The sequence below is a fragment of the Chiloscyllium punctatum genome, chromosome 6 (genome assembly GCF_047496795.1).
Source record: "Chiloscyllium punctatum isolate Juve2018m chromosome 6, sChiPun1.3, whole genome shotgun sequence".
Taxonomy (NCBI): domain Eukaryota; kingdom Metazoa; phylum Chordata; class Chondrichthyes; order Orectolobiformes; family Hemiscylliidae; genus Chiloscyllium; species Chiloscyllium punctatum.
Window position 1 is genome coordinate 55,022,200 of NC_092744.1, and position 72,089 is coordinate 55,094,288.

General features: G+C 39.8%; 1 long non-coding RNA gene across 1 annotated transcript; it reads right to left on the reverse strand.

The window, feature by feature from the left end:
- Positions 1–19,357: 19,357 nt before the first annotated feature.
- LOC140478501 (uncharacterized) lies at positions 19,358–45,130 on the reverse strand. The gene is made up of 3 exons (XR_011960778.1): positions 45,015–45,130; positions 25,128–25,184; positions 19,358–20,333 (listed from the first exon to the last, which is right to left on the reverse strand). It is a non-coding gene; the product is annotated as an uncharacterized lncRNA (long non-coding RNA).
- Positions 45,131–72,089: the final 26,959 nt, after the last annotated feature.

Below are 72,089 nucleotides of genomic sequence, written 5' to 3' on the forward strand. Positions count from 1 at the left end.
TATGCAACAATGGAATGCAGACTTAAATGTTGCAACTACTTCCAACTCAAGGCAACCCTTAGAAGTTCATAACCACAGTCACTCTCATGATGTTGCAATGTGATCCATAAGACCCAGCTCTGAGTCCACAGTTCTGGCTGTAGCAAATTTAATGAGGATGTACTTACAGTAGTGCAGATTTTTAACACTTATTCCTGCTTCCTATTACTTCCTACATGAACTCGTTGGATATAGACTCCAAGTGACAGCTTTTATTCTTATTGTCCTTCTTCCTTTTCTATTAGTTTGCCCTTTGTTTGTCACCTGTTCAATCTACTGCCATGTTGAATCGCAAGAGGAATGTCAACCCATATTTGGAAATAGCTGGGTTATGAGGAAACCTTTGAGTCAGGACCAATGCCTTCAGTGTGTATATTACTACCTGTAGATTTCAATAACTTAAAATTATTACAGAATCATCAAATAGGCAAACAAGCAGAAGAAATCAATCAGCAACTAATCTGAAAGTAGTTGATAACCGAGTTGATAACTGGGGCATTGAGGGCTCCTTCACACTTCTACTTGATTATGGGATAGCATTCAATAAAGGGTTGAGACACAAAATGGCACAATTCACAGAAAATAACTGTTGCAAACTGATGTCATGATCTACCTAGTCCTACACTACTTCTCCCAAAGGGTTGTGAATCTGTGGAATTTGCTACCCTAAAATGTGGTGGATGCTGGGACAGTGAGTGAATTTAAGGAGGAATTAAACAGATTTTTAATTAGTAATGGGTTGAAGAGTTATAGGGAGAAGGCAGGAAAATGGGCCATGATTGAATGGCGGAGCAGACTCGATGGGCTGAATGATGTAATTCTGCCCCTATATCATAAGAACTTATAGTCTGCATGTTTCTAGTGGATGCTCATTCCTACTGCACTCACTAATATGATGTTCAGCATGACTCACACCAGGAGTGTACATCAGCACCACAAATTCCTTTTGGATGTCTAACTTATAATACCAAGAAAAAAAGGCACTACTTATCTGAATGACATGCTAACAATTTGGACATTCTGGGACTCATCTCGACTTTGCTACATCATGTCCCTGAACAACTCCCTGTAAATAATGTACTTTTTATTTCTGTTTTGGGATGTGGCAACTTAGATACATATCAGATATTGGTCACAGCGTAGCCAGAATACTGCTATGTTTGCTCAATATATTTTACTTACTTTTTTCTAACAAATTATCTCATTAATTTTCCACTGGAGGATCAGTAAGCACAATTTCTGCCATTCATCAGCAATATGCAAATGGTCATAAATTCTGGGCCATACAATTTGCGAATATGTACAGGTTTTGATATTATGAGCATGCAGTTCTCACTGAATCACTGCTATATTTTCAACATTCATACCTGATTATGTACTGCTGGAGATTATCCAAATGAAAGTGTGTTTGGAGTAATTAAGTCCATTGGTGTAATTAGTCAAAAATAAGGGCTATGTCTCCAAAACCTGACCGTATAATAATATCAAAGATTCACTGATGCAGAAAATTAAACCTTTATTCAAAACCTGTGGGAACTTTGCAATTGCATAAATTATAAGCGAGTCACACGATATGGTGCACCTCAAATTTAGGAAATTGGGCAAATCAGGAAATCTTCATGAGTTCTCTATCCTTAAGCTTTTCAACACTGTAATAATCTCCTGCTGTCTATAAAGTCATGTTGCATGAAAATTCACGGTTGCTTTTACCTTCACAGTTTGTGAGTGATAAAGTACCTATCAAAGAGGTTGATTGAAGGTCAGCATGTAACTGATGGCATTTTCAATAAGCACTTTTCGAGTTGAAAATGGCATCAGCACTGCTATTCTATCAATGCAAAATAGTTTGTCCTTGATCTGTAAATTCTGAGAGAGAGATAATTCCTCAATCTCATTCTGATGTTGCACAGTTCCAGCAGTTTAAACAAAAACTTGATTCCTATGAATGTTGTTTCATGACATGAGTGAAAGAATAAATGCTTACATATCTGCCTGGAGTTTCCACTTTAGGTACAATTGTTTGATCCCGGTTTAAATTACACTCAAAACTGTGCTAGATTCAGGAAATGTTTTATCTTTCAAGTTTCCCTCCAACTCATTTTCAATTTGCCAAATGAATTCATCATGATGAATGCAATACTGTAATGTTTTAGAATCCAATTTTATTTTATAACCAGTTTTCTGTAAGTAAGAGTCTTGTATTTAAAAATTTGTATCGGTGTTAATTAATTTGTTTCAGCAAATGATTTGGCATTATTCTAGATGCTTCTGAACTATCATTTACATTTTCTCTAAGAGTTCTTTTATGCAAAACTGAAATACTTGGACAGAAATATCCTATTATAATATGAAGCAAGAATGGAATTTAGCTTGAAATTTGGCACTTGCCAGATATTACATAAAATTGCAGAGAATGTGAGGGCATTTAATGATTAAAAATTCTAATTGCTTATTATATGTACCCAACATCTCTCCCCAGCACCGTTTTCTTTGTTATACTGAATTTTCTTTCCATGTGCATGATTTCACTCTATGTTTAACCACTGAGAATGTAAAATCATGATGTACAGCAAAAGAAAAATCATTCCAAATAACTGGCAATGAGGTATTTACTTTACTCAGCAGGATCATTTTGACATTCATTTATTAATCTTGAGTAAATGGAAGAGGGTGCCACTATTTCCAAAGAGACATTGCAACTTAATGAGCTGTTTCCCTCCACAAACTATAGCACTTAAAAAATAGTTATCCTGTGTTCATAATTCTTTAGAACAAATGAAGTAATGAACAACAGTGATTTTTATTTTGAAAGAACTATTTTTGTAGTGATTAACAGAGCACTTTCAAATCAATGAATTCAGTTCAAAACTAGTTCAGATAGTGAGATGAAAATCTCCACATTGTCAGTTCATAATTTTCTAAGTAAAACTGAATTTGTTCAAACTCTCAGTTTCTGGTTGGTGTATATCCAAGTGCTCATAATTTGAAACTCAGGAATTCCAAAAGGACATTCAATCTGGCAAGTACAAAACATTGGACTGGATTTTGTGGTGAGAGTTTAAAAAAAATGTTGTCCATTATTCCTTGCACTTACCTTTTTCAGCAGACTCTCTACTGGATTTTGCATTGCATCTTTTTTAATTAGACTATGTGTAATTTAAGGTCTGCTTGTCAGTTTTAAAACAAAAGCTGAAAGCATATTTATCCTTGAGCACAAAACATGTATTTTAATTGATTTGCTCAATTAACGACACCTATAGAACACTGTCAATTTGCAAGAATGGTTTGAGGAATGAGAAATTTCAGTTATGAGGATAGATTGAAGAAGTTGGAATTGTTTTCCTTGGAGAGAATAAGGCTAAGAGGAAATTTGATAGAAGTTTACAAATCATGAGTCAGATTGCCAAGAGTAGATTAGGAGAAAGCATTCTTGCTGGTAAAGGAAAAAAGAATAAGTGTTACAAGGGGACATAAATTTAAGGTGAAGGGTAGAAGGTATAAGGGGGATGTCAGGAGTAGGTTCTTTACCCAGAGAGTGGTGGGGGCATGGAATGCGCTGCCTGTGGGAGTGACAGAGTCAGAATTATTGGTGACCTTTAAGCGGCAATTGGATAGGTACGTGGATGGGTGCTCAAGCTAAGACAAATGTTCGGCACAATATCGTGGGCCGAAGGACCTGTTCTGTGCTGTATTGTTCTATGTTCTATTTAAAGTGATGCACAAAATCAAGTTTGATGTAAGAAAATTTTTTTTTGCACAACGGATAGTTAGGATATGGAATGTACTGCCTGAAAACGTGAGCGAGGCAGGTACAATTAAGGTATCGAAGAGGCCATGGGATGATTATTTGGATAGAAATGGTGTGAAGGAATATGGGGAAAAAGCAGAGATTGGCACTGAGTAATGGAACCAATGCAGGCATGATGGGCCAAATGGCCTCCTCTGCTCCATAACAAGTCTCACACATCTGGAGGAATGCGTGGCACTGTGAGATGATGGTCACTTTTTTTTTCTCCACTTGACATCGTATATGACACTATCTTCTCTGATACTTCATTCTTACTCTACCCGTGCTATTGTACTGACTTCCCAATATTGCCTGCAGTATCTTCCCTCACTGAAGTGTCATCTGTCCCAGTCCCTGACCCCAATAATCTTATGCCCTTGATGCTGTCTAATTGCTCTGCTGGGGCACCACCATACCTGTATCAACAGTAAAATTTGTGCCACCTACATTCATCTCCATAAATACACACCTCTCTCACATTTCAGAAGGAAGGAAGTACATGATTGGGAAGAGGGGGAAGAGAGGTGATAAACAGCCTGACATTCACTCCTTACCATTTATAATGTAAGTATCCTGAGATTAAATTAGCTGAGGGATTATGCTGAATCTGTGTAAAATGCTAGTTAGACCACAATAGAAGTACTACATATGCTTCTGGTCATTATAAGAATCTTTTGATTGCACGAGAGAGAATACAGAGAAGATGAACCAGAATGCTGTATGGGCCAAGAGGAAAGATTGAACTGGTGTTGTTTAGAGATTAGAAACTAAATTCTAAGATTTACTGACTTTCTCTGAATTAGCAAAGAAGGGTGGCCTGATTGACATCTTCAGAAAATCAACCAAGAAACAATCATATTTGACTATAGAAGAATGTAATCTGGCCAGTTTTATTACTTTCTTTTATTTATCCCTTAACTGTGTTTGTCTATCTGGCTTTTGTGTGAATGGGCTGAAAACAAAGGTTATTTGATTTACCCATGGAGACCAATAGACTTTGTTGTTTAATTCTGCTGTGCTGAAGTTAATATATTGTTAATAAATTGTGTGATGATACTATGGCTTTAAGAGGTATTTGGTCTAGGTTCTTTTTAGGAAGAAAAGTTGGGACAGTAATACTGAGCGATCAGCTCCAAAGCTAACAAAATAAACAGCTTGTGAGCCTCAAGGTCTTTTTTTAAGGTCAGTGCAAAAGAAGCAGCTTGAGTGGGTGGATCAACCTCACACAGAATCGGAATTTTCAGTTTTAGCTTTCAGCAATGGCTGGGGTCTTAAAACTGCATGTGGAAGATCTTATTTCTCTCTCTCTATTACAGCTAAAAGCTGGGGTTCTCTTCCTGCTGCTAGAATTACATGTGAGACAATCCATTTTACTGAATTTGCCTTTGCCAAGGGTGTGTTTATGGGATGTTACTACATTCAAACAGCTGCTGTTTGGTAGTTATATAATCTATCCTACTGTTAGTTCTTCCAATAGAGATTAGTCATTCTAACCCTTTCTTTTATTTGTATTCTACCCATAGTGTTTGAATAAAGTGTGTTTTGCCTCAAATCTGGTAGTGACCAATCAAATTGTATCTGGAACACCTGGCACTTGTCTTTAAAATAACATGACATGTAGGTCGAGGGTATCTTAATATATTTTGAGTGAGTTTGGTCTTGTCCATAACAACTGATAAGCCTTTGTTTAAACTACAAACCAGTAACAAAAATTGATTATCCAGAGTCTGAGATTAGTTATTCAAAAAAGTTTAGTGCTGGAAGCTGCTGTCTGATTTGAACTTTAACAATGGTCAACACTGTTAGCCCTATTGTTATTTCTACAACAAAAGCTGGCCAAGTTTTCTATTGTAGTCAAATGTTCTTTTCTGAGTTTTGATCAACATAGAAGATGACTTATGTATAATTCATTCACTGTTTATCAGGCTGGGACTCCTAATGTTTGAAATGTACTAACAAAAGTAAGAGATGTTCCTACATTAGCTGCAGTCCATTATCATCTGAAAGAGCACAAAATAAAAATCTAAAATATGAATGGAAAAATAACATTCAATGATGCCAAGGTGAGTTTATGCTTGACACGTTTGGGTGGTGCTGAAATCAAGGTAAATAAAAATTGGTGTGTCTTGTCATTGTGAACAATCTGTTCCCCCAGTTTGTTATCCAAGTGGTGAATGGAAAGTTGGTCCTGTTTTATTTTTCTGATGCCATTGCACAGAAATAGTCATGATTGTGCACATTGGGACTAATACTAAGCTGTGGGTAGAGTATAAAAATAGTACACCTCTGTGGACAAAAACTTTGATGAAAAAATGAAAAGTAATTCCATACGTGTTTGTAGTTAAGCAAAGAAAGCACATGAAGGATTGAAATGACTCACACGCAGGTTGTTAATGATTAATTTCCTATTGGTGATCTATATTCGAGGTAGATTTTAGGAAGACAAGCTGAATAAAGATCAGGTACTCTGCATGATTTGTGGAGTCACTTGCTTATTAAACTATCCCTTTGTTTGCCAAGATGTCAACTGTTATGTGTTAATCTTAATGTGTTAATGCATTGTTAAATAATTGAATGTTTTTACCTTCCAATATCTGAGATAAACATATTGTACTTATGATTCGGAGATACCGATGTTGGACTGGAGTGTACAAAGACAATCACCTGATGAAGGAGCGTCGCTCCAAGAGCTAGTGTGCTTCCAATTAAACCTGTTGGACTATAATCTGGTGTTGTGTGATTTTTAATATTGTACTTATGTTACTTACTGCGGAAAGTTTCTCTTTATTTCACCTTCTGTTGACTACTTTGATGGTGTAATGCTGTGGATGCCAGCAAATATTATCTCTAAGCTTCTCTAGGATGATGACTACAACAAAGCAACACTCAAATGCTTTCTTTGCATTTAAATGTGTGCATGTAGGAAACTGTTTTTAGGACAGCTCTAAGGAACAATCTGTTTGTTTATAAACTTCATCCAAGGTTGTGAGTTTCCTTTTGACATTGTGCAGACAGCAAGTTCTGACTCTCAGCTGGGTCGTCAATGGGAGGTGTAGAAATTGGAAGTTTAAAAATGTCCCTGCAGAATAACTGCAAATGCTGATACTCATACATTACCTGGCAACAAATTGCTCAGTTGCATTGCTAAGTGTATGGAAGTAGTCTCCTGTATGTTCTGTCAGCTGGCAAAAAGTCTAGAAGTGGAGAAAATAGCTACAAAAGAACAAGGGATGGATTGCAGTTTTCTGTTTGAAATGCTAATGATAAACAAATTGAGATGATCTTTTATGGCCTTGAATGGATCCCTTGATTATTTAAGACTCATATGATATGACATCCAACTACAATACAAGAGTCCTTATGTCTTGTACTGTATTCATTGGCACCATTTGGAGGAGAACACACTCCAAAAGTCATTGATTTCTGAAAGCAATGGAGTCACTTGATGTTTTACTATAACTCACATCAGCTTGAAAATACACTTGAGAAGGTGAGTGCATGAATGTTTGAAATGCATTTTAGCAATTTTCTTTGCTGTTTCTTTAATAAATATTTTAATTCATTTTATTTAACTGGATTTATACTTCTATTAGAAATTTCTTTGTGAGTAAATGTTAACAAACACTAATTAAGTTTTCTTAAGTCACTTTACTCCTAATACTTTCTAAAGATTTAGTGTGTAAGTTCAGCTTATTAGAATAAATATTCAACCTGGTACAACAGCCATTAGCATTTGGGGCAATGGAAATCTTTCTATTCAAGATGATATCTACTCAATGTCATGAGTTTCTGTCATGGATTGTCATCTGACGAAATGAGCCAACTCTTGTTAATAGTGCCCTTGAAAAAGAGGTAGCTGTCAAGGTCTGGGAAATGCTATCCCAAAGTCTCCCTATCAATATATTCCACCTTTCATATATCTGATTCCAGGTTGAAACCTGAACCTTGTTCTGGCAACATTCCAGGATGGGTTGAGACTTTTGTATGCAGAATTAAAGAAATCAAGCTTAGCTTTTAATCTGATGTAAAGTGGGCAATAATAGTGCAGCAAAGTCAAAATATTTCTGGACATTTGAAATAAAAACAGAAAATCCTGGAGAAACTCAGCAGGACTAGCAGTATCTGTGGAGAAATAAATACAGTTAACATTTCACAACCAAAGACTCTTCTTCAGAACCCAACCCCAGATAAGAGTCAATAGGGAAACCAAAGGAACTGTGGATACTGGAAATCAGAAACAAGAACAGAAATTGCTGAGAAAGTTCGATGGACTTGGAATGTTAGCTCTGCTCTTCTCTTCACAGGTGCTGCCAGGCCTACTGAGTGTCTCCAGCAGTTTCTGTTTTTATAATGACAGTGCAGTCATCCACATATTGCAGGTTATGTTTGCCCAAGGAGGTCAGGTTAATTTTGACATGGAGGTGAGTAGAGTTTTCTAATGTCGTGGTATTTTCTATTCACACTACACGGAATTTGAGAGTTGAATAACCACTATCAGGTAGATTGGATAGCATGGGAGAGATCTAGGAAGGCTGATACATGAATTACTAAAAATAGCAGACCATGCACATAACCATGCACTCAAAATAACAAGCCTAAAGGCAAAGAGGTAGTATTGAGTACAGTGGAACTCAATTTAATACATTTAGAGAAGTATTTGCAGTTCTAGTCTCCATGCTATAAAACTGAGATGACACACTGGTAAAAATGCAGAAACGACTTTCAAGGATTTTACCAGAGAGACTATTTTCTGAACTAGAAAATTAAAAGAAGATTCATGGCAGACACCATGGGCTGTGACGTCTTTTTGTGCTGTAAACATTCCATCATTCTATATGTGGAGGTGTTGGTGTAGGACTGGGTGGACGATTAGAAATCACATGATACAGGTTATAGTCCAACAGGTTTATTTGAAATCACAAGCTTTTGGAGCACTGCTTCTTCCTTGGATGAAAACTTCTAAATTATAAAGCAGTCATTACAGCAAACTGGCTGATATTTTGTGTCAGTAGCTCACTTACTCACAGTAGGCTAACTGCCAGGCAGAGTCATTACATTGTGTACAGACAGGAGATGGAGTCTTTGATGGTGAACTCTCTTAAAGGCAAAGTACACACTGAAATAACTCCACAGAGCTGGTATCCTGTCACTAATCATCCTTTGTTTACACATTGGCATGAGGGACAAGTAAGGGGTAGAATTGACTGGGAGCAGAGCCCAGCAGGAAAGACAATGGAACAGCAATGGCAGAAGTTTCTGGGAGTAATTCAGGAGACACAGCAAAGATTCAGCCCGAGGATAAAAGACACATGGTAGAGGGAAGATGAGGCAACCTTGGCTAACTAGGGAACACAGGGATAATATAAAAGCAAAAGAACAAGCATAAAATGTGGTGAAGGACAGTGGAAAACCAGAGGTTTGGGAAGCTTACAAAGCCCAACAGAGGACAACAAAAAGAGAAATGAGGGAAAAGATTAAATAAGAAGCGGAGCAGGTAACGGCTGTCTGATGGTGTTTATTTTAAGTCACGGTATAGTCCAGTTATTGTTTTTTTAACGGCTAAAATTTAAAGTTTTTTTTAAGCGCCTAGCGGACCTGGAAGCTGGTGTCGCGCTAGCTTACCTGGGAAGGTTTTTTTTCTTATAAAAGTGCGCAGGCGAGGAACCCGAGGCACTACAGGGGTAGAGCCTCCCACCCGCCCTCCTCCTCTAACCTAATAATAAGACCCATTGTGACAAGCAAGTAAGTGCTGCATTTTGCTTGTTTGTTTCTTTAGATCTAGTTTTTAAAGTTTCTTTTTTAGAGGGATGGCAGCGAAGGCAGTGCAATGTTCCTCTTGCAACACGTATGAGGTGAGGGAAGCCATTAGCATCCCTCCTGATTACACTTGCAAGAAGTGCACCCATCTCCAGCTCCCCCAAGACCGTGTTAGGGAACTGGAGCTGGAGTTGGATGAACTGCGGATCATTTGGGAGGCAGAGGTGGTCATAGATCAGAGCTTTAGGGAAGTAGTTACTCGGAAAGTAATAGAGAGATGGGTGACAGTGAGGGGGAGTGGGAGGAAGCAGCCAGTGCAGGGACCCCCTGCGGTCATTCCCCTCAAGAACAAGTATACCGTTTTGGATACTTGTGGGGGGGATGACTTACCAGAGGTAAGCAACGAGGTTCAGGCCTCTGGCACGGAGTCTGTCCCCGTTGCTCGGAAGGGAAGGGCGGAGAAAGGTAGAGCGATAGTTATTGGGGACTCAATAGTGAGGGGCACAGATAGGCGGTTTTGCGGGGGCAACAGAGACTCACGATTGGTATGTTGCCTCCCAGGTGCAAGGGTACGTGAGGTCTCTGATCGTGTTTTCTGGGTCCTCAAGGGGGAGGGGAGCAGCCCCAGATCGTGGTCCACGTTGGCACCAACGACATAGGTAGGAAGAGGGGTGAGGATGTTAGACAGGCTTTCAGGGAGCTAGGTTGGAAGCTCAGAGCTAGAACTAAAAGAGTCGTTGTCTCTGGTTTGTTACCCGTGCCACGTGATAGAGAGTCGAGGAATAGGGAGAAAGAAGAGTTAAATGCGTGGCTACAGGGATGATGCAGGAGGGAGGGATTCCGGTTTCTGGACAACTGGGGTTCTTTCTGGGGAAGGTGGGACCTCTATAAACACGATGGTCTACACCTGAACCTGAGGGGCACCAGTATCCTTGGGGGGAGGTTTGCTAGTACTCTTTGGGAGGGTTTAAACTAACTCTGCAGGGGCATGGGAACCTGGACTGTAGCTTTAGGGTGCAGGACCTTAAGTGTAGGGAGATTAGGAACATGGCATCGATCTCGAAGGAGGGTGCCTGTAAACAGGAAGGTGGCTTGAAGTGTGTATACTTCAATGCCAGAAGTATAAGAAATAAGGTAGGTGAGCTTGCAGCATGGGTTGGTACCTGGGACTTCGATGTTGTGGCCATTACAGAGACGTGGGTAGAACAGGGACAGGAATGGCGGTTGCAGGTTCCAGGGTTTAAATGTTTTAGTAGAGTCAGAGATGGGGGTAAAAGAGGGGGAGGTGTGGCATTACTTGTCAAGGATAGTATTACAGCAGTAGAAAGGGTGATGGAGGAAGACTTGCCATCTGAGGTAGTGTGGGCAGAGGTTAGAAATAGGAAAGGTGAGGTCACCCTGTTAGGAGTTTTCTACAGGCCTCCTAATAGTCCGAGAGAAGTAGAGGAAAGTATTGCGAGGATGATTCAGGAGAAGAGTGAAAGTAGCAGGGTGGTTGTTATGGGGGACTTTAACTTCCCAGATATTGACTGGGAAAGCTATAGCTCGAGTTCGTTAGATGGGTCGGTATTTGTCCAATGTGTGCAGGAGGGTTTCCTGACACAATATGTAGACAGGCCAACAAGAGGTGAGGCTATACTGGATTTGGTTCTAGGTAATGAACCAGGCCAGGTGTTAGACTTGGAGGTAGGTGAGCACTTCGGGGGCAGTGATCACAACTCGGTGACTTTTAATCTAGTGATGGAGAGGGATAAGTGTGCACTGCAGGGCAAGAGTTATAGCTGGGGGCAGGGAAATTATGATGCGGTGAGGCATGACTTAGGATGCGTGGATTGGAAAAATAGGCTTCAAGGGAAGAACACAAATGATATGTGGAGATTGTTCAAGGAACAGCTAATGGATGTCCTTGATAAGTATGTACCAGTCAGGCAGGGAGTAAAGGGTCTTGTGAGGGAGCTGTGGTTTAATAAGGAATTGGAATCCCTTGTGAAAGGGAAGAGGGCGGCCTATGTAAAGATGAGGCGTGAAGGTTCAGTTGGGGCGATTGAGAGTTATAAGGTAGCCAGGAAGGATCTAAAGAGAGAGCTAAGAGCAGCGAGAAGGGGACATGAAAAGTCCTTGGTTGGTAGGATTAGGGAAAACCCAAAGGCTTTCTATAGGTATGTCAGGAAAAAAAGAATGATTAGGGTAGGTATCGGTCCAGTCAAGGATAGTAGTGGGAAGTTGTGTGTGGAGGCGGAGGAGATTGGTGAGATACTAAATCAATACTTTTCGTCAGTATTCACTCAGGAACAGGATACTGTTGCTGATGTGAATATTGAGTCACAAGTGATTAGAATGGATGGCCTTGAGGTACATAGGGAAGAGGTCTGGGGAATACTGGAAAGGATGAAAATAGATAAATCCCCTGGGCCAGATGGCATTTATCCTAGGATCCTCTGGGAAGCTAGGGAGGAGATAGCGGAGCCATTGGCCTTGATTTTTATGTTGTCGTTGTCTACGGGAATAGTGCCAGAAGACTGGAGGATAGCGAATGTGGTCCCCTTGTTCAAGAAGGGGAGCAGGGATAGCCCGAGTAACTATAGGCCAGTGAGTCTCACTTCTGTTGTGGGCAAAGTCTTTGAGAGAATTGTAAGGGATAGGACTTATGAACATCTGGATAGGAATAATGTGATCAAGGATAGTCAGCATGATTTTGTGAAGGGCAGGTCGTGCCTCACAAACCTTATTGAATTCTTTGAGAAGGTGACCAAGGAAGTGGACGAGGGTAAAGCAGTAGATGTGGTGTATATGGATTTTAGCAAGGCGTTCGATAAGCTACCCCATGGCAGGCTAATGCAAAAACTACGGAGGTATGGCATTGAGGGTGCATTAGAGGTTTGGATTAGGAATTGGCTGGCTGGAAGGAGACAGAGGGTAGTAGTTGATGGTATAGGTTCATCTAGGAGCGCAGTTACTAGCGGTGTTCCCCAAGGATCTGTTTTGGGACCATTGCTGTTTGTCATTTTTATAAATGACCTGGAGGAGGGGCTTGAAGGCTGGGTGAGCAAGTTTGCGGATGACACGAAAGTCGGTGGAGTTATGGACAGCAAAGAAGGATGTGACAGGTTACAGCGCAATATAGATAAGTTGCAGAGCTGGGCAGTAAGGTGGCAAATAGAATTCAATGTAGCTAAGTGTGAAGTCATTCACTTTGGTAGGAGTAACAAGAAGATGGATTACTGGGCTAATGGTAGACTACTTGATAGTGTGGATGAGCAGAGGGATCTTGGTGTCCATGTACACAGATCTTTGAAAGTTGCCACCCAGGTAAATAGTGCTGTGAAGAAGGCATATGGTGTTCTGGGCTTTATTGGTAGAGGAATTGAGTTCCGGAGTCCTGAGGTCATATTGCAGTTGTATAAGACTCTGGTGCGGCCTCATCTGGAGTATTGTGTGCAGTTTTGGTCGCCATACTATAGGAAGGATGTGGAGGCATTGGAACGAATGCAGAGGAGGTTTACCAGGATGTTGCCTGGCATGGTAGGAAGATCATATGAGGAAAGGCTGAGGCACTTGGGACTTTTCTCATTGGAGAAAAGGAGGTTTAGGGGAGATTTGATAGAGGTGTACAAGATGATTAGGGGTTTAGATAGGATTGACAGTGAGAACCTTTTTCCGCGTATGGAGTCAGCTGTTACTAGGGGACACAGCTTTAAATTAAGGGGTGGTGGGTATAGGACAGATGTTAAGGGTAGATTTTTTACTCAGACGGTTGTGAGTTCATGGAATGCCCTGCCAGTAGCAGTGGTGTACTCTCCCTCTTTATGGTCATTTAAGTGGGCATTGGATAGGTATATGGAGGATAGTGGGTTAGTGTAGGTTAGGTAGGCTTCGGTCGGTGCAACATCGAGGGCCGAAGGGCCTGTACTGAGCTGTATTTTTCTATGTTCTATGTTCTATGTTCTAAGCTAGCCAGTAATATAAAGAAAGACTGTAAGAGTTTGTTTAGATATATAACGAGCAAAAGAAAGGCAGAAGTGGACATTGGGCTGCTGGAAAATGATACTGGAAATATAGTAATGGGGAAGAAGGAAATAGCTAAGGAACTGATTAATTACTTCCTGCCAGTCTTCGTGGTGGAAGACATAAGTAATATCTCAAAAATTCAAGAGAGTGAGGGGCCAAGGCTGAGTATGATGGCCATCACCAAGGAGAAGGTGCTAGAAAAACTGAATATCCTGAAGGGGATAAACTACCTGAACCAGATGGACTACACTCCAGAATTCTAAAGGAGATACCTGAAGAGACTGTGGGGGTGTTAGTGGGGATCTTTCAGGAATCACTAGCATCAGGGAAATTTCCAGAGAACTGGAAAATTACTAATGTGACGCCCCTGTTAAAAAAAAGGAGTAAGGCAAAAAATGGAAAATTACAGACCGATTAGTCTAACCTCATTTGTGGGTAAGATCCTGGAATCCATTCTGAACGATGAGATTTCTGAATACTTGGGAAGAATATGGTAAAATAGGGCAGCGTCGGTGTGGTTTCATTAAGGAGAGGTCATGCCCAACAAATCTGCTAGAATTCTTTGACGAAGTAACAAGCAGGTTAGACCAAGGAGAGCCAGCAGATGTTATCTACCTGGACTTCAAGAAGGCCTTTGACAAGGTGCTACACAGGAGGCTGCTGTGTAAGATATGGTGTTAGAGGCAAAGTGCTAGCATAGTTAGAAGATTGGCTGTCTGGCAGAAGGCAGAGGGTGGGAATAAAAGGGTCCTTTTTAAGATCACAGCCAGTGACAAGTGGCGTTCTGTAAAGCTCAGTGCTGGTACAACCTTTCATTTTATACATTAACAATCCAGATGAAGGAATCAAGGGCATTCTGGCTAAGTTTGCAGATGATACAAAGGTAGGTAGAGGGACAGGTAGCATTGAGGAGGCAGGAAAGCTGCAGAAGGATTTGGACAGGTACAGAAAGTGGGCAAAGAAGTGGCAGATGGAATACCACGTGGAAAATCTGAAGTCATGCAAATTTGTAGGACGAAAAGAGGCATGGACTATTTTTTAAATTCAGAAGTCTGAAGTGCAAAGAGACTTGGGAGTTCTAGTGCAGAATTCTCTCAAGATAAACTTGCAGATTGAGTCAGTAGTTAAGAAGGCAAATGCAATGATAGCATTTATTTTGAGAGGACTGGAATATAAAAGCAGGGATGCATTTTCTGAGGCTAATAAGGCTCTGGTCAGACCACATTTGGAGTATTGTGTGGAGCTTTGGGCTCCATATCTCAGGAAGGATGTACTGGCCCTGGAGTGTGTTCAGAGGAGGTTCACGAGAATGCTCCCAGGAATGAAAAGCTTAACATATGAAGAACGTTTGATGTCTCTGGGTCTATACTCGATAGAATTTATAAGGATAAGGGGTATCTAATAGAAACTTACAGAATACTGAATGGGCTGGACAGAGTTGGGAAGATGTTTCCATTGGTAAGAGAGACTACAACCCGGATAACAGCCTTTGAGTGGTGAATCTATGGAATTCACTGCCACAGCAGGCTGTGGAAGCCAGGTCATTTAATACATTTAAGACAGAGATAGGCAGGGTCTTGATTGTCAAGGGGATAAAGGGTTACAGGGAGAAAGTTGGAGAATTGGGTTGAGAAAACATATCAGCCATGACTGAATGGTGAAACAGACACAATGGGCTAAATGGCCTCATTTCTGCTCCTATGACTTATGGTCTTATGGAAAGTCCTTGACAGTGATCCAGCTCCCTCAGAGCCAGCTGCCAGAGTGAACAAAATGTCTGCTACTTCTATTTTTTTTCTTTTTTTCATACTTCTATACTTATTTTCTTTTTTACCTTTTTCATTTTGTTCTTTTTGTCTTGAGAGGGGCAGGCAATCAGCCGTTCTCCTATTTATTTATTTTTTCTATATCTCCTGATTGTACTTTTTTTCTGTTTTTCATTTTCCCCCACCCTATTGCCTAACAGTGTTAGTGCTTATATTTTCCCCAGCACCCATGTTGTGTGTGTACAGGTGTGAGGCATAGTGAAAGGCAACAGGTGTACAAATCTTTATTCAATTTCACCCACCAGGAAGAATTTCTTTTTTTAATCTTTTTTTAGGCAGTTTAAAAACCAGTTCTTAATGAAAAGGAATACCAATTAACAAACTGGCTAAATAATTCAGCCAGTTCAGGAATCAGTTTCCGTTCCCCATCCCAAAAAAGCAGAAACTAACAGCGGCAGGAACACAGTGACTGTGGCCTAGCCAGCACAGCGTCAGTCCCCTCTCTGATGCAAATGGAGCATTCCTGACACTGATCCAGCTCCCTCAGAGCCAGCTCTCAGATTGTGAGGATGTCCAACACTCCTTTTTTTTTCTTCTTTTAGAATTATATTCATTTTTTTAACTGATCCAGGTCCCTCAGAACCAATCCTCAGAGAACAGAACCCCTGACACTCCTGTTATTTTTTATTTTTAAATTTTTTTTTACTGATCCAGCTTCCTCAGAACCAGCTCTCAGATTGTGAGGATGTTCAACACTCCTGTTTTTTTTCTTCTATTTTAAAACTTATATTTTTTTTTTCTTCTTTTATCCCCCCCACACTACCACCTAACTGCGGTAGTGCTTACTTTTTCCCCAGCAACCATGGTGTGTGTGTGCAGGTGACACACAGTGAGAGACACAAAGTGCACGAATCTTTATTCAATTTCCACCACCAGGAAGATAGGAGAACAAAAACTTATAATCTTTTTTTTTTTTTCTTTTTTAACCCCCACACTACCGCCTAAGTGCGGTAGTGCTTATTTTTTTTTCCCCAGCACCCATGGTGTGTGTGTGCAGGTGTGAGACACAGTGAAAGACACAAAGTGCACAAATCTTTATTCAATTTCCACCACCAGGAAGATAGGAGAACAAAAACTTATATTCTTATCTGTCATTCGGCGCTCCCTGATTGGACCAGATTAACACCCCCAATTAGGGAACTCATCTTCTATGAGGTCCACCTGGTTGACTTCATTACAATCACTATGCACATACACACTTTTTGTGAACCTATTTGCTGGTATTTCCAGATTTCATGGTGGAGATTTTACGTGGAAGTGCAATTGACTTCTGTGATATTGTCAGTTATTCGTATTAGTGTAGTCAAGTTTTTCTATCAGGTACTGCAGTTGATGTTCCACAATTTTCTAATCTTGACACATTATGGTCAATGTTCTGTGTCAGATTAGCCACTGATAAATTTTGCTTTCCAAGACTTTTCAGATGGTTCAAATATTCGTGACATTTACTATTTTATTATTTCAGAATTTCTAGCTTTTTCTGAAGTTTCTAGTTTTATGCATTAGTTTCCTTAATTCTACTGAAGTGCACCTAGTATATTTCCTACATCATAAACTGATCTAATAAATTACTATCCAGCTTCTTCACTTCTTTCCTTTTTTTAATTTTCTTGGAAGCTTGGCCTCTAATGCCTGTTTTAAGTTTGTCCATGAAGCAGAAATTTTGACTTTTATTTCCAAATAGCTGTTGCACAGGGATTTGTTACTTCTTGCTAAGTATACTTTGCACCTCCACCTGTTTTAAGAACAGCCAGTATTTCTATAGCTGCTCCTATTAAGATGTCCTGTTTTACATGCAAATTTACCCAGACCTCCCTGTAAACTTGGAACTGGACATTGGACTGATAATACAGACCTTGTAGTTCATCGTGCTTCATGTTTTCTCAGCTTTACATCATCTTTGTGATCAGAGCATCTGCTGAAAATATCAATGTCCCAGATATTGCTTTCTCAATCTGGACTTATCTTAAACTAGTTGTTTAAGCATTTCCTCTTGAATTTTGATTTCTCTCTCAACAGCAGAAAGCTACCAATTTAGCTGTACTAATTCAGAAGAACGCGAAATACTCCATCCTTCTTTCATATTCAGTTCTACAAGTGTTTTTTTAAACAGTCCATCATAATTTCTCTTGAGTTCACTTCCATTTAGATGTCTTCTATTTTGGAGATTCCTGAACAGGAGGCTCCTGTTATGGACCAGTCCAATTCGGCAGAGAAGAAAATATTCATAGACATCACACTCCATCTTGAAGGAATCTAGTTGCCATGTTCTGTGAGTTAAATGCTCAGGAGCACAGTCAGCCACTTTTACAGTTCTTGTGAAATGCTACATGTATCAGGTAAGTGTGGTGCTTTGGTGGCAATTACTTGAGTGGTTAAGGTGCAAGGTGTGTAAGGGAGGCAGTATGTCAAGTGGGTGAGGAGGGAATGTGTCAGGTGGGTGAGATTGGTGTATCCACCAGATGAATAAAATGTCAGCTGTGAGGGTGGCAGTATGATAGTTGGGCAAGATGAGTATGGTGCCAAGTATGTGAATGAGAATTAGAGTAGGTTATTTTAGGGGGCGTTGGAATTAGATGGAAAAAGAGAAAAAGAGTATCATGTCCAGTGGGGTTGGGTAGAATACAGTTGGGTTGCGTTTATTTTTATTTATTCATTTTGTGGGATATGGGTGTCACTGTCTGTCCAGCATTTATTGCCTGTCCCTAATTGCCATTGAGAAAGTGGTGGTGAACTGCCTTCTTGAACTGCTGCAGTCCAGCTGCTGTGGATTGACCCACAATGCCATTAGGAAGAGAATTCCAGGATTTTGAAGCAGTGACAGTAAAAATGGTGATATATTTCCAAGTCAGAATGGTGAGCAGCTTGGAAGGGAACTGCCCTTGTCTTTCTAGACAGAGTGATCGTGGGTTTGGAAGGTACAGTCTGAGACTCTTCGGTGAAGTTGCTTGGTCAAATGGTAGTTCTTGGCGGTTGATGGGTAGGGAGGTGGGGAGGTGTATAATGAGGTAAAGGTTGTTGTTGCAATCATTAGTGAGTTGTGGTGAGAAACAGTTTTTTTTAAACCCTCTCATGTTTCCTTGGTAATTATTAAGCTTAATAATAAGCCTGAACTCTCCAAAGTTTCAATTTTCTGGCCAACTCACATGCAATTATCAGCATCTGGAATTCCACATGGTCCCAACCCACAGTTCCTCTCTGCACTGCTCCAATGATGTCCTGACCATCAGAGTATCAGTCTGAGTCTCTGTCTGGTAATTGCTGAGATTTGCTAAAGACAGCTGACTAACAGAATCATCACTGATGGCAACTAAAGGAAATGGTGAAATAAACAAGACAGTTACCTGCTTCAAGATTTTCAAACTGTCATTAAATCTAAAACAATTACTTTGTTAAAGCTGGCTATCAGTTGGCCTGTTCATCAATTACTGAGGGATTGCTTAAAAAATCAACTTCAATTTTGATTTTTTTCGCAAATCTAAGCAGGACATCTGCATTATTCATGTTATTGGATTCCCTATAGTAGCAGAAGGTATTATAACTATTTGTCCATGAATTATAAGATTGGGTAATTTGTTTGGTAAGTGGTGATTTGTTACTGTATACAAATTTAAAAGCAACTTTCTGAAAGTGCAACAAGAACTCTTGCACTAATGGCACAGTGTCCATGAACAGAACTATACCTGTGAAGACAGATCATGGTGGACACCTTTAATGGCACCGCTGTATGACCTGAGTTGGAAACACACAAAAGAGTTCAAAAGCAACATTTGTATTGTTGAATGTATGTTCAGTGCTTCACTTTCACCAAGCAGTAGCTTTGACCACAAATGCTGCCATTAAAAAACATTCTGTGATGCACTGAGGACTTTGACATCTTCACATGCTCAGGGTCTGAAACCTCTCTACCAGAATGAATGATAAAGTATAATTCCGAAAATGGTAGGGAATAGCGAATTGATTTTTGATTGTTGCTAGCTTTCTTAAAACTTCCTAATACTATGATGTTAAGATCAAATCACAGCTCAGAAAGGTAACAATAACTTCCTCCTGAATTTTAATCTTCAACTTGAGATTTGCATTTTCCATACCTTACACCAAATATTAGGTCAGCAGTCAAAGTATTCATTGATAATTGCATAATGTAAAGTTCTATTTGTTTATTCCCATATAATGAAGCAAATCCTATTAGCCGACAGCAGAAGTTGCATGAAATCCACACTTCAATTGAGAGGTAACTGATTACATTTTCTGCCATTTAAATGTTGTCCAAACCCACTTCTAGCCAAAGAAAATGTGTCTGCTTATTCTGAACTTCAACCACATATCATACTGAAGTCTCTCAGCAGCTTGGGAATCTTCAACAACTAGACAGTTCATCCATCAATCATCACAGTATTGGAATTATGAGCGCATACCAGAGGTGAATTGTTTCTGGATAATTCTTGTCCCAAAAATGCTACTTTCAATTAGCTTTCAGTAATCAGGTGTGATTGTCCCATATTTGAAGCTCCCTCATGTGTCAGTATTGGAAGGGAACTTTAAGATATGGCCTCACTATCAATTTCTAGAGAAACTGTGCACCCACTCCTGGCTACCTAGTAGTTCTGAGCACAGCTTTAGAGATGCTGCTGTTCAGTGTGTTCACAGACTGAATGCTCCCAAGGTGTCACTGAAGGATGTGTGAAACTGTTCAAGAGCATGTACAGACCACTGAGAGCTGCCACATGTGGAAACATCAATGTCTTTAGAAGATCATTCTGGCATCACACAGGATTCATAGAAGCTTCCTCTCAGGACTTTCTCGGGGTGCGTAGCCCTTCACCACCCTTTGCCTGTGATGCCAAAGCTTTCAGAAGTCCAAGCCAACATGAGTGAGCACCAGTCACTGGACCCGAGGCATTAACTCTGCATAACTATTTTTGAGAAAACAAAGGGTAGATTTTAACTTCCATTACCGTATAGAAAGTCTGGCCAAATGCTGCCAATTAATTTCAAAATTAAGATGAACTTGAAAGATTTAAAAAGGGTGGTAGGTCACGACTACCATTCTACCCCTGGCTGGTTTCAGTTACTGAGGCTTATGGTTCAATGTTGTCTCTTGTATATTAAAATGTAACTATCCATGCCTCATCTGGTAGGTTGTGGTCTGTAATAGTTTCCTCTTATACATGAGTGACTGCTGACTGACCCTGGTGTGTTTGTGGAAACTTTTCATTTACATCATTGCACATAATAGGTTCCTTATGAGTATGTCTCTCCCAAGTACAGACTGTTACATTCCTTCTTCATAGTCTCTTGCACATTACTTCTGTTGTCACTGTTATATCATGAATTACATTACCATCTCATTATCATACACATTCTCATTATATTGCAGCTGTTAATGTTTATTCCAATGTTACATATCTGTGATTGTCATGGAGACTTGCCCAAATGAGGTCAAGTAAACCATAATGATGAGATGGAAAGTTTCTTTCTCTCCTTGAAAGAATCATCATTGAAGACAAGCAGGTTTTCTTTTAATTTCAGTCTAAGTAAGGTGAGAAACGATGTTTGAATAAAGACAATGTCTAAATTCAGAGAGGTTTGTCCATTTCTAAAATAAATGTACCTGTCAGCCAGGTGACTGTGATGGAAGGATCCATTAGGTAATGGTGTGAGTGAAGCTCTATGAATAGGAGAGGATCACTAGACTTTGCAGTTGTTTAGGGAAATGCGTGAGGTCAGTAAATATCTTTCTTCTCTATATGTTCCTGGGAAAGTGGTGATAGTACAGCTTGGGGATGGGGGAGCGGGGGGGGGGGGGGGGGGGGGGGTGGGCGCAGGGGCGGTGGCAGGTAATGTGTGGTGAAGGTGCTTGGTGGGTGAGAGGAATACTAGGGATTGCAGATACTGACAATTCCCAGACTGTTGCTCTTTCTGATAGAGTGCTACACAGTGATGAGGTTCTTTAACTAATCTTTTATAAACTATCACAGACTGATTTTGCTTCAACTAAATGGCAATAAATCAATAAAGGGGTGTTAATTAGCTCACCTTCAAACCAACCTGCATATTTGATGAACGCTCAGCGATAATTCTACACAGGCAAGTATTTAACTATCTTGTCTAAGCTGAGGAGAATCCAGTTTGCTATTTTACTTGAATGCTGCACTTGGAACAAGTCTAAATGAGATTAATTATAGTACTGGATTAAGATTAATTGATTAAAACTGAAAGCCAAGTGTCCTCTATATGGTTATCAAGTATATAAATGGGGTTTGGGGGTGGGGTTGGGGGGTTGTTCTGGGGGTGTGGGGGGCGGTATTGCATGGAGTTGGGGGCGGGGGTGGTGTTGGATGGGGTGGAGGGAGCGGGTTGGAGGTGGGACCTCACGCACTGTGTGCTGCTGCACTATCCTGAAAGGGGAGCAGACTTTACAAACTCCAAGCCCCAGAGGAAAGGCATTTAAATCGATTAACCGAATAATCAATTATCTGAACAAAATAGTGCCAGCCCGTCACGGTTGGATAATCAAGGTTCCCCTGTATTGCTAGAAAGTCACAACAAAGAAATGAAACCGACAGACCACCTGGCATCGACCTTCGAACTGGAAAAGACAACAGCAAAAACATAAATAGCCCTGTCGAACATGCAAAGTCCTCCTTACCAACATCTGGGGGCTAGTGCCGAAATGAGAGAGCTGAGTCTCAGACTAGTCAAGCAACAGTTTGACATAGTCATTTTTACGGAATCATACCTTACAGATAATACCCCAGACACCATCATTCCCATCCCTGGATATGTCCTGTCACATTGGCCCAGCAGAGGAGGTGGCACAATGGTATACAATCAGGAGGGAGTTGCCCTGAGAGTCCTTGACATTGACCCCGGACCCCATGAAGTCTCATGGCTTCAGTTAAACATGGGCAAGGAAACCTCTTACTGGTTACCACACACCATCCTCCTTTGGCTGATGAATCAGTACTCCTCCATATTGAACAAGACTTGGAGGAAGCACTGAGTGTTGCAAAGGCACAAAATGTGCTTTGGATGGGGATTTCAATATCCATCACCAACAGTGGCTCAGCAGCAGTATTACTGATTGAGCTGGTCAGGTCCTAAAGGATATAACTGCTAGATGGGGTCTGCAGCAGATGGTGAAGGAACCAACAAGAGAAAAAAACATACTTGACCACATCCTTACTAATCTGGAAGCTGCAGAAGTATGTGTCCATGACAGCAAAGGTAAAGGTAATCATTGCACTGAAGTTGTGGAGACAAAGTCCTGCCTCCACATTGAGAATAACTTCTATCGTGTTGCGCGGCATGATCACCGTGCGAAATGGGACAGACTTTGAACCGATCTAGCAGCTCAAGACTGGGCATCCATGAAGCACTATGGGCCATCAACAGCAAGAGAACTTACTCCAGCACAATCTTCAACCTCATGGTTGAAGCATTACCATTCAACCATTACCCTCAAGCCGGAGCATCAACCCTGGTTCCATGAACAGCAAGTGATAGACAGAGCTAAGCAGTCCTGCAACCAACAGATCAGATCTAAGCTCTGCAGTCCTTCCACATCCAGTCATGAATAGTGGTGGACAATTAAACAACTCACTGGAGAAGGAGGGTCCACAAATAGCCCCAACCTTAATGACGGAGGAGTCCAGGACATCCGTGCAAAAGATAAGACTTATGCATTCACAACAACCTTCAGTTAGAATTGCCGTGTGGATGATCCATCTTGGACTCCTCCAGTGGTCCCCAGCATCACAGATACCAGTCTCCAGCCAATTCAATTCACTCCATGTGATATCAAGAAATGGCTGGAAGCACAGGAAACTGCAATGGCAATGGGTCCTGATGACATTCTGAAAAATGTGTTGCTGGAAAAGCACAGCAGGTTAGGCAGCATCCAAGAAGCAGGAGAATCGACGTTTCGGACATACGTCAGGAGTGTGATGGGATACTTCCCACTTGCCTGGATGGGTGCAGCTCCAAAAACACTCAAGAAGCTTGTCACCATCCAGCACAAAGCAACATGCTTGATTGACACCATGTCTACAAACAATCAATCCCTCCACCATCGGTGCTCAGTAGTAGCAATATGTACTATCTGCAAGATCCACTGCAGAAATTCACCAAAGATCCTTAGACAGCACCTTCCAAACCCACAACCACCTCTATCTGGAAGGACAAGGGCAGCAGGTATTTGGGAACACCACCACCTGCAAGTTCCCCTCCAAGCCACTCACCACTCTGACTTGGAAATATACCCAACAGTTGTTAGGTCAAAATCTTGGAATTCCTTCCCTACCAGCATTGTGGGTCAACCCACAGCAAATAGACTGCAGTGATTCAAAAAGGCAGCTCACCACCATCTTCTCAAGGGCAAATAGGGATGGGCTATCAATGCTGGCCAGTAGGCGACACCTAAGTCCCAAAAAATGAAGAAAAAAAATCATAAGCTAATGATGTTGCAGTTGTGAGTCTTAAAGAGTCTAAGTGTTCTGCTCAGCATCAGGCTGACTTAATGTTGATGTAATATAAAAGTAGAGTTAAGGACACACTGGGAAATCAAGGCAACATTATTCAAAAAAGACGTCATTTAGCGCAAAGCAATTTATTGCAAACTGCAATTCTCACTGAATAAACTTCAATTAACAGGCAATATTTTTCATAAACAGAGCTGCAACCGAACTTTTTTTAAAATGTGAGTTTATTTTATATCTGTAGAACTGAAGGTGCATTTATATTGGTATCTATAGCAAATGTCGAGTAATTTGAAAAGCCCCCTATGTGAATTATAAATGCCTGGAGGGATACAAAGCTTTACTATTGTATATATTGTGAAACTGTTTAACATCAAAGCAGAAGCTACGAGAACAGCTGCATAATGTGTGTGAAATATCACTTCAATCTGATTTGTTGGCTTGAATGTTCACTTTTTATTGAGTTCTGCAAGTAACCTTGATGTTCTGATAGGTCTACTTTTCTGATGGGTAATTCAAAGTATCTGTTCAAAATAAGGTTACAATTGAGCCAGAATATCATATCACTTGTGCTTACTGTGCTGTTAAAATACAACACTGCATTAGTTTATCATTTATTAGTTATCAAACCTGATCGAACCAATCAAACTCAAAATAATTATGATGGAGCTTACTGTTAAACTTATGCTTATCAAACTATGGCATGTTTCAGTGAAAACAGTGACAATAAACTTTACCTTATCCAGAGTTAATATAAGTAAGGATAGATTCTGCAAGTTCCACTAATCAACCCATCAAATTTCCCTATTATTTTCTGGGGTTTGCTCAACTAAGTAATTGCTTGAAGAATCAAAACAAAACCAATTTAGTTATTCACTGACACAAATGACAGCCTACTGCAACTCGCATCCCCTTCTTTAACGACTGGCATAACTGAAAAATACTGTGTGGTACAATGGTAGCTCTGCCTGCTATGCATATTAGCGTCACCTTCCCAAAGTTGGCAATCTACCTTTGAATGTGTTGTGCATTATATGCAAGATGTGGGTGAAGTCAGCATAGTTTAAACAGTGTTGCAAAACAAGATTGTCCATTAGGGGTATGTATCAGCTAAGTGGCTCAAGGCATCTGATATATCAACAAATGGTCAGAGATTTGTCAACTTTTTCTTCATTCATTGATGAATTCATTAGATGAGTTTTCACCACGAATCATCATGTTTTTACTAACCTGTCAACTTGCTGCCACCATTTTCTTTCTTGGTGAGATCTACAGGGCCTACTTGGTCTAGTATGATAGAGAAAAACATTTGTTAGCCTAATGAAAAGAGGCTTTTGTCTGAATGAATACAGCAACTAAGTACAATTTATATCAATACAGCTGACAACATTACAGATATAATGACAAAGACCCAGATGATAGCTCTTATTTCTTTGAGTTCCTATGTTGTCCCAGCAACTCTGTATGACATCACCATAGTGGGTGGTGCTTAAGGCACACTTCACCATTAACCCTTTCAGACCCTTACACTTTTAGGTAATGTCTCCCATCCACGCTTTTTACCATTATATATAATTAGTTCTACCATATGCCACTCTCCCCCACCTCCATCGCACCCCCACCCCCAAGTTTCTGACTTCATAAATACAGGCAGTCTGGAGGAATCACTATTCTCCCAGTATGTGTTCTCCATGGATGTGGAAAGTGAATAGTTTCCTGGGCTGAAGTATGTTGAGTTTAATTCTGTTCTTGACAGTGAGTGGTCTGTAAGATCTTTGAACCTGGAGGACCATTAATCTCTTGAATTTCATTTATGGAGGATACATTTCTGCACTGAGACAAACAATTACTCCATGGCAACATTGGAAGGACCTATCATTTCTATTTTTTTTGTACAGCACAGCTGTCCTGTTGAAACAAGCAACTTCTGTTTGGTGGCACTGAACCAAACAATTGCTTCTTGACTACATCCTGAATCTGTGAATATCGGTTGTTTTATTTTAATGGCAGGTTCCAGTGAGTTTATGCAATGCATCTTCAATCTATGTGCACAGATTTTTATTCCCAATTTGTTTTGAAATGTCTAGACTCCTTATTTCAACTTGTATATTATGGATACTTTCATTCATCCTCAGAAATCGCATTGGTGAAACTGACATATTCATCTCCTCAATTGAGGATTGCTCCTTGCTTAGCATAATCTCTGTCAATGTCACAGAGAATTATTTCATGGGAGACAAGGAAATCAAAGGTTTAACTCGAAAATGTGCCATTTTGGCATCTGACATAAGACTTGAATCTATTATCACTGTTTGTTCACCAAGCTGTTCTGCAATCTGCATTAGAACAGTTGAGGATTCATTGTTGAGTTCAAGTGATGTATACTGCTTATTGGCTATCTGATTCCTTCTATCTTCCTGTAAACCTTGCTGAGTCTTGCAAAGTGAATACACTTCCATGTCAACAGCAGTGGAAAACATTTCTTCACAAGATTCTACCTTGCTAACAGTAAGGAACTTTTTTTAATGCCAAACTACCTCAACTAAATGGAGTCTATCTTTTCCTTAGGTTTCACCATGTTGATGGAGCCCTATATAATCTACTGTTCTTCTTTTGACCAGGTGTTCCTTAACCAGCTTTTCCTTTACTAGTTGTTTCATGACTGGTTATTCTTGGACGTGATGTTTCTTAACATTAAGTACTGAATTCTTTCCATCAATTAAAGAAGATTCAGGTCTTCATACATTCATGCTTAATATTGTGAACTCTTGATTGTGAAGGACATATAAGCTCCCTAAGTTACATAATGCTGAATGTTGCAGACTCACTTGTAGTATACCTTTAATCTTAAATACTATCTCTCCTGGTCCACATTTGTCAGTTGAAGACAGGATATCTTTGACTATGATACACAATCTCATAAAATAGTGACACTTACCCCATAAACAGCTTAAAATCAATGAGATGATTGCTGATGTAAATACATCCTTGCCAAAAAGCCAGGAATGAATTATTTGTTTTCCAAACAATAACTTCTGATTTTCTTCTACTGGAATTTGTTCTCTCTCATAAACCAAATGGGGTTGGTTAGCTCAATTGATTGGATGGCTGATTTGTGAAGGCAAGTAATGCCAACAATGCATGTTCAATTCCCACACCAGCTGAGGTTACCATGAAGGATCCTTTTTCTCAGCCTCTTCCTTCATTTGAGTTGTAGTGACCCTCAGGTTATGCTATCACTGGTGGTCTGTCACTAATGAGAAACAACCCCTATTGTGCACTAGGACTTTATCTCAAACTTAGTGTCAGTAGTTACTTGACTTCTTGTTGCTCTTGACTGTGTCTTACTTCAACAAATGTTTTGGAGGTCACATGTTGTTTTACAGATGAAGTTTTTTTTAAATCGATGGCTACTGCTTGTACCTGTAAGGTTTCCTGGCTCTGCTGTATTAATAATGTCTAGTGGTATTCAATGCCAACACTATTTGCCACTCTGGCTTCTTTAGGGGTGTTGTTCCTTAAAACCAAATGGATTTTGCTGATCTGCTGTGACAAAATTAATTTTTCTTCTTAGTACTGATCTGTGTTATTTCAGGATTTCTGTTTCACTTATTATCTCAACCTCAAAAGTCATATCTTTGTTAGGCTGTAATAAATCTAACACTGACTCATCAGCAATTCCAACAAAAAAGTGTTTCTCATAAATTCTGACTTCAAAGCTCCATTCAATTTTTCACTCATCTGTAGAAGTCTTTGCTAAAATTACCCGTTAATTTGATTTGGTGCAAAATTCTTCTTTAAATCTTACTATTTCAAAAATTCTATTTCTTTTGATGTTAGAATAAATGTCAAAGGTTTCCTGAAATTCTTGAAATTTATCCAATATTTCTTGTACACTATGGTGAGCTATAATGTCCTCAGCTACACCCCCAATTGTCCACATTACTGTTTTTATTTATTTAATTTCTGAGTTAGCATGTCATTTGGAAGCAATTCTGTGACATAAAAATTGTTTTGTCCAAAATATCTATTTGTCTTTCTCTGAAAATAGATCTTCCTAGCAATAATTATTTCTGCTGCCAAATCTTCCTAATGCAATTATTTATTTTCCTTGTGTCAAAGAGTTTTAATTCTGCACTTTAGCAATGCTGCTCCAATGTACAGCTGTGCTAGAAGTTTTTTCTGATGCTGTTAAAATCAAAACAGAGGGTTTTAACTTTTTGCAAGTAAAATGGATGAATACCACTTTCTATGAATAAATGAATGAGTCCCACTATTTCATGGCCTTACTAGATGAATCCAGAAATCCTGATCTTAGTCACAGAATCATAGAATGTAAAGGCAGAAGAAAGCCTTCAGCCCATACCTTCAAATAAGTATTATTACTTAGTGTCAATTTCCTGTTAATTTCTCATATTCCTGTATATTATTTTTATCCAAGTAATCATTCAACGACCTCATGAATGTCTCAGTTGATCCTGCCTTGACCATACTTCCAGGAAGTGCATTCCATACCCTGAATACTCACATTATAAAAAAGTTTATTGCTCACACCACATTTGCTCATTTTGCAAGTCACTTTAAATCTATGCCTTTTAGTTCCTTTTATGGGCAGGCATAGTTTCTCTCTATCCACTGTTTCCAAGCTGCTTATTATTTTGAAAACCACGAACTGGTCTTCTTTTACCCTTAATCTCTCCAAACAGAACACTCTCAAATTCTTAAATCTATCCTCATAACTGAAGTTTCTAATTCCTGGAACCATTCTTATGAGTGACTTCTGTATTTCTTCAAAACGTTCATATCCTTCCTATAATGTGTTGCCCAGAAGTGTACTCAATACTCTGGCTGAGGTCTAACAATTGTCTTTTACAAGTTCAACAACACCTCCTTGCTTTTGTACTCTCTGGTCCCATTAATAAAGCTGGGGATACAGCATACTTTATTAACTACTCTGTCCATCTGTCCTGCCCCTTCAATGATCTGTGCACAAACATCTGAGCTATAAGTACTTTGCTTAGCTTTTCCCAGCCTGTAAATCACACCGTTATTTAAAAATTTCCACTTGCCCACCAGAAATTTCAACTATATCATGGATCCTCCAATATTCATTTACTCTCTGGATGAATCTTAACTCAGTACCACTTGTGTAGATCATCAATACAATCTTTAACTGCCTTGAATGCTAATACTCCAACTTTGGGTAATTCCAAATTGTCTTCTGCTGCTATACATTACTTAACAGATCTGAAATGCTTTGCCACCTCAGCTGTGGATTCTGCCTTCATGAACCTTGCCATGAGTTTCAATATTTAACTCTTCTATCTGCTGACTGATGAGCATCTTTCATAAAAGCTGTGCCTGAGGAAATCTGTAGATCTCCATCACTATCAGCATTGTCGGAGGTGGCTATAAGAGGTCTGCGCCACCTTGTCACCAAGCTGAAAAATTAGTTGTCACCTCTGCTTATCATGTATATGTACTATCTGGTAGATTTGTTGCCATCATTGTTTTTCCAGACAGGGAGCTCTATGGCCTGCTTGATCTAGTGTGATAAGGGAATAAGGCAAAATATTTGCTTGTTTAATAAAAACAGGCTCTTCTCTTAACTGACACGTAGTCTATTGTGCAGTACCCGTTCTCTACAAATTACAATGATATAATAGACATTGTTTTAAAGACTATGAGGAAGATCCAGATGGTAGCTCTTACGTCTTTGAGATTCTAAGTTGTTCTCCCATCAAATTTGTATGGCATCATTATACTGGTGATGCTGACGACACTCCTCAGCAATCAGCTTTACAGACTCTTATACCATTATACAACAGACAGTGCTCAATTTTGAGTCAGAAGGAACCAAAAGAGAAAATGCTGGAAAATCTCAGCAGGTCTGGCAGCATCTGTAAGGAGAGAAAAGAGCTGACATTTTGACTCTGACCCTTTGTCAAAGCATCTGCAGTAATTTGCTTTTATTTATTGAGTCAGAAGGATATGGGTTCAAGTTCTGCTCCAGAATGTCAACAAAAAAGCAAGGTTGAAACTTCACTGCAGTACTGAGGGAGACTATACTGTCAGAAGCGCCACATTTCAAACAAAATGCTAAAACACGGCCTCATGTTCTTTCAGGTGGTGATAAAAAAAACTCAAAGAAAAGCAAGTGAAATATCCCCAAGTCCTTGACAATATTTATCACTCACATAGCATCGTAAAAGCAGGTTACCTGGTCATTATCACACTCCTATTTGTGAGAGTTTGCCATTGCACAAATTGGCTCCTGCTTTATTACAACAGTGGCTACTTCAAAACGCTTCATAAACTGGAAAGCTATTTGAATGAAGGATAGGGGCTGTGATCATGCCAGGATCTTTATAAATGCAAGTCCTAATATTCACTTCTCCTAACTCTCCTGGCACACAAAGAAAACTTTGCATGTATCCAGAGATCTTGATGCAGAGAAGGATGTGAATAGGATTTGAGGCTGGGACAATAGGAAGTACCTGTACATGTTGGGCTGGAGATGTTTTAAAGCTTTTCAGCAGGTTGACAGTCTTTTGAAAAGTAGCTGAGTGAATCTGAGTGAGAGCTGAGTCAAATCCAAAAAGGTGGAAAGGAACGCCAAATTTCGACATCATACAGGAAGTGGGTTGAAGGTGATTGTAGGGTAGACCCAAGTGTATTAGACAGAGTGTAAAATCAAAGCAAGCTTTTCGGCTTCACGTGACTCTCAAACAGTGTTATCAATAGTGAGCTTGTCTTTCTGCCTCCCACCAACTGCTAGCAACACTCATTCTGAGCTGTATGGCTGAAGATCCCACACATGCCACTCAATGTGCTAACGTATTGACTATCACACACAGATTTTGGAGGTATGCACACTGCAAAGTAAAATAGGAGAACATAGGATGTTGGATAAATGCTGCAATAATGCCAGTGATACCCATATCATTGCAAGCATTTTTTAAAAGTATCAGGATGTGGGATATAGGTAAATTAATGTTACTTCTGCAATTCTGCAATTCCATTTTACAAAGTAAAATGAACTCATACCAGTGTGTAATTGTTTTAGCCAAGAGCTGAGTCTACAAGAATGGAAACGATGTGGAGGAAATATATAATTGTTTTTGTATTAGCTAAAACTGTATGTCAGAAGGTAGACATTATGGGCAAGTAGATAAGATGTTGTGAGGGGATGAAGTTAAGCTAGATACACCTGTACAAACAGTAGATATAAACATGTGCTTCCCACTTTTACGAAAACACAGGAACAAACCCCAATTAAAAGGGTCATAGGGATCAGAACGGCCTCGGGAAAGGCACAGATGAAGGGGGTAGATAGTGATGAAGAAAGAATATGCCTAACAATGACCTACAGCAGGATGAGGTCAAATGGCCTTGTGAGGCCAGAAATAAGCATTTTGTCACAGACAAGGCCGGATAAGGCAAGAGATAAACAGGGGTAATGGGGGCCGGTCTTAGGGAAGTGGATGATGTAAAACAGGGGAGGGAGCAGTGTAAAACAATAGACATCAAATCATATAAATGTTGTGTATGAATTGAATTTGGTGTGTGTATGTCCCTTGCCTTGTAGACAGTGGACATCACACCCACTTGCAAGTGTAAAATAAATGGCACTACTGATTCAGATCTTGTCTCGGACTGAAATTATTGAAGTGAGTGGGCTTTGTTTCTCACAAGGATAATCCAGCTTGCTGATGTGTAAATTCTAGTTAAAGAGGCTGAGTGCCTCAAAATTAAAATCTTCAACATGCATCCTCAGAGTAGGGAATCAAAATGACCAGATTGCATACTTCTATTTTTAACCAGTCTACCTCCCTCTCTATCTTCTATAAACTTTAATTAGAAATGTGAAATGCAGGTTTCAGCTGATAATACTACTTCCATGATGGGTAGATTAAAATAATTCTCACAATCTCTGTTCAATAATGTGTCTTGCTAGCAGCATTTGTTACTTTTTCCTTGCCATTGAAGAACAGTCTTCACTGCAGTGGCTGAGCTGAAGGCAGAAGCACAAAGAAATCTGAGCCGCTCGTGATGTTTGCAATAACCTTCATAGCTCTACATATTTAATGCATTTAATCCCAAATGTGAGAGAGTTTTGTCTGAGTTTTGTACCGATTTTACATGATTATATTTCACAAGTACCCGAGCTGCAAATGGCAATTTTCTGTATAAGCTTGCCATCTAACAGGAGCCTGTAAGAGACAGTTGCATTGCTTCATTGGTAGTGCAATTTGCACATCAAACATTACATATCTGTTGCATTATGGTGCAATCAGTATGGCTCAAGTATCTTTTAATCTCCCTACATTGTTTCTTTTTTGTGAAGTTTGATATTTGGAATCAAGTTTACTTTTTACCCCGTACCTTCTAAGTAGTTGTGGCTCCTTGAAGTCTCACGAAATTCTTTTTCATATACTCAGTTTGGTGGCTTAGTGGTTAACACTGCTGCCTCACAGCACCAGGAATCCAGGTTTGACTCCACCCTTGGGTGACTGCGGAGTTTGTACATAATCCCCATGTGTGTGGGGGTTTCTTCTGTGCTCCAGTTTCTTCCCAGTCTAAAGATGTGCAATTGTGAATTGGTCGTGGTAAACGCGGGGTTATAGGGTTTAAGGGGGTGGATCTGGATGGGATTCTCTTCAGAGGGTCAGTGCAGATTCAATGGGTCAGATGACCTCTGTCTGAACTGCAGGGATTCTATGATTCTACAGTTTTTCTTTTCCTAGCTGCAAATGTAACAACAAAAATATGACTACTTTAAAAGGTCTATTATACATGCTGGTTTCCACTTCACTATTCAAAACAATCTTTTGCAGTGATAAATACACACTAAAGATAGGATGATGTGTGAGATATCTGTTTAAACATTTTTGCCTACATTCTGTGATTTTAAGAACGAAAGTGCAGCAGGAATAAGGTACAAAACAAGCCTAATGTTTGCTCACCCAATTTTCTTATCCCCTTATATGAATGCAAGAAGGTACGAAAACCTCACTTTTAATGCCAAAAACATCAATAAATTAAAATATAAACAAAAAAGTGAAATAAATTCCTAGGCTATTCTCATCTATGAACTCTGTTGCCTTTTTATTCATTTTAATTGCTGGCAACATTGTTACTAAACAAGCAAAAGTTTATAGAGAATAGACAGCAAGCTGTATCAATAGAAATGTAAAATTTGAATGTAGATATAAAAGAAACAGTAAATATTTCCAGGCTCATCAGCATGAGAGTAAGAGAGGGCATTAGTTGGAGCATTAAGGTCAACAGTGGCAGCATCTGTCTAATCAGCATGATACTCTTACGGTGACACAATCTGCCGACCCAGTATATTTTGTGCATGCATTCTCTACACTTGTACCAATATGGAAATAAAGAATAATAATTCTGCTAAAGAGCTATCCATGCAGGCAGCATCACACCATGTATGTGCACCACAGACACTAATTTAGAGCCAAAATGCCACCTCATCATCACATAGCAATAAAAAAATAACTGGGCACTGTGTAACCAGACTTTGTTGCGTTAACATCCAAACAATTCACCTGCATTCTACAATGGTTTCAGCTGTGTGTGTGTCCGAAAAAACACCCAACAAATAGTACTATCACATATGAAAAGATTCTGACAGCGTAAACAAGTAATACCGAAGACTGGATTTTAGAGTGATGTCAATTATTTAATAAACTCAGAAGAGCTTGTGTTGTATATCAGGGAATATGTTGCTTCATGCAAAATGAATTAATCCATTTACTCATTTTATGAAATGTTATTTATTTGTTGAAAATAGGCAAGAATACAGTAGTGGTTTTTAAAGTGTATGAATAGCGGTATAAATCCTGATTTGATCAGTCACAATCCCTCAAACATATTTGGCTCACTAAAGCTTGCATTGATGCTCAATAATTATCTTTTATGGCTAAATATCACTGCTAGCAGTTTGTCTTAGCAAAGCAATAAATTAGTGACCTTCAAATCAATCCTAAGATATATAGTGATGCAGCGAAAAAGATGTGTGTAGTAACAAGCATGTCAATTCACAAAGTAATGCCACATTATTAGGATTACACAAAATGCTAGCAGACACATCAATGGACTTTCTTGTGGTAGGCTAATATAATCTTGCTAATAGCTTGCATAACAACCTGTAGAAAATGCCCAATAGCAATGAAAGAAAAAAATGTTCTAAATGTCATGATTATGTAAGAATTAATTCAACTTGTATGAAATTATAAAAGAGAAAAGACACTTATTTATATAAAAGCCTGAGAATATTCCAAAGCACAACAGCCAATTAAGTTATTTTGATGTGTAATCATGACGAAAATATAGAATGTTTGAAAGATTAGTGAAGTAAACGGTAAATAAAACAAAGATTATATCATTTCCCATTTTCTTTTTGATATTCTTAGCAAGGATTTTACTTGGTTTGTCTTGTGAAAATGGAGATGTGACATGGGCATTCTGCTGGAAAGTCAAGTGCTCAGTAATTTCATGTTCTATGATATACAAATGACCTTGAAGCAGTTTCAATGCACAACTGAGAGAAGCTTCATTAAAGAAAATAATGTGAGCTGTTGCATGGGCAGATGCATTCCCTGAATCAGTTCCTACTCCAACAAAACAATCTGTCTGCTAGTTGACTCTGTATCCCTCAATTCAATAATGAATCTGCTTGCAGCCAGCGAGCAGCAACTGATGACTGGTTGTGTATGAAGTTCAGTAATAATATGGTAATGAAATACTGCTCTTGAAATGGTTAAGGCATCCACTGGTAGGATTGGACAAGCATTCACCTGATCCCTGCCTTCAGATAAAATCAACTCCCTTGATTCTTTAATAGCATCATTACCATCTAAATATTATCAGGCTGGAAAATTGTTTGCATCTGCTTTTGAAGTCAAAGGCTGTGAGTTGCAATCTGTCCTTGCTCATTTCCATTGAAGCAAGCAGTGCTCAAAGGTTATGCTCCTTCCTCATTTATATGATTTTTATGAACAGCCCAATTTAACCTGTGCTGCTGGCTGATTGCCTGTTTGCACAAGTTGAGGAGCATATGAGGCTAAGTCATGCTTCAGCTGGCCTTTAACTCTTAAAAGTGGTCTGTCCCTTTTAAATAGGATTTGCATTGAATGAAAGGAAGTTGCTGTTGACTTAGCCCTGCAACTGGGGAGGAGGGAAATGAATCACATGAGCAGATAGAGAGTTCCACTGTCCATAGATGCAGTCCTAGATGGATGTGAACAAAAGTAGAAATCTCAGGTTTCCACAGGGAGCCAAGTAGTCTTCAGTGCTCAAGATCATCCAGCAATCTCTGCACTGAAAGAAAGCTGGCTTCGTCCAGGTGTGCTTCAGCTAATGGGGTAACACTGCATTTGAGCACCATGAAACAATATGGATGTGTTTTTGAATAAAATTGTTATTAAAACATTACGATTGGTAGTTATTTCTAAATGTAAGGTCTTAGGCAAGGGGACCACATAACTGGATGTTTAATTAATGAGATTGGCATTAGTACAGCATTGGTGGTGAAGGGAAATTGTCCCATGGAAAGCAGAACCTGAGAAAATGTTTGTGAACAGACAATCGAGGAATAAAGTTTCCCTGGATGAAACTTCCCCGGTTCTTCTTCCTTCTCTTCCTCCCAAAGTGACCTTTGGATTCCTGATGATAATGGCTGCACTCTCAAGATGACAATGTATTGTAGATCAACATGTGCTTTGTATACAGCCATAGAGTCATACAGCATGGAAACAGACCCTTCGGTCCAACCAGTCGATGCTGAACATAATCCCAAAGTAGATTCGGCCCACCTCCCTTCTCCTGGTCTATATCCTTTCAAAACCTTTCCTATTCATGTATCTGTCCAAAGGTCTTTTAAATTTTGTAATTATACCTGCCTCTACCACTTTCTCAGGAAGTTCATTCCACACTCAAACCACCCTTTATGTAATTGGAAACATTGCTTGAAATATTGATGGTCTGGTCCTTGATGTTCCTGGTAGCTCCATGCCTCTAGCTATACCTCCACAGTCCTTTCATGGTTAGGTGGCGGGCAGTACTCACGATTCAAGATGTTAAATAATGGTTTTCTAACTCCTGTCCTTGTCCTCTATACTGCAAAACTTAATTATCCCTTTGGCTTCTCAGATGTTCCAATCTTCCATCCTACATAAACATGAGGTCACCCAGAGTCTTTTTTTTGGATCGTAACTTACAACAGGTCTCATCTGCTCATGAGTTCAGTGCTTACTGATTGACAATGACTACTAAAACAATAAAACAAAAGAACTCATGATGCTGGAAATCATAAACAAAAACAGAAATTGCTGGAAAAACTCAGTAGGTCTGGCAGCATCTTTGGCGAAAACATTCATAAGAGTAAACAGCATTTGAAATCAGAGGTCAATTGAGTAAGAATGACAGACTTCATTCCATAAAGAATGCAAATGTACTAGACATGGTTTATAACAATTCTTTTTCCATAACTGATATCTTTTTCATTTAGATTTATTTAAGTATTTGAATTTAAGTCCCCTAGATACTGTGATAGGATTTAAAGTCATGCCTTTAGATCATTAATCTAGGCCTTCAGATGACTTGGTTTTAAACTATCTAGGTAAAACAAAGTTTCCTGGAGTGGGGACTGTATGAAGTTCAGCTGAAATCTGTCCAGATGCAGGTTCATGTGATTGGGTCACGATGGGAACACAGTCCAGGTTGAAACTCAAGCACACGTTTTCACAACTCCATATAAAAGGAAAACAGCTGATCATTTTGAGCACAGACTTGCAAGGCTGAACATTCCCATTTTTGGCAACATGTTCTGTTCAAATGAGATTCAGGGCAGCCAATCCACCATGGACCATCAACTTTTCTCATGCAATTTTTATCTCATTAATTATGCAACTGTCCTCTTCATTGCCTCTCTCATGGAATCGTGAGGCCACATCATCAAATACAGCCAGCCTGGATTGTGTCAGCATCCTGTGTCTACACACCATCTCAGTCAATAAGAATTGTCCACTAAGAAGAAGGTAAATAATCTCTATATTCCACAAGGTGAATTGTTGCTATTTTCTTCCTGCTACCTCACACACAGGGCCACCTCTCAATTCACTGTGACTGTCCCACCTCTCACCAAGACACACGGGTTATATGCTGCAAGCATATAGCATTTCCACGAATGGCTGCTGCCCACCTCATTCTCCTAAAATTGTAATGGTTCCTGCCCTCTGCACCTTTTACTCACTTTCTGTAGACATCTTAACACCTTTTCTGCTCCTCCATCACCACTAACTGCTCTTCTATCCACTTTCATTACATTCTACTGTCCTTATGCCTCATTGCAGAAATTAATGTTTCACAAATGGGTCAAGAGGACAAAGAGTTGTGGTTCTGTTCGCCGAGCTGGGAATTTGTCTTGCATACGTTTCGTCCCCTGTCTAGGTGACATCCTCAGTGCTTGGGAGCCTCCTGTGAAGGACAAAGAGTGGCAGGAAAGTTCCAGAGGTAAGGTTTCTCACTCAACCTGAGAAGGTGGTAGACTTGGCTGGAGAAAATCATAGCCATTTATGTGGTGACATAGACACTTCTATGGAAATTAACTCTGTGAGTTTCATTGTGCTGCAGTACACTGTTTCCCATTTCCACCAATGCTTACTCATTCTTAATCTGTACAAACTTGTATCCCTTTTGCACTATTAATTCTCTTTTTTCGATTTTGCAGACACTCGTGGCAGACATTGAAACTCTGCCAGGAATGGACCACCAGAAAGCCTGGTGTTATCTCTATCAACAAGTTGGGGAACAACATGAAGATCTGGGTCTAAAATACTCACTGTCTACCAGATTGTGCACAGACTTGCACTCTTTTCTGTATTACAGAATCAGAATCACAGAACTTTCACAGTGTAGAATGAGGTCATTCAGCCTACTGTGCCTGCACTAGTTCCAATCTGCTGTCTTTTCCCCATATCCATGCGTACCATTTCTATTTAAAGATAGGCTTGCTTACAGCACCTAAAATGGTACACCAGAGTAGTGCTCAGCACTAGTGGCAAAATAGGAGAGGGATCAAGGGACCTCTACCACACCCCTGGTACTTCTTCTTCTCAGCAAACATAAGAGCATAAGGAATAGGAGTAGGAGTAGACCACTTGGCGCCTCCATGCTGCACCTCTATTTAACAAGAACATAGACAATCAGCCTCCTTTCAACTCCTCAAAGATAGGATAATGTCAACAGTCATCAATAGGAGTACCCATACACAGAACCCCCAGAAGCTCCCTCTTAGGGCACTCTCAAGGTGTCTGGCCCGTCTGTGATGCCAATGTTTGCAAATGTCCTAACCAATATGGGTGAGTCTGAATCTGGGTAAAGCACTCTCAATGGGAGGGATCCACTAGACCCAAGCACCCCTAGGAATGATATGCCGGGTCTTTCAGGTCAACAAGGTCAAGCAAAGCAGACTCCCTCCATTCCAGCTGCAGAAGACAGGACTACACCAAGACATAGGTGGAGGGAGAAGAATACAAAATATTACTGAAAGCAAATAGATGGCACAGATAACACTTCATTATTAAAGCTATCTTATGTTCACTTGTATTCTTAAAATATTTGTTCTAGTGTTTTGTGTTGCTGTCTGAGCTCGTGAAATTGCGCCCATTTGAGTGATAAACAGCCTGTTCAGACATCCCAATGATGAAAGCAGTTGTTATGGCCAAACATTGCCCATCCCTTCCAAGCAACAACCTCTTGAGTGCAAATAGCATCAGTCTTTATGGTTCCTTAAACCACGGTGTTGATAGGAGCCAAGACATTGCATTCTAACATGGACAATACAGACCAGAAGACATATGTAGGTTTGTGCTAGGGCCTGGCCTGCTCACATCTTGCACATTTACAACTACTTTGTGAATGAGAATCTGGAATTATTCCAGACATCTCTGATGGCTAAGGTTAATTTTATCTATCAGCTTTTAAAGAGTTTGCACTGCCATTCAAGGTGTACAATGGAAAATTCACATGTCCACTCTCCCTGATAGCACACTGGCTTGCTGAGAGAAACTGCACAAAGGGCTGTCTCTGTCAAGCTAAACACTTCTCCACAAGATATTCAAGCATTTCAGGGGAACTTAGCAGCCCATGCACACCCTGAAAAAAATGGAAGCAGTCATAATGCTTTATATAACTTCTCTAGTCTTACAAAACTAAGATATCACTGTACTACTCTAACTTTGGCCTTGACTAAATCCCCGTTTTAATTGCTCTACCATTAGCAGCTCTGTCCTGACACGCCTGTGCCCTAAGCTCTGGAATTCTCTCCCTGAACCTGCCTTTCCTGTCTCCATATTTTTCGCCAAAGTTTTGGTCAGTTTTTCTAATATCCTGCGCAGTGTTTTATCCAGTTTGTCCAATAATTTTTCTTCTGAGAGGCTTGGTAAGAAACTAAGTAAAGTCACTATAAAAATGAAAATAATTGGACTTGTTGTTTGTACTAAAGACAAAACATGGTAAGTGAGCACAATATTTCCAGGTGAAATAAATTGAGCCACTAATATACTGTGACCGACATCTTTGAAATTGACCTTGACATACTTGTTCAGTAGCTTTTTGGTGAAAATATGTGTCTATTTAATTGTGGACATAATCACAGGTGGTTATTAAAATAACCTTGTAAGACTTCTAGCAAAAAAGTACCATATTCTGCTCTGGGTTAGTGCAATTGCTGCACTATGTCAACAGTAATAACCTGAAGGAAATTTTGCCAGGATTAACCAAATAATGGCCTGATAATATGCTTGCCCTAAAAATAACTTCTCAGCAGGAATCACAGTCTGCAATTGCAGGGATAGGAAGGAGAGAACCATCATCTTATGCTGACCCACTTCAACATGAAAAAAATGTAAAATATAAATAATCATACCTGCTGGACTACAATTGTGGAACTGTGGTCACTGCAGTGAGAAGGATGGGACCTTCAATGGCATTCAGTAGGTCCATGCCTGCCACCAGGAATCCACTATCAGACACAATTCCCTTACATTGTTGACGGGAGTAGGGGTCCAGTGTACAAAAGCCACTGGAATATTCCAGTCAGCCTCTAATGGCCTTAATTGGGCTTTAGGTTATCCTAATGAGCTACTTACTGCCCATAGAAAGATGTCCATTTCAATTCCAGCATCACCTCTCACTGCACTAACTGATTTGATCTTTGGGAAATTGGGTTGGGATGGAATTATGTTGGTTTGCTCAGAGGTGACAAACCAGTATCTCAGTGGGAAATGACACACCTGCCCACTTTCACTCCCACCCTGCATATTGTTGATAAAATTTTGCTCAGTTTCGTTTTCTGTCAAGGTACTTGGCTGAACATTTGTTATATGACTAATACTGGAGAAACATGTACTTGTTTTTGACAGATCTGCAAAAAAAGCAAATGTTAAACAAACTGAAAACATTTAACTGTAAAGCCCTATAATTCATATGAATTCACTTAATGTTCAACAGCTATCTAAAACAAATTCAAAGAAATTGTTGCTGGCATTAGAGCATCACATTAGTTGGCTGACAGAATATAAAGAAAACACTTATTTAGAATGAATCAAGGTGACGCATATCAACATATATTCCTTCACACTGAAGAACACACAGATCAAGATAAAAGTCACATTGAAAATTGAGGATGCAAGCAGAGAAATTGGTAGTGAGTCAATAAGCCTTTTTAAAAACTTTGTAATGTTTATGTCTTGTTAGACAGCAATGAAAAGGATACAGCTGAATCTATTCCATTGTTTGCTGAGCAATGACTGCAACTACAGGTAAGTGTGGTTGGAGTTCAATAAAGTTGTAAATCCCTGCAATTAAGGGTTTTATATCTAGCATGCAGCTGTCATGGCACAATGTTCAAAGATACATCAGAACGAAAACATACTCTTTAAAGGCTGTCACAAGAAAACATTGCACCTTCAGAGCATCATGATTTTGAAGGGCAAATTAGCCATACTCACACAACTACAATGTGTTGTGAAATGTAGTATCTGCTGGTAAACTTGAACCACCACCAAAAGTTAGATAGTTACTTAGAAAATACAAAAGATTAAATAAAACTCCAAATCGATTAATGGAAAAAAAACTGAAAACTTCCTCTTTAGTACCTCGGGTGCTAAAAGAAATGGGCAAGGCCAGAAGTCATATGACACCAGGTTAGAGTCCAATAGGTTTATTTGAAATCACAGAGAGTGCAGAGTCCCATCACTTCACCTGATTAAGGGGTGTGATTTCAAATAAACCTGCTGCATTCTAACCTGGAGTCATCTGACTTCTGACCTTGTCCACCCCAGTCCTACACCAGCACCTCTACATCAAAACAAATGGCTGTTGAGATAGTGGATGTGTTGGTTTAAAATTTTTAAACTTCCCTAGATTCTGGGAAGGTCCCAATAAGATTGGAAAATAGTGAATATGACTCTTTGATTGAATGAAGGTGGGAGTCAGAAAGCAGGACACTACATACTAGTTAGCCTAATGTCTAACAAAGAGAAAATCTCAATGTAATCTGGCAGAATCAACATGGCCTTGTGGAAGGGAAATCAAGTTTGACTAATTTATTGGAAGTCTTTATGGTAGTAACAAGCAATATAGACAAAGGGGAACCAATGGAAATATGCATTGTATAGAAGAGAAAAAAAATTAGTAACAACAAGAACTTAAATTTTCTCTATTCATTGGAGCTTCTCAGATGACAAATCAAGTGAAAAGGTGGAAAGGGCAAATATCTTTGAGTTCTTGATGAAAGATGACATGCGCAAATCACCACTGCTGAGGATATTAGATTTTTCATTTGTGACATAGGTGTTTAAATGTTAACTAGTATCTTCAGCAATGGTGAAGTTTGTAGATAGTCTTGAATTGAGTGGATAGTTGTTTTTCAATTTGCCTTTTTATTGAACATGTTCTCCCCACAGTCCAAAGATCTGCAGTTAGATGAACTGGTCATGCTAAATTGTCCAAAGTGGCCAATGCCATGCATGCTAGGAGGGTTAACCATGGCAAATGGGGATGGGTCTGGGTCAGATGGTCTTTGGAGGGTTGGTGCAGATTTGATGGGCTGAATAGCCTGTATCTGCACTGTAAGGACTTTATGATTCTACTTAAAAGTGACTTCTCATTTTTCTCCCACCTGTTACCTCTAACTTGTTCTCTCTCCTTTTCCCTTTGCCTGTCAGCAACATCATTCAAAATCACAGCATTCATTTCCTCATGTAGATTGACAATACCCAGCTCTATCAACTCTCTAGACTCTCTAATATTGCCAACTTGTCCCATACTGGACATATAATAGACAGGCAAATAAGTGCAAATTTTGTCCAAATACTATTTGTGAAGAATGGAGTCATTGTTTTTGATCTCTGCTATAAAATCCTGAATTATTGATGGAATTCTAAATTGTATCAGACTAAATCATGATGTGGAGGTACCAGTGTTGGACTGGGGTGGACAAAATTAAACATCACACAACACCAAATTATTGTCCAACAGGTTTATTTGGAAGTACTAGCTTTCAGAGGGCTGCTCGTTTGTCAGGTAGCCAATGGGGCAGAATCATAAGACATAGAATTTATCGTACAAGATCATAGTTCATGCAACTGATACGATATATTGAACTAATCTAGATTGCAGTTAAGTCTTTTAGAATGGGTTGCAGGTTTTGATTCATTAATATGTAATTCCCAGTTTTACATTCCATGTCTTATGATCCTGCCAAAGAAACAGCGCTTTAAAAGCAAGTACACCCAAATCAACCTGTTGGTAGTATAACCTGGTGTCGTGTGATTTTTAACTCAGACTAAACCAGACTGATCACAACCTTGGTGTCCTATTTGATACCAAAATCAGCTTCACAATGACTAAAACCATCTGTTGTTCACCTCCATATCATTACCAAACTTTGCCGCTACCCCAAATATCAGCATCTAAAATCCTTATTTATGCATTTATTACCTCTAGATCTGACTTTTTTTATTGCAATCCTGGCCTTCCTCACTGTGCTACCCCCTGTTAACATGAGATCCTCCAAAACCCTACTGTCCTTATCCTAAATTTCAACAAGTCTTGTTTACCTTTTATCCTGTTTTCACTGACCTAAGCAAATATCTAGGCAAGCAATTCCTTGATTTTAAAATACCTATCCTTGTTTGCAACCTCCCATGTGTCCCCACATTTTCCATTCTCCATGTTCTATTCCAGCCTAAAAGCCGACTGAATTATCTTCATTCATCTAATTATGGCCCCTCGATAATCTGGTTTTAATTCCTGAATCCGCAATATTTATTTTTCTCTTGTAAATTCTACAAATGTCTGATTGGGTTTCTTTCTTTTAGTACTAAATTTTAATTGTTATGCTTCAGGGACAAGGTCATAAGCATTGACTTTTTTTTTTCCTTTTTAATAGTTGTGTAAATTACTGAATATTCTACGAACAAACTTACATACAAAATCATAGCTGTGCCTGTCAAAGACAGAAAGAAAAATAGCATTATGGTTCAAAAAGCTTTTGGGCAGTTCATCTATTCAACTACCTTCTCGAATTGGGTGAAGCATCTTTCAACTCCATCTTCAGTAAATAAATGCACAAAGTACAGAATCTTAGTTAAATCAAATGTCTCATTGGTTTCAGAATCATTTGCTGAGCTATTATCTTTTCTTTGCTTCTTTATTCTAACCTTTTCTTTAATCAAATTATGTTATCCAATTCCGTTATCTCTCTGAAGCTCAAGCTCCTTGAATTCTATCTCTTTTCCATTATATTGTTTTTTATTGTCTGTTCTTTCCAATTCAAATTTTCTAAGTTCTGAAGAAGAGTCACTATACTCGAAATGTTAATTCTGATTTCTGTCCACAGATGCTGCCAGACCTGCTCAGATTTCCCAGCAATTTCTGTTCTTTTTCAAATGTTATAAACTCTATTTCCCTTTTCAGTGCCATTTCCTTCTTGCTTTCTTCCCACTCATGTTTTCTTCTCTATTTGTCTTTCTCCAACTCAAGTTATTTCATTTTTTTCTTTGAATGTCAAATCTTCTTACTTTCTAACTTTATCTTAATAAATTATAGCTGTGACAAGTCAGATTTCACTCCTTCCAATCCTGAGTTCTGAATAATCCCTCTAAGTAAAACTGTCTCATGAGATCCTGCTTTAACTTCTACCTTTAACTCATCTACCACGTCTCTCGAGTTAAACTTTACCAAAAATTTCAAATAATGCATTGTTCCATCTTCTATTTCCATACAGCTCTTCGTCACATTGAAAGCCAACTTCTTAGACTGCAATAGACTTTACCAGTACATAGCAGTTTTAATGTTCAACACTACCACATACCTACTCCTTTAAAAGATACACATTAAATTCAATTAATTCAGCTCCTATAAGAGACACAAATGATTATGATCCCAGATGATGTTTCTACTAGACAAGTCAGATGCCAGAATGAAATTTGGCTTGGTAAATCATGTTTTGCTCCTTTTTTCCTAAACAAGCCTTAGTCAGGTCTAAGACTGAAACATAAGTACACTCGGCTGCCATTTTGGTTTTAATAATAAAACAGAAGTTTACTATGAAAAGGAAAGAAAAATAAAATTAAGCAAATGAAACTATTTCAAAATAACACAGTTTAAAAACATTTCAAACCTCTGGCAAAACAAAATTCAATCTATTCTCCAATATCATCACTTTACAGTTAATCAAAATTCAGAGAAATTTCCCTTCCATTATAAATCTGCAGGTTGATTAAATTGCTTCTTTTTGGTTCAGGTCATGTCAGCTGTGAGGCTTTTTTTCTTTGACTCACAAAACTAAGATGTTAGACATTCTCAGCTTTGAATAAGCAATTGCAGATTTCAAACCAACCACATTCAATGTGGAAATTTTTACAAACTGAATTTCTTACACTGAGGTAACTTAATTGATCTGAATAAATACGTTTTTAGGGGCACTATTTTAACATCTGGCTTCAACCAGCTCTTGTTTGTACTGAATTCGAAAGCTTTTAACTGAGAAAAAAAAAATAGAAAATGCTCATTTTAGCTTCTACTCACCTAGTGGCTTAATTTTTTTTCTTCTGCTCCTGAAAAAAAACGCTATAATATAAATACCCTTCCATTAGCTGTCTAGAAGACCCTTAGTCATTTTCTCTCTGGCGCATACTGATTTAAAATCATGGCTCTGAAAAAAATAGCAGAATTAACTACTAAAGACCTTTAAAAAAATAATTCTGCCATTAATATGTACATATACACACACACATATACATATGTATGTATAAAATCACATTACAGAAGGGAAGAAAACTTTAACTTATCATTAATGATGGGCCACAGAAGGATATCAAGGCATTTCTCATGGGCATAATCATCCATGCTTATTCAAAGCCTTTGGAAGAATTTATGAGGGAATTGGTAGATTGAGAAGCCATAAAATGATGGTTAATATTCTTTTTTCTGCATTCTTTAGCATGCCATGAGTATTCATTAAGAGCCATTATATTCACAAGCACCATCCTGTCGCCAAAAAATGGGAAATGTCACAGTTCGCAAACCTGATATATATGAGGTGGTACCTGGCAGGGTGAATGCAAACTTCTTTCATAACTGACTCATTCATAACCATGTTATTCTTCATGAAACTGCTTCCACTGTAAGGGATGAGGCATGACTGCATCAATCAGCTCATGAGAAGTCTCAGTCAGATGGCATCTTACCGAGTGTCCAGGAATGTGTAAGATAGGTGGATTAGCCATGGGAACTGCAGGGTTACAGGGATAGGAGAGGGGTGTTGGTCAGGGCAGGATATCTTTGGAGGGTAGGTGTGGACTCAATGGGACAAATAGCCTGCATCCACACTGTAGGGATTCTATGACTCTACATGCTATCTTACCTGTTAATCTAAAATGCTTAAAATGTAAGGGGTGAAGATTGACAAAGTCAAAAAGCCTCCCACACCGAGGCAGCTTCACTGGTTGATGTCAGCCAACCTGACCAAGACAGACAGGTGGAGCTGATCTCAAAAGAGAGCTCAACTCAAAGCGGGCTCAACTCAGAAGATTTAGATAAAAATGGGTTTGGTCAAAAAAAAATAGGGGATGGAATTTAAAGCGCGTGCTTGTTGGGGGCATGGGAAAGTATCCTGGAGAATGGAGGAGTGCAATTGGGATGCAGAGTGAAGAATCAGAGTAATAGTGGCAAGGTAAATAAAGAAGAGTGGGAGCTTTATATTTAGGGACAGGAACACAATCAGGTGATTAGGTACATTAGGAAGGGAAAATGAGGGAATTGAATAAGGGCAGTTGTAAGGCTAAGGCTGGGCATGGGAATAGGATGGGAGTGAAATCAGGAGTAAAGTAGGAATATTAACAGAGATAGTGAAAGAGCTGAAAGTCACTGGTGGCAAATGAACAAGGGCAAGAGGGAATTCCAGCAAAAAGGAAATACCCATCTTCAGTGATGGAGGGAAAGATATATGGTCAAAAGTAGAAAGTACTGTGGATGGTAAAGGGTGAATGACTCAATTGAAAAAAATAATGACTTTGGAAAAAAAAAGTCAAAACAACAGCAGTTTGAAAAGGGAGAAGAACAGAAAAAGGAAGCACATGGTAAGGACAGTGCAGGGGACGGAGAGAAAGAGAGAGAGAGAGAGAACCTGCACAGTTACTGCCTTTGCTGTTTTGAATTCATGCATCTCTGGACATCGGACTGCGTCTGAGAATATGAACAAACAGTGAATTTCACAACTTATCATGGAGAAACCTGTTTGGACAAAGTTCACAACACAGAATCAGATAAGTTAATCATTGTTTTAAGTGTGTCCAATAGAAAGGCTGCAGTAGTATGTAGAGTGGGTTCTTTCTTGATTATATTTTTTGGAGATATGTCTCTTGATTAAACTTAAAATATAAACTGTAACTATTCATTTAACCTGGGGCAGTGTTTTGTAGAGGAACAAGATGGTGTTATTTTCTGGGTCTGTAGATTGTGAAGGAGCAAAAATGGCCTTTAGTACAGTGATATGTACTTCTTGTCAGATGTGGGAGTTTAAAGTGAGTTTAAGTGATTATATCTGCCATAAATGCTGTTGGATACGAACCTTATTAGATTGAATGGATTGGTTGGAGAAACAGTTCGAAGCGATTAGGAATTTGCAACAGCAACAGTATGCGATGGATGGCAGTTACAGGAAGGGGGGAAAGTCTCAGATACAGTCACATAGATGGATTAACTCCAGGAAAGGTAAGAGAGGTGGGCACCTAGGGCAGGAGTCTTTTGTGGATATACCCATTTCAAACAGGTATGCTGTTTTGGAAAATGTAAGGGATGATGGATTCTCAGGGGAATGTAGAAGTTGAGAACAGAAGCAAGTCAAACAGTCATGGCAGGCAGGGACAAGATAGGACTAATAAATTAAACTGCATTTATTTCAATGCAAGGGGCCTAACAGGGAAGGCAGATGAACTCAGGGCATGGTTAGGAACATGGGACTGGGATATCATAGCAATTACAGAAACATGGCTCAGGGATGGGCAGGACTGGCAGCTTAATGTTCCAGGATACAAATGTTACAGGAAGGATAGAAAGGGAGGCAAGAGAGGAGGGGGAGTGGCATTTTTGATAAGGGATAGCATTACAGCTGTGCTGAGGGACGATATTCCCGGAAATACATCCAGAGACGTTATTTGGGTGGAACTGAGAAATAAGAAAGGGATGACCACCTTATTGGGATTGTATTATAGACCCCCTAATAGTCAGAGGGAAATTGAGAAACAAACTTGTAAGGAGATCTCAGCTATCCGTAAGAATAATAGGGTGGTTATGGTAGGGGATTTTAACTTTCCAAACATAGACAGGGACTGCCATAGGGTTAAAGGTTTAGATGGAGAGGAACTTGTTAAGTGCGTACAAGACAATTTTCTGATTCAGTATGTGGATGTACCTACTAGAGAAGGTGCAAAACCTGACCGACATTTAGGAAATAAGGCAGGGCAGGTGACTGAGGTGTCAGTGGGGGAGTACTTTGGGGTCAGCGACTATACTTCTATTAGATTTAAAATAGTGATGGAAAAGGATAGACCAGATCTAAAAGGTGAAGTTCTAAATTGGAGAAAGGCCAATTTTGACTGTATTAGACAAGAACTTTCGAAAGCTGAGTGGAGGCAGATGTTCGCAGGTAAAGAGATGGCTGCAAAATGGGAAGCTTTCAGAAATGAGATAATGAGAATCCAGAAAAAGTATATTTCTGTCAGGGTGAGTGGAAAGGCTGGTAGGTATAGGGAATGCTGGATGACTAAAGAAATTGAGAGTTTGGTTAAGAAAAAGAAGGAAGCATATGTAAGGTATAGACAGGATAGATCGAGTGAATCCTTAGAAAAGTATAAAGGAAGTAGGAGTATACTTAAGAGGAAAATCAGGAGGGCAAAAAGGGGACATGAGATACCTTTGGCAAATAGAATGAAGGAGAATCCAAAGGGTTTTTACAAATATATTAAGGACAAAAGGGTAGCTAGGGAGAGAATAGGGCCTCTCAAAGATCAGCAAAGCAGCCTTTGTATGGAGCCACAGAAAATGGGGGAGATATTAAATGAGTATTTTGCATCAGTATTTACTGTGGAAAAGGATATAAAGGATATAGACTGTAGGGAAATAGATGGTGACATCTTGCAAAATGTCCAGATTACAGAGGAGGTAGTGCTGGATGTTTTGAGATGGGTAAAGGTAGATAAATCCCCAGAACCTGATTAGGTGTACCCGAGAACTCTGTGGGAAGCTAGAGAAGTGATAGCTGGGCCTCTTGCTGAGATATTTGTATCATTGATAGTCACAGGTGAGGTTGGAGGTTGGCAAACATAGTGCCACTGTTTAAAAAGGGTGGTAAGGGCAAGCCAGGGAACTATAGACCGGTGAGCCTGACCTCAGTGGTGGGCAAGTTGTTGGAGGGATTCCTGAAGGATAGGACGTACATGTATTTGGAAAGGCAAAGATTGATTAGGGATAGTCAACATGGCTTTTTTGAGGAGGTAACAAAGAGGATTGATGAGGGCAGAGCAGTAGATGTGATCGATATAGACTTCAGTAAGGTGTTCGACAAGATTGCCCATGGGAGGCTGATTAGCAAGGTTAGATCTCATGGAATACAGGGAGAGCTAGCCATCTGGATACAGAATTGGCTCAAAGTTCGAAGACAGAGGGTGGTGCTGGAGGGTTGTTTTTCAGACTGGAGGCCTGTGACCAGTGGAGTGCCACAAGGATCAGTGCTGTTATTTGTCATTTACATAAATGATTTGGATGCGAACATAAGAGGTTCAGTTAGTAAGTTTGCAGATGACACCAAAATTGGAGGTGTAGTGGACAGTGAAGAGAGTTACCTCAGATTAGAACAGAATCTTGACCAGATGGGCCAATGGGCTGAGAAGTGACAGATGGAGTTTAATTCAGATAAATATGTTTTGGGAAAACAAATCTTAGCAGGACTTATACACTTAACGATAAGGTCCTAGGGAGTGTTGCTGAACAAAGAGACCTTGGAGTGCAGGTTCATAGCGCCTTGAAAGTGGAGTCACAGGTAGATAGGATAGTGAAGAAGCGTTTGGTATGCTTTCCTTTATTGCTCAGAGTATTGAGTACAGGAGTCGGGAGGTCATGTTGTGGCTGTACAGGACATTTGTTAGGCCACTGTTGGAATATTGCATGCAATTCTGGTCTCCTTCCTATCAGAAAGATGTGTGAAACTTGAAAGCGTTCAGAAAAGATTTACAAGAGTTTTGCCAGGGTTGGAGGATTTGAGCTATAGGGAGAGGCTGAATAGGAAGGGGCTGTTTTCCCTGGAGCGTCAGAGGATGAGGGATGACCTTATAGAGGTTTACAAAATTATGAAGGGCATGGATAGAGTAAATAGGCAAAGTCTTTTCCCTGGGGTTGGGGAGTCCAGAACTAGACGGCATAGGTTTAGGGTGAGAGGGGAAAGATATAAAAGAGAACTAAGGGGCAACTTTTTCATGTAGAGGGTGGTACCTGTATGGAATGAGCTGCCAGAGAAAGTGGTGGAGGCTGATACAATTACAACATTTAAGAGGCATCTGGATGGGTATATGAGTAGGGAGGTTTTGGAGGGATATGGGCCAGGTGCTGGCAGGTGGGACTAGATTGGGTTGGGATATCTGGTCGGCATGGACGGGTTGGACCGAAGGGTCTGTTTTCATGCTGTACATCTCTATGACTCTATGGCCATGATCTCTGTCCTAAATTGGCTCACAAAGTTTGACCTCTTGGGGAATGTACATAATAAATGGGAATGGCCTCCACGTTTGTTTGCATGTATTCTCACAAAGGTCCAACATACGTAACTGAGAGAATCAACAGAAACTGGAAAGAAATAATTGTATGAGGTCCCATTTAACGGTTTAAAAATGAAAACCACTTACTACACAACAGGCTTTATTAACGCATAACAGTAACATTCTAACTATGTCACATCACTTTATTTTAAGAAGGCATTGTACATGTCAATTCGAGGGAAACCAGTCTGAGAATCCCTTATTAACAGTGTTGTGCATGCCCCTACACTGTAAGGACTGCAGTGGCTCAAGAAAGCAGCTTATCATTGCCTCCATGGTAACGAGGATGGATGTTCCAAAACGTCAATTCTCCTGCTCCTCGGATGCTGCCTGACCTGCTGTGCTTTTCCAGCACCACCCTCTAGACTCTGATCTCTAGTATCTGCTGTCCCCACTTTCTCCTTGGCCAATAATACTCCAGACCTCATGAACCAATTCAAAAAAAGTTATGGAAGGTGTTCAAGAGGTGACTGCAGGGCAAGCATTCAACCAATAACAAATTAGCACAGCTGATAAGGGCCCAAAGAGTAGCTTGACGATACTAGGATCTCAAATAGGCAACATATTTCGGTCCTGACATCATTTCATCAATCAGTACTTCCACACCAGATGTCTGACCAGCTTAACCCTGCAGCTGTGCTTACATTGCTGAAGTTAAGGAAGGGAGGAAGTGAAAAAGGAATACCCATAAGGCATCAGTAAAGTAGCAGGCAGAAGTGCATTTGAGTTCACCAATACTCTATCCAGGAAAGAAATAGTGTATTCAGTTCACTATGGGTCTAAACAACCAAGCCGGCAGTTTTTCAGCTGTTGTTGGGTTCGCCAGGTACAAGGTGCCACCCACTGCATGTATGTGGTACTCAGAGTTTGATTGGGCAGGTTGAGAATTTAGGGTGTGTAATGGTAATGCCATTGGAGTAGTAACTTAGAATCCCAGGTAAATGTTCTGGGGTCATGGATTTGAACCCTTGCATAACAGGTAGTGAAATCTGACTCAATAAGTATTTGAAATAAAAAGCTGGCCTCATGGTGGCCATGCAAAATTGTTGATTGTTGTAAAACCCCATCTTGTTTACTAATGTTCATGAATGGAAGGAAATCTACCTTCCTCAACTGACAGGTAATTCTGGGCCCACAACAATGTAGTAAACCCTTAACTGGGAAATTAGGGATCTTTGTCTTGTTTTTTTTCTACCTTCATGTTGCAGTTATATGTGTTTTTTAATGTAACAATTTACACCTCATTTGGATACAACTGTTGTTTCTTTACCAAACTTATTATCACTATTTTGGCTGTTTCATCATAAATCTGTCGTTAATTGATCTCTCCTGCCCTCCACCCAATCACTCTTTTGTTCTTCCTACCTAACCACCTTTCACTGGCTTACAGACTCTTATATTCTATCTTCCTTTTCTTCTGACGGGAGGTCATTGACCTGAAATGTTCAATGTGTTCAGCTCCACTGGTGCTATTTGACCTGCTGAATTGCTCTTGCACTTTTTTTCTTAGTTCAGATTTCTTTGTAATTTGAAACACAATGTCTCATTCCAATATGGTTGATATCTGCCTACCTGATCATGTTAGGAAACAGACATGAATAATTTCTGTGTTTTTAAATATCACATTATGGGAATGAGTAAGGATCTAACAAAGTTTGTTCATGCTAGTGTCTTTGGGTAACACTTCAAAGGCAGGGAAATGAGAAGATCAATTAATCACAATTGGTTGAACCATTATATTATGCTGTAAGGCAGTTCTTAATGAGGTGGCCCTTACTGTTCTACAATGTTTTTTTCAGTTCAGCTTCATCTTCCTAGTATACTGAGGACTGTTGCTATGCCTCCTCTAACTGCAGCCTCTCTGAATGATTAGGTTATATTGGATGTTGCATACCACTCTGATGTAGAGGCATCTTTGGACCACATTACCCTGTCCTTTATTTAGTCCAAGAAATTCTTTCTTAATATATACACCCCATGTGCTGGTACTAGCCTCCTATGAATAATCTCCTTCTGCCTGATGTCTAAGAAGGCTTGCTGTTGTTCACAGTTGCTGATCATCATGACAGTTAATGACACTAATGTTGTCCCTACTGCTTTTACTTTGCTTTTTCTTCCATGCAATTAGCAATAATATCACCTATAGTAAACAGTATGAGGATAAGTAAGGCACAAAACATCGAAAATCGTATTCTGCAAGCTGATAATCCAAATAGCACACAATTCCTATGATGCAATTACTGGCAGTTGAGTATTCCTTTAAACAATACTTTTCGTGGTTCTGAGGCCCACTAGGATTTACTAATATTGGGTGTGATGTGGGATGTTTAAAATGATATTGCATTGAAATGGTGCCAGATCTAATGAGAGAGCAGCTCTCATTTATTAAATATTTAGTTTATTCAAAAAGATTTTGAAACAATTCACATAGAAATGAAAATACAGTTTAAACTGGTGTACATAAAAGACGACAATAACTACTTTGAGTCCCTGAACTAGTGCAGATTTGAAGATTAAAAAGCCTATAGCAGCTGCAGCATTAGCTTGGCAGATAGCCCAGGTAGTATAGGGAGATTTGAAAACAATGTTTACCTTCTTTCAGAGCCTCTAATCAACTGTCAGTAATTTGTTGGAAGACAGCCTGCAACATCTATAGAGAGAAGCAGAAAACTATTCCCTTATATTCAAGTGTAACTTCTCTCTATCTCTTTGTCATTTAATAAGTTTCACATGTAACATTTTGGGTTTCATCCAGAAATTCAGTCACTGTCCCATAAAAGTTTTGGAATGTTTTCTCAGAGATCACAATTAAATCTTCAGTTTTGGAATCATTAATTGTCAGATTTTCCTGTTCTTCAAAGTTAGAAATGAAATGAGCAAAAAGTTTTGAACACTTATTTCATCTCGAGCTGCTTGTCTTGGTTGTTTATGCTTCTGTAACAATGATCATTGTTACATTTTAAAATAATTCTTACAAAGACAATATAAATTCAGTCTTTGTTTACTAATATACCTTGGCACATCAACAATTGAAAGTGCTTCCAAAGAAACAGTAAAGTTTAGAAAGGAGCATTCAAAAGCAGAACATCATGTACATAGAACATAGAACATAGAACAATACAGCACAGAACAGGTCCTTCGGCCCACGATGTTGTGCCGAACTTCTATCCTAGATTAAGCACCCATCCATGTACCTATCCAAATGCCGCTTAAAGGTCGCCAATGATTCTGACTCTACCACTCCCATGGGCAGTGCATTCCATGCCCCCACCACTCTCTGGGTAAAGAACCCACCCCTGATATCTCCCCTATACCTTACACCCTTCACCTTAAATTTATGTCCCCTTGTAACACTCTGTTGTACCCGGGGAAAAAGTTTCTGACTGTCTACTCTATCTATTCCTCTGATCATCTTATAAACCTCTATCAAGTCACCCCTCATCCTTCGCCATTCCAACGAGAAAAGGCCGAGAACTCTCAACCTATCCTCGTACGACCTACTCTCCATTCCAGGCAACATCCTGGTAAATCTTCTCTGCACCCCCTCCAAAGCTTCCACATCTTTCCTAAAGTGAGGCGACCAGAACTGCACACAGTACTCCAAATGTGGCCTAACCAAAGTCCTGTACAGCTGCAACATCACTTCACGACTCTTGAATTCAATCCCTCTGCTAATGAACGATAATGCACCATAGGCCTTCTTACAAACTCTATCCACCTGAGTGGCAACTTTCAAAGATCTATGTACATAGACCCCAAGATCCCTCTGTTCCTCCACCTGACTAAGAACCCTACCATTAACCCTGTATTCCGCATTCTTATTTGTTCTTCCAAAATGGACAACCTCACACTTGGCAAGGTTGAACTCCATGTGCCACTCCTCAGCCCAGCTCTGCATCATATCTAAGTCCCTTTGCAAATGACAAATGCCCTCCTCACTGTCCACAACTCCACCTATCTTCGTATCATCTGCAAATTTACTGACCCACCCTTCGACTCCCTCATCCAAGTCATTAATAAAAATTACAAACAGCAGAGGACCCAGAACTGATCCCTGCGGAACTCCACTTGTAACTGGGCTCCAGGCTGAATATTTACCATCTACCACCACTCTCTGACTTCGACCGGTTAGCCAGTTTTCTATCCAATTGGCCAAATTTCCCTCTATCCCATGCCTCCTGACTTTCCGCATAAGCCTACCATGGGGAACCTTATCAAATGCCTTACTAAAATCCATGTATACTACATCCACTGCTCTACCCTCATCCACGTGCTTGGTCACCTCCTCGAAGAATTCAATAAGACTTGTAAGGCAAGACCTACCCTTCACAAATCCGTGCTTGCTGTCCCTAATCAAGCAGTGTCTTTCCAGATACTCATAAATCCTATCCCTCAGTACCCTTTCCATTACTTTGCCTACCACAGAAGTAAGACTAACTGGCCTGTAATTTCCGGGGTTATCCCTATTCCCTTTTTTGAACAGGGGCACAACATTCGCTACTCTCCAGTCCCCTGATACCACCCCCGTTGACAATGAAGACGAGAAGATCATTGCCAACGGTACTGCAATTTCCTCTCTTGCTTCCCACATAATCCTAGGATATATCCCGTTAGGCCCGGGTGACTTGTCTATCCTCAAGTTGTTCAAAATGTCCAACACATCTTCCTTCCTAACAAGTATCTCTTCTAGCTTACCAGTCTGTTTCACACTCTCCTCTTCAATAATACGGTCCCTCTCGTTCGTAAATACTGAAGAGAAGTACTTGTTCAAGACCTCTCCTATCTCTTCCGACTCAATACACAATCTCCCACTACTGTCCTTGATCGGACCTACCCTCGTTCTCGTCATTCTCAGGTTTCTCACATATGCATAAAATGCCTTGGGGTTATCCTTGATCCTATCTGCCAAGGATTTTTCATGCCCTCTCTTAGCTCTCCTAATCCCTTTCTTCAGTTCCCTTCTGGCTATCCTGTATCCCTCCACTGCTCTGTCTGAACCCTGTTTCCTCAACCTTATGTAAGCCTCCTTCTTCCTCTTTACTAGACATTCAACATCCCTCGTCAACCAAGGCTCCCTCACACGACCATTTCTTTCCTGCCTGATAGGTACATACATATCAAGGACACGTCGTATCTGCTCCTTGAAAAAGTTCCACATTTCCACCACATCCTTCCCTGACAGCCTATGCTCCCAACTTATGCTCCTCAAATCCTGTCTTACAGCATCATAATTTCCCTTCCCCCAATTGTAAAATCTACCTTGTTGTGCGCACCTATCTCTCTCCATAACCAAGGTGAAAGTCACAGAATTGTGGTCACCATCACCAAAATGTTCACCCACTAACAAGCCCATCACTTGTCCCGGTTCATTACCGAGTACTAAATCCAATATGGCCTCCCCTCTGGTTGGACAATCTACATACTGAGTTAGAAAAGCTTCCTGGACACACTGCACAAACACCGCCCCATCCAATCTACTTGATCTAAAGAGCTTCCAATCAATATTTGGGAAGTTGAAGTTGCCCATGACTACGACCCTGTGGCTTCTGCACCTTTCCAAAATCTGTTTCCCAATCTGTTTCTCCACATCTCTGCTGCTATTGGGGGGCCTATAGTAAACACCCAACAAGGTGACTGCACCTTTCCTATTTCTGACTTCAGCCCATACTACCTCCAAAGGCAGATCCCCCTCAAACTTCCTTTCTGCAGCCGTTATACCATTTCTAATTAGCAATGCCACCCCCCCCTCCTTTTTTACCACCCTCCCTAATCTTACTGAAACATCTGTAACCAGGAACCTCCAACAGCCATTCCTGTCCCTCATCTATCCACATTTCTGTGATGGCCACAACATCGTAGTCCCAGGTACCAATCCACGCCTTAAGTTCACCCACCTTATTTCTGATACTCCTTGCGTTGAAGTATACGCACTTGAGCCCATCTCTGTGTCCGCAAGTACTCCCTGTCAGTGCTACCTTCTCCACAGCCTCCCTACAGTCTTGGACATCCTGACACACAGCTAGCTTACTTGCTGGATTACAAGTCCAGATCCCATCCCCTTGCCAAATTAGTTTAAACCCCCCCGAAGAGTGCTAGCAAACCTACCCCCCAGGATATTGGTGCCCTTCTGGTTCAGGTGCAACCCGTCCTGTTTGTACAGGTCCCACCTTCCCCAGAATGCAGTCCAATTGTCCAAATACCTGAAGCCCTCCCTCCTACACCATCCTTGCAGCCACGTGTTCAACTGCACTCTCTCCCTATTCCTTGCCTCACTGTCACGTGGCACCGGCAACAACCCAGAGATGACGACTCTGTCTGTCCTAGCTTTTAGCTTCCAGCCTAACTCCCTGAGCTCTTGAATGACCTCCCCACCCCTCTTCCTACCTATGTCGTTGGTGCCAATGTGTACCACGACTTCTGGCTGCACACCCTCCCCCTTAAGGATTCTGAAGACACGGTCCGAGACGTCTCAGACCCTGGCACCCGGGAGGCAACAAACCATCCGAGAGTCTCGCCCATGTCCACAGAACCGCCTGTCCGTCCCTCTAACTAGAGAGTCTCCTATAACTAGTGCTCTCCTCCTCTCCCCCTTTCCCTTCTGAGTCTCAGAGCCAGACCTCACGCCACAGACCCGTTCACTGCAGCTTACACCTGCAAGGCTGTCCCCCCAACAGTTTCCAAAGCTGTATACTTATTATTTAGGGGAACGACCACAGGGGAACCCTGCACTGCCTGCTTCCTCCCCTTCCCACCTCTAACTGTTACCCAGCTACCTCTGTTCTCCGGCGTAACTATGTCCCTGTAGCTTCTATCAATCACCCTCTCAGCCTCTTGAATAATCCTCAGTTCATCCAACTCCAGTTCCAGTTCCCTAACTCGCTCGGTGAGGAGCAGGATCTGACTGCATTTCCTGCAGACGAAGTCGGCAGGAGTATCGGTGGTCACCCCTACCTCAAACATCCTGCAGGAGGAACACTCCACCGCCTGCGCTGCCATGACTGTACACTTTGTCTCCAAAACAAGAATACTGAGTCAATAACACTGAGTCGCTTACCTGTGGGCTTTAAAGTTAGGTTAGAGGAGGAGGGTGGGAGGGAGGCCCTATGAAGTAGGGCCTGGGGTCTAGTACACACCCACTCAAATACTAATCACTTCCCTTCCCGACCAGCTCTGCGCTCCAACCTCACTTCCGCCCAGCTCGCGCCGCTCTTTGCGGTGAAAAGTCTCCCGGGTTCGCTTTTACTCGGTCACTGCTCCCACTCAAATGACCGTTGGTGTTAAAGGGTGAGTATTTATACTCACTGTTCTCCTTCCCGGCTGCCCCTCTGCTTGCCGTTACTTCCTCTGCTGCTCCCGCTCTTTCTGTGAAGAGAGAGAGAAAAAAAAACACCGCTGCCTGCTACAGGTAAGTAATTTTAAAACAAACTGTCTTACCTTAGCTGTAGTCTCCCGGGTTCGCTTTTACTCGGCCGTTGCTCTCACTCAAATGTACTGTTGAATTCTGTTGAAACATGTATTCCATTATTCCCTTTAAGACTCCCACTGCTGGTATGTGTACATGGAAGCGTAAAATGGACAGAATGCAAAATTCAATTTTCAATACATTATAAATAATGTAAAAATGTTTTTTTTTACTTTTGGAGCTTCTCATTGGTTATGTATGTGTTTTAAGAATTTTTTCTTTACGATGCTTTCATTAGTCAAGCAATCAGAGAAGATAAACAACTTGTAATATTGAATATTGAAATTAAAATATTACAACTTAGGAAGCAAAAAAAGGAAAGTTTAGCAGAACAGTTTCCACAACAGTATCGACAGAATAAAAGAAAAATGAGAAATATTTTGTTGAGGAAGGAGATAATTAAAATATTGATAAAAGTTTTAAAGTAAAAAGAAAACACATATAGGGCAAAATGTAACAAGCAAATCATTAATTAACAGAAGGAGCTTTAATTTTGAATCTACAAAATGAAACTACAATTTTTGAGAAGAGTAAAATGTTGTTGGCCACTGAACTTTACACTTGGTTCAGCTGTAGTACTTTAATTTCTAGCACAACAGCACAATTTTTTTTTCTTTAACTGACTGCTGAGACAAACAACAGTGAAATTGCATTACCTTGTAGAATCTTATACCAGATTGCACTAACAAGCAATAGGAAGAATCATGATTTGGCTGCAGAGATCACGATATGGGCTGTGAGCCAGTTCGAGGATCATGTCAGTATAAACACCTTATTAAGTGAAGTGAAACTGGATATACAAGTGTAGGATATGGTTTCTTACATGTCCTGCTAATTTAGAAACAAGGGTAAGGTTTTATTTTTTAACCAAGCCTCTGAGACAATTGTCGTGATTATAATTAACTCAAGTAAATTGTATTGTAACCTAAAATTACAATGCAGACTCAGATACCTTGTAAGAATTTAAGCACCATCTGCAAAATTATGATCCAAATGATAGCACAATAGCAACAAGCAAATAGCATCAACTTATACTTAACTAAGATTTTAAATTCAAGTCAGCAGCTTCTTCAAAACCTAAACATTTCTACATTTTTCATTTCTGTTTTTTAATATTACAACACAAAGAAACAATTATTGAATTGTGCAACTTGCTCACCGTGGACAGGAATTTTCAGCTGGAATTTGTCACCCTCCCTTGACCACTTCATCTCCAACCTCCATTGCGACACTCCAACAAACTCTATCCTCCTGGACACCCCATCCTAGCCTCCTACCCTTCCTCAACCCCTTCATCTCCAACTGCCGTCACAACTTCAACCATATCCACTGCAACCCCCATCTCACTTGCTTTTAACTTAGCTAATTGTAGTGATGGAAGTTATAAGCTGCATCAGTTTATATCAGCTACATTATTTAAACAGATTCTTCCTTAACCGGATTTTGATAGGCACAGCATAGTGTCCATCTGAACAATGTGACTCAAGGTTTTCTTGCACGAAGCTATAAATGTCACTATTTGCTACAGTTAGAGCCTCCGGATGGACCACTATTCAGTCATGTCCAGGAAGTTTGTTGTCTGCCTTTTTAATCCTATGTTGGAAATATCACCTCAGGACTGCATATTTGAGCTGGAATCCTGTCATCAACCCTTCTCTCCTATGGAGCAGCATGTGACTGAGTAGCTTCTGTTTCTGCAGGTCTTGCTTCTGGTAATATTGCTGATGTTGATATTGTCCAAGTTAAGGCTGGATTAAATTGACTCTTGTGTAATTTGAAAGTGACAGGTGGTAATGGATGATGGACAAATCCATTTATCATAATAACGAATATAGGTCATTACAGATGCCTGCTGATATTGGGGCACACTTGGAAATTGAAAGAAGCTTGTATAAGGTTTTATGAATGCTCTCTCCTACTCCCTTATATAGACTGTAAATAGTTAATAAAAATGCTTTGTTCACTAGTATGATGACAGACATGCTTCTCTCTATATCCTTGATATGAACACCCACAGGTGGGATCTATAAATCAAATAATGTTGTGGTTCTGTTAGCCGAGCTGGGAATTTGTGTTGCAGACGTTTTGTCCCCTCTCTCGGTGACATCCTCAGTGCTTGGGAGTGTCCTGTGAAGTGCTTCTCTGATCTTTCCTCCGGCATTTGTAGTGGTTTGAATCTGCCGCTTCCGGTTGTCAGTTCCAGCTGTCAGTTCCACAAATTCCCAGTTTGGCGAACAGAACCACAACAACGAGCACCCAAGCTACAAATCTTCTCTCAAACTTTGAAAATCAAATAATGTTAATTCCAGAATGGTGGAATTTACCTCCAAAACTAATGGGTGCACAACCACATAATTTGATCTTTCAGCAGAAAATCATTTACCTTGGCATGGAATTAGACAGGTAATCTCGGTGATTTAACAATGTCTTGCCTCTCACTTGGTCAGCCCTCTCAGATCTTGCTGTCTTCTCATCTTAATTTCCTTTGCAAACTCCATGTATCCTGGCAAACCCATGCATCTTTCTTTCAATTCAGAAATCAAGGTAAAAGATGCTTATAATGAACACGACCACCAATGGGAGGTTTTCACATGTTGGAAACCATGCAGAATTTAAAGACAGAAGTTGCTGAGTTGTCAATGTCTTCTTGAGACCTCAGTAAGTCCAGTCATTTAAAACTGGCTTCCTAGCATACCCACCCAGCTTGAGGTTAGCATTCTTTCTACGAAATTATCTATAATGTGCAAAAAAGAAGCAAATCAAATTAGTCCAATGGTCAATACTATTGTTTATATTTCACACAAGAATCCTCTGATTCTGTCTGTCATAGCTCAGATTTTCAGCATTCTTTTCTGTTCGATTTTGTTTTGATCATTCATTCATCCAGTTTCTTTTATTGAGCATCTAAGCTCTTTGTCTTGATCATGGCCTTTGTTAGTATGTCCAATATTCTAACCCCTCTAAGAGTAAATACGTTTCTCAACAGGTCTGGCAACACTTGTGGAGAGAGAAACACAGTTAACTATTTGAGACTGGCATGACTTCTTCAGAAGAATCTGGCTGTTAACATTTGTTTTCAAGAAGAGTCATAAGAGACCCATTTTTACGAAAGTGCATTAACACTAGTCCTTACTGAAGTTCACTTACTATCTAACTACCCAGGTTATACTTGTTCTCAAGATCTCTTGGATAAGGTTACATTCTTCCTCAATCCTGCACACTTTATTTTGGAAAATCTATAAATGTTTATATTGAATGACTTGTTACCAAGTCCAAATCAACATCAACAGTGGTTCATGCACTGACCTTGTGATTCTTTGCTTTCTAATTTAATCCAATCTGAAAAACTACCCTTTCTTTCAAAACCGAAAGAACTGTGGATGCTGTGAATCAGAAACAAAAACAGACATTGCTGGGAAACCTCAGCAGGTTCTGTGAAGAGAAATCAAAGTAAATGTTTCAGGTCCGGTGACACTTCCTCTGAAATATTTTCTTGTAGCAATTTCTCTTTCTGTTTCTGTACCCTTTCTTTCCATTTGCTTCCACTTTGGGCCAGATTTCCATTCATTCATTTCCTAAACGTCCTAAGCCAAGATGCCTTAACTTTTGTCAATACTCTTCTGTGTGGTGTCCTACTTACGGCCTTTTAAAGATCCAATTATTTCACATTAATCGCAATACCCATATCTAGAAGATTTTTGGTGGCTCTTCAAATAATTTTCTCATGTCATTTAAATATGACTGTGAAGTGGAAGAAGAAGGAAGGAAAGGTCTAACTTTTGATGGGATTTGGTAGTATTATTAAGGATAAAATTTTCCACTTTTAGGGCAAAAAGGCACAAAGTTAAGAGAATTAGTAAATTAATGAGAAGGATGATGAAGAGAATTGTTTTATCATGAAGCCAGCAGTTATGACCTGCGCAGTATGCCTAAAATGGTTGTGGAAATAAAGCAATTAGTAAAGAGGGAGTTGGCTATGTTTAACAGAAAAAAAGCCAAGTAATAGAGAAAAAGCAAGTGAGACTAATATTATCTTTCAACCAACCAAAACTGAAATTGTGACTGCTCAGTCTCCTGCACTGGATGATTCCTCAGTTAGTCAAAGATTGAGCTGGCATATCTGAAACCTTGATGAATTTCATATATGTTAAAGGTGGTGGATAAAGTGCAGGGAGCAAAATATTATTTCGACAACGTCCTATTTTGGTTTCCATGGACTCCTTTTATTCTCATTAACCCATTTGTGAGATGATGTCATCACACAGTAACAATACAATTTGTATTTGGACATATGAGGTATTTGGACTTGCACAGAAGCAGAATTAGAAAAAAAAAATCATCAATACCTCAATGATTGTTAACCCTATACTAAATTTAAAGCCACAATACATAAGGAAAGCACTTATTTGTTTAATGCCATAGAATTAAATTAGCACTGGACCACAGGTATAAGTTAACAATGAAAGATTTTGCCACAATTCCACACATAATGAACCATTAGCATAAATACTGTTCCTCAGACTGGTAAAGTCACAGCTAATGTGTTTCTACTAAATATTTACAAAGCTAAAACATTTTAACCAGACACTTACGTTTTTGCTGCATCTCAGAAATCAATTCCAGATTTAAGTACAAGTTACACAAAAAATTCATTACAATTCATTTACATTTTGTATATAGTAGCTCCTGAACCTATGGAACCCTATGCTAAAAATTCCACAATAGTTTGCAAGGAATCATTGATTTCAAGTTCGCCTGGATCCCAGTCAGCTGATTATTCTATTATTGCCAGGATTAAAAATGTTCTCTAACTTCTGTTTTCCTTTCTCTTCTGCCCCTTGGAGCCTCCTTCTCTGCACTCCCCTTTTACAGCCTCTTTCTCTAGCCAGTTGCCTTCTTACTTCTTTCTTGCCCACTTCCTCAGCCCTCTGCAGCTTCCCTTCATCCCAGCCTATTCTTTCCCACGTGTACATCCCTTTTCAGTTTCTTTCTCCTTTAATCCTCCTACATCCACATTGCAGAGTGACCTTTTTCCAATCTATACTTTGTGTAACTTCCTTCTCTCCACACTCCTTTTGGACACTTTCTTCACCTTTTCCAAGTAGATGATTCCTTTGCCTCTCCAGTCTTCCATGTTAAAAATCATGACCCTGGAAAAAGGCATGACCCACAGCTCCCTGGCATCTGGCAAAACACTATTCCAGCTTCCATAGCAAATTTCTCACTGTTGCCATTTATTCTCTAAGTTGTTTTCTACTCCTCCAATCACAGGTGGCTTTTCTCCTGTTTTTGATGAATCTTGATGATCCTATAATCACAGGAGGTGAACTGGTCTCTAATTAGACCACAATTCCTCATCAATTTTGTTAATTCTACTCACGGAGGCAACTTGCATCTGATTGATTGCTCCAGGAAATAAATTTTCCTGGACGCTTCAGTGGCATTTGGTGATAAATCCACCTTTCATCTCTATATATTTTGAGCCCTGATGGGGCGGGAATCAAGTAGTTGCTCTGTCTTGGATGGTTTTAGAGTGTATTTGAATTTGCACTCACCTGGGCAAGTGGCGATTGTTACATTACAGTCCTGACAAGTGCCATTTTTGTTAATGGGCAGGCTTTGGGGAACCAGGAAGTGAGTTGCTCACACAGAATTTCCTGGCTCTGATGTGTTGTTATTGCCAAAGTATTTACATGGCTGCTCCAGTTCATGTCTAATCAATGACAATCCCCAGGATGTTGATAGTGGAAATTTCTGTGAATATAATGGGTCTGAATGTTGTGGGGAGATAGTTGGGTTGTTTCTTGAAGGACATAGTCATTATTTATGAATATGCAAACAATATATGAACAAAAAACAAGAGTAGGCCACTTGGCCCTTTAAAGTCTGCTCTGCTTGGCAATAAATGGCAAGTGACATCAGTCACACATCTGCTGAAGCTTGAATATTATCCAGACCTTGCTGCTCATGACCACAAAGTGCTTTAGTGCCTGAAAAGTAGAAAATGCTACTGAACATTGTGCATTCATTAGTAAACCATACCTTTGACTTTATGATGGAAGGGAGGGTATTTATAAAGCAGTTGAAGATTGTTGGGTGAAGGATGCTACTCTGGGAATGCCTGCAGTGATGTCTTGAGCCTGAGATGATTGATCTCCATCAAGCACAACCACCTTCCTATGTGCAAGGTAAAAGTCTGTCATGATATGATGTACATATGCCATTAAGGCAACATATTTTAAACTATTATCACTTATTACTACCTTAAGGCAGGATGTTGTGTAATATTCCCATATTGGTAATCCATGTTCAAAAGAATCTTGATACAGATTGGATGTATTATGGAAGTATGGAAGTGAAACAATTTACAGCTTTGCGTAGATTCTACACACTGAGATCACATTCCTCTCCTTCCAGCAACTAGTTGCTCCCAGGAAGATTGCTCAAATTTAGGTCAGACTAAATATTAAGACTCTATCTGCTGGGAAGTTTAAGTAGGAACAGAAATTAGATGGCAGAGCTGAGACAGTCACACTGTTAGCAAAACTCACACACCTGATGGAAGCTTATTCCTGCTGCTTTTGGGTAAGAATCCAACCAATGAAGACCAGAGGAGGCCTGTAAAGAAAGTTTTCTTTTCTTCAAATTTTGTTTTTACCTTTGAAGTATGCAGCAATTTCACACCTAAGTCACTGCTTAGTGAATGAAGCTGGTTTAATCCAGCAAAATTCATAAAGTGTTCAATGGTATTATTATTGCAGTAAAAAAAACCCCTACAACCAGCAAAGATACTTGCCATAATTAAGGCACTGCTGCTCAGTGAAATATTACCTCTAAATCACCAGGAGGAAAATTGAATAGACATCAAAAGTTCCAGATCACAACAAAAACCCTGCAAGAAGATAAAAGATTGCTGCAACATTCCCAACACTCAAATGGAAAGTAATGAAGTTTACTTTGATCCTGATAATGCATTGAACTGTGGTTTCTGGACCTCAATAGTTCCCAGCCACATAAACAAGCCTCCTCAAACAGCCTCATCAGGGTTGTCCAATGATCATCTTAAAAATCCAGATAAAACATGAAGATCAAATAAAACTGAATTTTAACCTCGGATTACATAATTTAGAATTAATCAGTCTTTTAGACAAAAAACTGAGAGAGATTATTGATTTATTTTTTCGTAGACGTAGAAACAAGTAGCATCAAAATGGCTTCATGGAATTGATCCAAAAATACATCTTGTACCAACCCAAAATAGGAGCACTACTACAAATCAGACACAAGTATGAAGTCATACTAATAGGTTGACAGTCTAGAGACTATACATAATTCATTCACCATTGTAGACCCTATCCAAGCACACTCTGTGTCCTTGCCATTTTCACTGCTGTAGCCAATTGGTGTTCAACATGACGGAGTGCTGATTTATGAGCTGAAGGAGGCATGGTAAGTGATAATCACCTGATATCAGAGTCAATATTTAGGACAACTGGGACATCTTCCTATAGACTCGGTAATGCTATGGGTCAGGATATACATAAGAATGGTAATGGTGCTACCTGGGATATTGTCAGAATGTTGTTTGACTAGTCCATGGGACAATCCTTCTTGATTTGGCGCAGACCAAGCTATATAAGGAGTACTTAGCAGGGTCTTTAGGGCTCATTGTGTATTTGTCATTTGCTCAGCTTAGGTCAACATTGGTAGTTCGCCTGGTTATTTCTTTTTTGACTCTGTAGTGGGTTGATACAATTAAGTGGCTCGCCAGACAATTTCAGATGACAGTTAAGAGTAAACCACATTGTAGTGGGTCAGAAAGTACAGAGAGGGCACAACAGCTAACAATGTCAGATTTCCTTCTGAGGGACAGAAGTAAGCCAGATGAGTTGTACAACAAATCAATTCTTGATGAATCTTACCAAGCCTAGATTTAGTTCTAGGTTTATTAATTCAAATCTGTGGTGAGATTTGGACTTGTGCGCTCAAAGCAGCAGCCTGGACTTCTGAATTACTGATTTAAGTGGCATTAACATTCTGCCACCACCAAGTCATGATATTGTTATATTCTAAAGCATCTCCAATATTCAACATCTTGAGGATTGCCTTCATTTGATACAGATGTTTAAAATGCTTATGCAAAATTAAAGCACTGTGTGTTCAGTATGAACCTTAGCATGCAACTCATATAAAGAAAGATAGATGGAAGAAACACTTAAGAAGATTAATTAGTTTGTGTCAAGGTGAATTACAAAACAGATATTTTTGCTTCTAATGGAATGAATTAAAGTAGATTATTTTTTAAATGAAGTTTTAAAAATCTGTAGAATCAGAAAAAAAATCACAAAAACACATTCATGTTAATTGATAAAATTTTCCATTCCCATTTGTAAAATTATAATAAATGTTTACTGTGTGAAGCAGCAGTAGATTTTTATTATACTTTCAATTTATCTGTGCATGAAAGATATTAATGAAGGACTGTTTACCATCAAAATCATACACTTTGTTTTAATATTCTAATTAGGTTCATAGCATTTATGTGTAGTGTAATGTAGCTCAAAATCCAGGGTACCATAGCAACCTCAAGACCAGTTTTACGAGCTTGCCGTCTTGGCACATAAAGAAGCATTAAAGCTGAAGACTGAAAATTCTTAAATATATTTTCTTCAAAATAAAGGTATTTTGCTTTTGTTTCTGTCATTACCATTTGAAACACAAATTCAATGCTTGTGTTTTGTTTTGCACAAACATACATGTTTTCCAAATAATTTCCTTAGGTGTCAGCTAATGTTCTTTGGGATCAATCTACTCTATTTATTGATTCATTTTATAATCAATGTGCAGTAAGCCAATTTTAACTTTGTTCATGTTTGAATATGGAGAATTATTTTCTTAATAACATTTTTGTAGTATCACTGTAGCACGTATAACGGTATTAACATACCACTGGGGTTAAAACACAAATGCTCTCTCTGTTTTTTCCAGAAGCACTCGAAGATACAAATGGGAGTAACAGTCTTAATTATGCTACTTGTACAATTTCCCAACTGCAATGAAAGCAGTAATTTGTAACATAATTAAGTCATGCCTTCAGCATTATGAATAGGACAAACTAAAACACACTCAGGACCATCTTCTCTTTAATAATGTTACCAAAAATGGGGTCTTGAAAAAAATGGATATAATACTGCTAATGGACTATGTCATTGTGTTTAGCATTTCTCTGAAGATTTCTATCTTACCAAAAATGGATTAACAAACAACAGCAAGAGGAAGGAAAAATGGCCAATTTTTGCTTGTCATGGTCATTAATGATGAACTCATGCAGCTTTTCTCAGCTGCAGAATCTAATTGAAAAGACTCCAGGTCAGGCCTGATGTTAGTGAGCTTAATGAAGGAGAAGATTTCAAAATATCACATGGTGAAGGCAGTAATAGGACCTGAGAGAACAGGTGCCAAAAGCCAAGGAACTGTTTAATGAGATGCAGGGTGGAGGAGGCACCATATCCTTGATGTAAATGTGCTTTGAAGGGGGAAATGACAAAGCAAGTGAAGAACAGTAAAGCTGGAAATTTTGTCATTGTGCTGATTCTAAATAAGCTGCCACATACTTCCACCTAGCAGTATAGCATGATCAGCTTGCTGTGATGGGTCACAGTAGGTTGTCCAGTTGTAATTTCAAAAGCAGATTTCTAGCTAAAATTAGAGAAGGGGTATCGGGTGTCTTTCGAATGCCTGAGTGCTGCAATGGAAAATCATGCGGATGCAATGAGATCAATGGTGATCACTGCTTGCTGAAATCAGTTTGGTGCAATGAAAGTCCAATCTAATACAAATTATGGCCTCAGACGCCAGATACAAAAAGAAAATTGATAGACATGATGGCACTCAAATTTGTGGATGAATATGAAGTGACAATTCATTTGGTGCACAGCATCTCGTGGACACCTGTTTTGAGCTGTGATGTTTCTTCTGGATCTATCCCGTTGCACATAGTTGTAGTGTCAAACAACATAATGGATGTAAAAACCGAAAGAATTGTGGCTGCTGTAAATCAGAAACAAAAACAGATGTTGCTGGAAAAGCTCCGCAGATCTGGCAGCATCTGTAATAGAAATCAGAGTTAATGTTGTGGGTCGAGTGAGGAAGGGTCACCAGACCCAAAACATTAACTCTGATTTCTCTTCATAGATGCTGTCTGCTGGGCTATTCCAGCAACGTCTGTTTTGTTTCTGAACATAATGGATGCTTTCTCTCTGTTTGAAGATGGGACTTTGCCTCCACAAATGCAATAGGGTGACCACTCTTATTATTTCTGGTGTGAACAGATCTGTAACAAATAAACTGTAAATGATCCAATGTCAATTTTTATTTCTTTTGGTTCTCTTACCAGCTGCTGTAGGTCCAGTCAGATAAATACGTTGTTCAGTTGACCAGCTATCAGAACTGATGTTACCAAGCCCACTTGAGGATATACTTTAAAGTTCTGTATCTAGTTTATATACTGTGCCATTGCAACTATCGATGCTTTATCCAAGTGGTGTTCAGGATGGAAGAGCAATGATTCATCAGTTGAAGGAGAGTGGTAGATTGTAATCCAAAGGAGAATTCCTTGTCCATGTTTGACCAGATATAACGATGCATAAGATCTAGGAGCAGAAAGAGGCCAGTGTGCAATTCTGGTCTGCTTCCTATCAGAAGGATGTTGTGAAACATCTAAAATACTGGACAAAATCCTGAGCACAAATTGCAACAAACACATGCAAAGCCAGAAAAATTTCTGTCTGGGACTACTCTTCAACCTAGAATTCCAATTTATCCCTCCAGTCGAAGAGAACAATCAACCAAACCCAACATTCTAGACCAAAACTAACTTTTCCACCTTGGGCGATCCAGTATGGAGTCTCAGAGATAGTGGACATTCAACCTCAATCAAAATACATTCACACATGCTCTTAATTATCAAGAAGCCAATTGACCTCAAAGGGACCACCAGAAACACAAAGCAACCCAGATTTGTGAGGAGATAATGGGGCACACAGTCTGTATCACTGCAAGCCCTGATCTTACCTGGGTGAGAGCCTATTTCAGCAACAACCTTCAGCAACAACAGCTTCCCCACAGTCTTCCAGCCTCAACAAGCAGCTTTGGAATCAGCAACCACAGAGGCTGAAGAGAGAAACTGAATCAGGAATCCAAACTAAGAGCATCACTGCAGTAAAGGACATCTGAGTCTGGGGGGGAGCCAACCAAATGCTGTCTGAACAACAGCTTCCAGACACGGGCCTGTTCTGAACCAAGAGAACCGACAGCAAGAAACTCACTGGCCAGATGATCTTTCAAACTGTGTTATTTGTCAGTGGTGAGCTGAATCTGCCAAGACCCCAAAGTTTCCGACCTAGCTAGCAGGGAGGAGAAAACGGGGAGGAGGTGACAGTGCATGGGATCCCAAGGGTAGGGAGCCTGATTCTGTGATTAAAACAGTGTTTAAACTGTGTCTGATTTAACAGTGTATTTAATTATTATCTGTGTAGCTGATTGTGTCAATTTCACTGTTTGTTACATTTGCCCTAATTTCTTGTACTATACTTTTGTGCTTAATAAACAGAGATTCTTTTGCCCGGAAAATCTGTCTATTGCCTTCTTTCTTTCACATTGCCTAATAAAGTCAGTGTTTAGAACCAGGGATCTGGGAGTGGTTCAAACCACCTAAAACCAGCAACTTACTGCAAACTAGAACCCTACCCTAACCTGCAATCACAGTAACATTCTTCCTGCATCTACCATGTCACTCCCTGTTATAATTTTGCATCTTTGAATGAAATCATCTCTCATTTTTTTAAACTCCACATAATACAGGCCCAGTATATTCAATCATTCCTCAAACAATCCATCCCAAAACTAGAGTGGTGAACTTTTGTTGAAATCCCTTAATGCCTCGCACATCTTTCCTTCAGTTAGGAAATCAAAACTGCACACAAGATGCATACATACAATTACAATAAGGTATTTTTACTTCTATACATAAACACGGAAAGACCATATAACTTTCTGTTGAGATCACCATCTCCCTCTGTAGTTTCTTCACTATGCTGTCTGCACTCTTGTTGTGCTATAGCCCCATCAGGCATTGCAAATGTAATTCCAAAGAATGAGTGGATACTTTCTGCTCAGAAATCTGTAATCCGTGCAAACATTCCTTTTGACTCCTAAAACTTCTGACAGCTCCTACAACAAAAGTACACCCCTTCATTCAGACACAGCTTGCACGCTGATTTTCCAAGCATAGTGAACTATTTGGCCATGCTAGAATTAGTCAGAATGTCCTCCTCCATTTTCATCCTCTCTGTTGCCATCAAAGCAATGGATTCCAATTTTACAGTTGTGGAGGTGCAAGGAGCACATCTGTTTCTGTTTATCACAAACTAGAGAATTCAGAGATGCAAAACTGGGGTGCTATACCACTATCACTGATGTCAGGCTGCAGTTACAATATTAGAAATTTACCATGATAAATACCTATGTCCATATTTAGAATGGCAAATGTTAACAATAAAGAATAATACGATGTGACAACATGAATTAAGGTTTGTAAGTAGAGTGCAGAGGCACAAAGGTGTAGAATTTCTTTACAATTTCTTCAATGTACCAAATTTGCAGCAGAAATTCTGGAAAAATGACTGCAAAACCTGCACACAGACATGATAAGAATTTTGAGAACAATTTGTACCCCAATATTTTTAATAAATTAGAAGCTGATATTTATTATTACACACAGCGGAACAAATTTAATGGACAGTATTTAATGGTCAAGGCAGTGGATGGCTAGAGAGCTGGGCTACTTCCAGAAGACCAGGAGGAATAAAGTCCCATTCAGGCAGTATTCTCTCCCCCCTCCCCATGACCATTAGGGCTCAGTAACACTAGAGGTGATTGTTGTGGTTCTGTTCACCAAGCTGGGAATTTGTGTTGCAGACGTTTCGTCCCCTGTCTAGGTGACATCCTCAGTGCTTGGGAGCATCCTGTGAAGCGCTTCTGTGATCTTTCCTCCGGCATTTATAGTGGTTTGAATCTGCCGCTTCCGGTTGTCAGTTCCAGCTGTCCGTTGCAGTGGTCGGTATATTGGGTCCAGGTCGATGTGCTTATTGATTGAATCTGTGGATGAGTGCCATGCCTCTAGGAATTCCCTGGCTGTTCTCTGTTTGGCTTGTCCGAGAATAGTAGTGTTGTCCCAGTCGAATTCATGTTGCCTGTCATCTGCGTGTGTGGCTACTAAGAATAGCTGGTCGTGTCGTTTCGTGGCTAGTTGGTGTTCATGGATGCGGATCGTTAGCTGTCTTCCTGTTTGTCCTACATAGTGTTTTGTGCAGTCCTTGCATGAGATTTTGTACACTACATTGGTTTTGCTCATGCTGGGTATCGGGTCCTTCGTTCTGGTGAGTTGTTGTCTGAGAGTCCGCTGCAACTGGAAGTGGCAGATTCAAACCATGACAAATGCCAGAGGAAAGATCACAGAAGCACTTCACAGGAGGCTCCCAAGCACTGAGGATGTCACCTAGACAGGGGACAAAACGTCTGCAACACAAATTCCCAGCTCGGCGAACAGAACCACAACAATGAGCACCGAAGCTACAAATCTTCTCAGAAACTTTGAACACTACAGGTGATTTCTATAGTTTCCACCTATGGAGGCTGCTACCCCATCCATCTGTTGAGAGCTTCTGGCCAACAGATTACTGGTCTCATAATAAGCAGTGCCATTGGTAGCAGTGGCCACTGTTGGTCAATCAGTGAGGGGAAAGAAAATCTTTAAAACCCTGAACCATAAGGAAGCAGCAACTCCAAACACAAACTGTCAAAATCTCTCAGGATGCATGTTTCAATCAAGTAATCTCTTATTCTTCTAAACTCCAAATATCTTTAAGGAGACAGTGAGGTCTGCAGACGCTGAAGATCAGAGTTGAGAGTGTGTTGCTGGAAAAGCACAGCAGGTCAGACAGTATCTGAGGAGCAAGAAAATCCTGATGAAGGGCTCTGGTCTGAAAAATTGATTTTCCTGCTCCATGGATGCTGCCTGACCTACTGTGCTTTTCCAGCAACACACTCACAATGCCAAATATCTTTAGCTGATTCATCAATGACCTTCCCTCTATCATAAGGTCAGAAGTAGGAATGTTCGTCACTGATTGCAGATTGTACAGCACCATTAGTGACTCCTCAGATACTGAAGCAATCTATGTTCAAATACAGCAGAATCTGGACAATATATAGGTCCAGGCTGGTATGTTGCAAGTAACATTTGCTCCACAGAAAAGCCAAGCTATG